General features: G+C 40.0%; 2 protein-coding genes and 1 pseudogene across 2 annotated transcripts; all 3 read left to right on the forward strand.

The window, feature by feature from the left end:
• The first annotated feature begins 31,960 nt into the window (after positions 1-31,960).
• On the forward strand, positions 31,961-32,893 carry LOC130834114 (olfactory receptor 6C2-like; annotated as a pseudogene).
• A 13,898-nt stretch (positions 32,894-46,791) lies between these two features.
• LOC130833425 (olfactory receptor 6C2-like) lies at positions 46,792-47,730 on the forward strand. The gene has a single exon (XM_057703099.1). The coding sequence runs from the start codon at positions 46,792-46,794 to the stop codon at positions 47,728-47,730; it is 939 nt and encodes a 312-aa protein (XP_057559082.1).
• Positions 47,731-65,707: 17,977 nt separating this feature from the next.
• LOC130833312 (olfactory receptor 6C2-like) lies at positions 65,708-66,646 on the forward strand. The gene has a single exon (XM_057702810.1). It carries the CDS (start codon positions 65,708-65,710, stop codon positions 66,644-66,646), a length of 939 nt encoding a protein of 312 aa, XP_057558793.1.
• The last annotated feature ends 5,443 nt before the right edge of the window (positions 66,647-72,089 follow it).

Here is a 72,089-nt window from a genome sequence, read left to right on the forward strand (position 1 = left end):
CAATCTAAGTTTGGGTGCCTATTTCTTTTCCATTCTGGCCTTCTCGGCTTATAGGCCCAGTAGTGGGTCAGCCAGATCAGTTTTTACCTTTGAAAGGCAGCTCCATTCTGTTCTCATTAGTGGCCTTTACCAGTTTACATCTGACCAACAGCATAAGAGTATGCATTTCTCCACAAACCCTTCAGCAAGTATTGTTTGCAGATTTTTTGCTGATTGCCATTCTGACAGGTGTGAGGTGATAGCTTTTTGTAGTTTTGATATCCATCTCTCCAATAATTTGTGATTTGCGCATTATGCCATGTCATTTTTTTTTTAATATGTGAGTAAACTTTACCTCATGAAATTGTGTTCTTGAAACTTTGTGTGTTTTGAAGTTTTTGTCGATTCTCAACCCTAGGACGTTTTTTGAGAGCTGGTGTCATTTACAGCCCTGCAGTCCTGCTGAATATTAACTGACCATTAGCCCTTGGTTTAAAGCTGCTGCTGCCAGAACAGCCATAAGCCAGCAGGATTTCTCCATTCTCAACTCTGGTTACTAGGGCAACAGAGACTTCCTGGAAGTGGTATTTCTTAGGTTGTCAATTAGGGTAGAATGTGGCAAAACAAACTCCAAAGCCTTATTGGCTCTTACTGGCTCTTACCAATTTACAACCCACCAACAGAATAGAGGGTACAGACTTCTCCACAACCCCTTCAGCATGTACTGTTAGTAGACTTTTTGCTGAATGCCATGCTGAGTGTTGTGAGAGGATACTTGTTTATAGTTTGGATTTGCATATGTGTAATAATTGGTGATGTTGAGCATTTTTTCATGTCCTTTTTGAAAACAAAGCTTGAGTAAAATTAACCTCTGTAAATTGTCTCCTTGAAAGTTTGCCCTTTCAGCATTTTTTTGGTCGATTCCTGACCCGGGAGATTTTTTGAGGGCAGGTGTCTTTTACAAACCTGCAGTCCTTGTTAATATTAAGTGACCATTAGCTCTGGGTTTAAAGCTGCTATGGCGGGAAACATCCACAAGGCGACAGGATTTCTCCATTCCCAGCTCTGGTTACTAGGGCAACAGAGTCTTCCTGGAGGGACAAACCCCCAAAGATTAGGGCTTATTAGTTCCTTTTTTTTTTTTTTTTTGGTTGAATTTTTATTATATCCCAGTAAATTTGCGTACAATGTTGTGTTTGTTGTAGGTGTACAGAATCTGGTTCATTTATATATATATATATATTCATCTCAGGATGCTGTTCTCATAGCTTAGTACAGGGTGCTGTGTAGACCCCTTTTGCTATATGGTGGTTTTTGGTGATTTCATATTTTATATGTATTATTATGTATGTGTTAACACCAATATCCTAATTTATCCATTCCCGGAAACTTTCCATTTGGCTAACCATAAGTTTGCTTTGTAAGTCTGTGAGTGTCTTTCTCTGTGGTAATATGTTCATTGGCTTTAACTGTTAGATAATATCTATAAATGATATCATAGTTTATGTGTGTTTCACTTTCCTACTTCACGTAATCTGATTATCTAGGCTCATCTATGGTGCTGCATCGGGTATCGTTTCACTTATTTATTTTTGTGGCTAATGTTTGTTTGTGAACATACACCGCTTCTTCTGTGTCCACTCATCTGTTGACGGACATTTTGTTTTCTTTCATGTCTTGGCTATTGTAAATATTGTAAATATTACTGCAGTCCTCATTTGGGTTCCTGTGTGTTTTCCATTCTAGTCTTTTCAGGTTAAGACTAGAATGGAAAACACACAGGAAGTTCACTTTTTACTTTTTAAAGGCACCTCCATTCTTTTCTCATTAGTGGCTTTTACCAATTTACAACCCACCAACAGCATAGAGGATCCACACTCCTCCACAACCACTTCAGCATATGTGGTTAGTAGACATTTTGCTTCATGCCATACTGACTGGTGTGATGTGAAACTTTTTTGTAGTTTGCATCTGCATATCTCCAACAACTGCTGACGCTGAGAATTCCTTCATTTTTTTTTTTAATGTGTGAGTAAAATTTACCTCTTTAAATTGTCTTCTTGAATGTTTGCCCTTTTTAAATTTTTTTGTCTATTACTGACCCGGGATTTTTTTTGAAGGCAGGTGTCTTTTACAAACCTACCATCCTTGTGAATATTAAGTGACCATCACCACTGTGTTCAAATCTGTTGTTGCAGGAAACGTCCACAAGGCGACAGCATTTCTCCATTCCCAGCTCTCTGGTTACTTAGGCAACAAAGCCTGCCTGGAAGTCCTGTTCCTAAACTGGAATTAGAGTGGAATGTGGCAGGCCAAAGCCCCAAAGCTTAGGTCGCATTACTTCCTTTTTTTTTTTTGTTTCGAATTTCAATTTCGTTTTCTATTGACATAAATTGGCTTGCAATGTCGTATTTATTCTAGGTGTAGAGAATCTGGTTCATTTACACATATACACACACATATATCTATTCCTTTTAGAATCCTGTTCTCACATAGCTTATTATAGAATATTGTTTAGAGCATTTTTGCTGTACGTTTGTCTTTGGTGATTATATATTTAATATGAATTATTACATATGTGTCAACCCCATTATGCTAATTTCTCCATTCCTCCCACCTTTCCACTTGGTTTACCGTAAGTTTCTTTACTACCTCTGTGAGTGTCTGTATCTGTGGAAAGGTGTTCATTAGTGGCAACTTTTAAATAACACCTATAAAGGATATCCTAGAATATCTGTCTTTCTCCTTCTGACTTTCTTCACCTAGTCTGATTATCTCCAGGCTCAGCTATGGGGCTGCAAATGGTATTGATTTATTGTTTTCCTTTGTGGCTAATATTTCTTTGTGAACATACACCACTTCTTCTGTGCCCATTCATGTACTGATGGACCTCTTTGTTACTTCCATGTCTTGGCTATTGTAAATATGGTTGCAGTCCATGTTTGGGTGCCTGTGTTTTACCCATTCTGGTCTTCTCAGCTTATAGATCCAGTAGTGTGTCTGCTAGATCATATGGTAGCTCAATGTTTACCTCTTAAAGGCCCTCCATTCTTTTCTCATTACTGGCTCTTGCCAATTTACGCCCCACCAACGGAACAGAGGGTGCACACTCCTCCACAACCACTTCAGCATGTACTGTCGGGATACTTTTTTGCTGAATGCCATACTGAGTGATGTGAGAAGGTACCTTTTTGTAGTTTGCACTTGCATATCTCTACCAATTGATCATGCTGAGAATTTTTTCATCTTTTTTTTTTTTTTTGTAAATGTGTGAGTAATGTTTCCTCTGTAAATTGCCTTCTTGAAAGTTTTCCTTTTTGCGTTTTTCGGTTGATTCTCGACCAAGGAGATTTCTTGAGGGCAGGTATCTTTTACAAACCTGCAGTCCTTGTGAATATTCAGTGACCATTATCAGCGTATTCAAAGCTGGTGTTGCAGGGAACATTCACAAGGCAGCAGGATTTCTCCATTCCCAACTCTGGTTCCGAAGGCAATAGAGTCTTCCTGGAGGTCCTGTTCCTGGGTCTGAATCAGAGTGGAATGTGGCAGGATAAAGCCCCAAAGTTTAGGTCACTTTACTTCCTGTTTGTTTTTTGAATTTAAATTGTTTTCTATTGGTATAAATTTGCTTATGATGTATTTCTTCTAGGTGTACAGAATCTGTTTAATACATATATCTATTCATCTTAGGATCCTGTTCTCATATAGCTTATTACAGAATATTGTGTAGAGCTTTTTTGGTATACGTTTGTCTTTGGTGATTACATATCTAATATGTTGTAGTATATATGTGTTAACCCCATTATGCTAATTTCTCCATTCCTCCCACCTTTCCATGTTAACCCTAATTTTCTTTTCTAAGTCTGTGAGTGTCTGTCTCTGTGGAAATGTCTTCATTAGTGTCAAGTGTAAATAACACCTATAAATGGTATCCTAGAATATTTATCTTTCTCCTTCTGACTTTCTTCAATTTGATTATTACCAGGCTCATCTACAGTGCTGCAAAGGGTGTTGTTTTATTGTTTGTTTGTTTGTTTTTCTGGCTAATATTTCTTTGTGAATATACACCACTTCTGTGCCCATTCATATGTTGATGGATTTTTGGTTACTTCCATGTCTTGGCTATTGTAAATATGGTTGCAGTCCACGTTTGGGTTCCTTTGTTTTTTCCACTCTGGGCTTTTCAGGGTTTAAGTCCAGTAGTTTGTCTGCCAGATCAAATGGTAGCTCAGTGTTTACCTTTTAAAGTCACCTCCATTCTTTTCTCATTACTGGCCCTTACCAATGTACACCCCACCAACGGAATAGAGGGTACACACTCCTCCACAACTACTTCAGGAGGTACTGTAGGCAGACTTTTTGCTGAATGCCATACTGAGTGATGTGAGAGGATACCTTTTTATAGTTTGTATTTGCATATCTCCAACAACAGGTGATGTTGAGAATTCTCTCATGTCCTTTTAAAAAAAAAGTGTGAGCAAAAGTTATCTCTGCAAATTGCCTTCTTGAAAGTTTGCACTTTTTGCATTCTTTTGTTGATTCCTGACCCAGGAGATTTCTTGAGGGCAGGTGTCTTTTACAACCAGCAGTCCTTGTGAATATTGTGACCATTAGGACTGGGTTTAAAGCTGCTGTGGTGGACAATGTCCACAAGGTGGCAGGATTTCTCCATTTCCATCTCTGGTTACTAGGGCAACTGAGCCATCCTGGAGGTCCCGTTTCTAGGTTGAAATTTAGAGTGGAGTATGCCAGGACAAGCCCTCAAAACCTTAGGCTTTATTAATTCCTCTTTGTTTTTTGAATTTCATTGTTATTTTATATTGGAATAAAAACACTGACAATGTTGTGTTTGTTCCAGGTATAAAAATCTGGTTCATTTATACATATACATATATCTATTTATCTTCGGATCCTGTTTTCAAATAGCTTACTACAGGGTGCTGTGCAGACCCCTTTGGCTATAGAGTGGTCTTTGGTGATTTTATATTTTATATGTATTATTATATACGTGTTAACGCTGATATCCTACCTTATCCATTCCTCCCAATTTTCCATTTGGCTACCCATAAGTTTGCTTTGTGAGTCTGTGAGTGTCTTTCTCTGTGGTAATAGGTTCATTGGCTTAATTTTTAGATAGCACCTATAAATGATATTATAGTTTGTGTTTCAGTTTCCTGCTTACTTCACTTGACCTGATGCTCGTTAGGCCCATCTATGGTGCTGCAAAGGGTATTGTTTTCTTGTTGTTTTGTGGATAACATTCGTTTGTGAACATATAGCATTTCTTTTGTATCCACTCATCTGTCAATGGACATTTTGTTTACTTCCATGTCCTGGCTATTGTAAATAGAGCTTCATTCCACGTTTGGGTGCCTGTGTCATTTCCATTCTGGTCTTCTCGGGTTATAGGTCCAGTAGTAGGTCTGCCAGATCCTATGGTAGCTCAGTTTTTACCTTCTAAAGGCACCTCCATTCTATTCTCATTAGTGACTCGTACCAATGTACACCCCAGTTACACCATAGAGGGTACACACATCTCCACACCCCCTTCAACATGTGCTGTTGGTAGGCTCTTGCTGAGTGCCATACTGAGTGGTGTGAGCGGATACCTTATTGTAGTTTGGATTTACAAATATGTAATAATTGGTGATGTTGAGCATTTTTTCATGTCCTTTTTGAAAACAAAGTGTGAGTAAAATTTACCCCTGTAAATTGTCTTCTTGAAAGTTTGTCCTTTTAGCATTTTTTGGTCGATTCCTGACCCAGGAGATTGTTTGAGGTCAGGTGTCTTTTTCCAAACCTTCAGTCCTTGTTAATATGAAGTGACCATTAGCCCTGGGTTCAAAGCTGCTGTGGCAAGAATCGTCCACAAGGCGGCAGGATTTCTCCATTCCCAACTCTGCTTACCAGGGCAACAGAGCCTTCCTGGAGGTCCTGTTTCCAGGTTCTAATTTAGAGTGGAATGAGCCAGGACAAACTCCCAGAATCTTAGGACTTGTTAGTTCCTGTGTGTTCTTCGAACATCATTATTATTTTATATCGGAGTAAATTTGCTTACAATGCTGTGATTGTTCTAGGTGTACAGAATCTGGTTCATTTATACTTATGCATATAACCTCATCTTAAGATCCTTTTCTCATGTAGCTTATAACAGAATGGTGTGTACAGTTTATTGTATACGGTTGTCTTTGATGATTATATACGTAATATGTATTAGTATATACATGTTAATACCAATAACCTAATTTCTCCATTCCTGCCACCTTTCCGCTTAGTTAACCATAAGTTTGTTTTCTAAATCTGTGAACACCTCTCTCTGTGGAAATGTGTTCATTAGTGTCAACTTTGAAATAACACCCATGCGTGATATCATAAGCTATGTGTCTTTCTCCTTCTGACTTTCGTCACTTAGTATGATGATATCCAGGCTCATCTATGGTGCTGCAAAGGGTATTGTTTTATTGTCGCTTTGTGGATAATGTTTGTTTGTGGATATAAACCACTTCTTCTCTGTCCACTCATGTGTTGATGGACATTTTATTTACTTGGAAGTCTTGGCTACTGTAAATATTGCTTCAGTAAACGTTTCAGTGTCCATGTCGTTTGCATTCTGGTCTCAGGTTATAGGTCCAGTAGTGGGACTGCCAGATCGTACGGTAGCTCAATTTTTACCTTCTAAAGTCACCTCCTTCCTATTCTCATTAGTGGCTCTTACCAATTTACCCCCCACCAACAGAAGAGGGCGTACACATGTCTCCACAACCCCCTCAGCATGTATTGTTAGTAGACTTTTTGCTGAGTGCCATACTGAGTGGTGTGAGTGGATACCTTTCTGTAGTTTCTAGTTGCATGTGTGTAATAATTGCTGATGTTGAGCATTTTTTCAAGTCCTTTTTGAAATCAAAGTATGAGTAAAATTTGCCTCTGTAAATCTCCTTGAATGTTTGCCCTTTTTGCATTGTTTCGTCAAATCCCAACCAGGAAACCTTTGAGGGCAGGTCTGTTTTACAAACCTGCAGTCCTTATGAATATTGAGTGGCAATTAGCACTGGGTTTTAACCTTGTGTTGCGGGAAATATCCACAAGGCAGCGGGATTTCTGCATTCCCAACTCTGGTTACTGGGGCAACAGAGCCTTTCTGGAGTTCCTGTTCCTAAGTTCTGAATTAGAGTGGAATGTGTCAGGACAAAGCCTCAGATCTTAGGTCTCAATTTTTGTTTTCTATTCGCAAAAATTTGCTTACAATATTTTGTTTTTTCTAGGGGTACAGTATCGGGTTCATTTATACATATACATGTATCTATTTATCTTAGGATCCTGTTCTCATATAGCTTGTTACATATGGTTGTGTGGAGCTTTTTTGGTATATGGTCATCTTTTGTTACTATACACTTAAGATGTATTAGTATATACGTGTTAACTCCATTATCCTAATTTATCCATTCCTCCCACATTTCCTTTTGGTTAACCATACGTTTGTTTTTGAAGTCTTTGAGTGTGTATCTCAATGTGTTCATTGGGGTCTACATTTTAATAACACCTAAAAATGATATCATAGGATATTTGTCTTTCTTCTCCTGACTTTCCCCATGTAGTCTGATTATCTCTAGGCACATCTATGCTGCTGCAAAGGGTATTGCTTTTGGGGGCTAATATTTCTTTGTGAACATATCCACTTCTTCTGTTTCCATTCATTGGTTGATGGACATTTTGTTTACTTTCATTTCTTTTCTTTTTAAAGTATCCCTGCAGTACACTTCTGGTTGCCCGTGTGTTTTGTGTTAGGTTATTCGTGGTTATAGGCCCAGTAGTGGGTCACCAAACACCACTGTATACCAGAAAAGGTCTACACAACAGTCTATAACAAGCTGTATAAGAACAGGATCGTAACACGGGTAGCTCTGTGTATACCTATAAATGAATCAGATTCTCTATACCTAGGAAACGCACAACATCGAAGCAAATTTACTCCAAAAAGAAATAAAATTACAATCAAAAACATGCAAGAACTCATGACTTAAGCTTTTTGGGTTTTGTCCGCACATATTCCTCCCTTAGAATTTAGGAACGTGACCGGCAAAACTGCTCTGTTGCCCTAGAAACCGAATTCGGGAATGGAGAAATCCTGCCGCCTTGTGGACGTTTCCCGCAACAACAACTTTAAACCCAGTGCTTATGGTCACTTAATATTCACAAGAATTGCAGGTTTGTAAAAGACACCTGCCCTCAAAAAAAATCTCCTGTGTTGAGAATCGACACAAAAACTTAAAGAAGGCAAGCTTTCAAGAAGCCAATTTACAAAGGTTAATTTTACAATTTTTTTTAAGACATGGAAAAATGCTCAACGTCACAAATTATTAGAGATATGCTAATCCGAACTACAAAAACTTATCACATCACATTACTCAGTATGGCATTTAGCAAAAAGTCTACTAACAATACATGCTGGAGTGGTTGTGGAGAAGTGGGTACCTTCTATGCTGTTGGTGGTGTGTAAATCGGTAAGAGCTGCTAATGAGATAAAAATGGAGGTGCCTTTTAAAGGAAAAAAATGAGCTACCATATGTTCTGGGAGATCCACTACTGGACCTATAACCTGAGAAGACCAGAAAGGAAAAGACAAAGGCAACTGAATCTGGACTGTAGCAATATTTAAAACACCCAAGACATGGAAGTAAACAAAATGTCCATCAACAGATGAATGGACACAGAAGGAGTGGAATATGTCCACAATGGAATATTAGCCTCAAAAAGAATAAAACAATACACTTTGCACCACCGTAGATCAGCCTAGAAATAATCAGACTATGTGAAGTGAGTAGGAAACTGAAAAACAAATAAACTATGATATCATTTATATGTGCTATCTAAAAATTGAAACCACTGAACATATTTCCACAGAGAAGACAATCACAGACTTAGAAAACAAACTTATGCTTAATCAAGTGGAAAGGTTGGAGGAATGTGTAAATTAAATGGAGTAACATGTATATAATGCTTATAAAGTATATAATCACCAAAGGTTATGGTATAGCATTAAAGGTCTACACAACACTCTGTGCTAAGCTATATGAGAATGGGACCCTAAGATGACTATCTATATACATACATATATATGTGTGTGTATATATATATATACACACATATGTATATGAACCAGTTTCTTCACACCTAGAAAAAACACAACATTGTAAGTGAATTTCCGCAAATAGAAATTAAACATTAAATAAAAGAACAAAGAAGAAATAATGAAACCTAATCTTTGGTGCTTTGTCCTGGCACATTCAACCCTAATTCAGAAACTAGGAACACAACCTCCGGGAAGGCTCTGTTGCACTAGTAACCAGATATGGGAATGGAGAAATCCTGCCGCCTTGTGGACATTTTGCCCAAGAGCAGATTTAAACCCAGTACTAATGGTCAGTTAATATTCACAAGGACTGCAGGTTTGTAAAAGACACCAGCCCACAAAAAATCTCCCGGATCAGGAATTGAAAGAAAAAATGCAAAAAAAAGGCAAACTTTCAAGATGACACTTTTTAGTGGTAAATTTATTTCACAATATTATTTTAAAGAAAACACCTGACAAAATTCTCAATACCACAAATTATTAGAGATATGCAAACTGAAACTACAAAAAGATATCAACTCACACCAGCCAGCATGGTATTCAAGAAAAAGTATACTAAAATACAAGATGAAGGGGTTGTGGAGATGTGGGTTCACTCTGTTCTGTTGGTGGGGTGTAAATTGCAAAGGGCAGCTAAGAAGGAAGAATGCAGGTGACTTGAAAGGTAAAACTAGAGATACCACGTGATCAGGCAGTGCTACAAATAAGAGTATATCCATTGAAAGCAGAATTCAAAAACATACAGGCACCCAAGCATGCACTGCAGCACAATTTACAATAGCCAATACAAGGGAGCACACAAAATGAAAATCCGCAGATGTGTGGATACAGACCTATGATATGTACACAATGAAATATGACTCTGCTAGAGAAAAGAATGAAAAAATGACCTTTGAAGTAACCTTTGGCCCTACAGATTATCATATAAGTGAAGGCAGAGAGACAGACAAGTATTATATGATATCACTTTTAGATGGAATGCAGCAATTTAGATACCAATTAACTAGTTAAGAAAGGTGAAACAGGCACAGAAAAGGAGTAGACAAACTTACAGTTTTACCAAACGGGAAAAGTGTGTGAAAGGCATATATCTGGAGTTTTGATTAACGCATCCAAAGGAATACTTACAAAAGAGATAATCAGCAAGGCCTTACTGTACAGCAGGGAGGTGTACCAAACCCTGTAGAATAACTGACATGGAATACATACATGTATATGTATAACAGAACAAGAGTTTGTACACTTAACAAAGATGACATTGTAAATCAAGTTTATTCCAATAAAAATTAACATTAAATTTTAAAAAAATGCAAGGGATAATGAGACAACCTTTTGCTGTCTTTTTCTAACACATTTCACTCTACTCTACAATTAGGGAACCTGACTACCCCTAAGGCTCTGGTTACCATACTGCCGAGTAGGGCATGAAGAAATCCTGCCCCCTTGTGGCCTTTTCTCACAACAGCAACCTGAGAACCACTGCTTAAGTTTACTTAATAATCACAGGGATTTTAGGGAGGAAAACAATACCTGGCCTGAAATTTTTGCAGGTTAAATAATTGAAAATAAAGAAAAATACTCAGACTCTCAAGGCGATAGTTTCAACAGGTAAAGTCTTCTCATATTGTTTAAAAATAAATATTAAAAAAACATGAAAAGTTATTCTTATGGTAAATTATTGGAGATAAGGCAAATCAAAACTATGACAAAATATCACCTGCCACCAGTCAAAAGGCTCATTATCACAGAGTGAGTTGCATTATATTCTAGAGTGTAAGTTCAATAAAGGGAGACCCAACTTTCCTACTGGTGGGTTGGACATCGTAAAAGCCGCTCTAGAGAACATTAGGGAAGTGCCTTTAACACGTGAACACTGAGGTACTGAAGGAGCTGAGAGTCCCACCCCTAAGAGTATATGCGTTGAAACCAGAATTCGAACACACGCAGACAGCCACGCGTGCCCTGCAGCACCATACACGAGACCCGAGGTGTGGAGACGTACAAAATGACCTTGGACAGATGACCAGATAGCAAAGAAGAGATACATGGATACACAGGAACAGGACTTCACCATGCACAAGCATGAAATAATGTCATTGGCAAGAACATGCAGCCAACCTATTGTTAATAAAACGGAGTCACGCTGGTGAGAATCAGACACTCCAATATTATATGCTATTACTTCTAGTTAGAATCTAAAATTACACACCATCGAAATAGCTGAGAAAACATAGGGACTCAGGGACATAACGGACAAACACACGTGTGCCAAAGGTGACAGAAGGGCTCAAGAGATCAATTAGGAGAATGGGATTAGCAAACACACTCTTTCTTAGAAACATCTGCAGCATGGATCTTCATACACCAAGGAAAGGCTATCAACACTCTCTAATAACCTATTTTGGAAAAGAAGCTGAACATGTGCAGATAGATGTAGATGTAGAAATGAAAATGATTCTCTACACCTAGGACACACACAACATTGTATACGGATGTTACTCCGATAAAAAATAAAAAGTAGTCTAATTTTAAAAGTGGTAAGGAGACACGTTTTGGGTGTTTGTCCTGGCACATTCCTCTGTAATTTACAAGCCGAAAGAGGCTGTCCCCTAAGGCTGTGGATTCCAGGGTAACCAGAGTTGAACCTGAAGAAATCCTGTGCCCTTGGAACATTTCCTAAAGGAGCATCCTTAAAGCAAGTGCTATGGTCACTTAAGATTCTCAAGGACTGCTGGGCTCTAAATGATACCTGTCCTCAAAAAGTGTCCAGGGGTAAGTTCTTGAAAATGATTGAAATCAGGGCAGATTTTCAAGAAGGCAATTTTCACAGGTAAATCCAAATCACAATTTTATGAAGAAAAACAACCCATAAAAACATGCTCAGTGTAGCAATTAGCAGAGACTTGCACATCAATTCTACAACAAGGGACAACCTTGCACGGGTCTAAAATGCCACCACCAAAATTTACAATCAACAAATGGTGGAGAGGTCATGAAGAAAAGGAAATCCTTTTATGGTGCTGGGGGGATGTAAACAGTAACACCACTAGAGAGAACATTATGGAACTGCCGTTAAACGGTAAAAATAGAGTTACCATATGACCAGGCAGTGCTACACCTAAGAGAATATGCATTGAAACCAGAATCCAAAAACACTCAGATACCAAAGCACGCACTGCAGCACAATTTACAATCGCCAACACAAGGGAGCACACAAAATGTAAATCCACAGATGGGTGGATACAGACGTGAGATATGTACACAATGAAATATAACTCTGCCAGAAAAAAGAACGAAAAAAATGACCCTTGAAGTAACCTTTGGCCCTACAGATTATCCTATAAGTGAAGGCAGACAGACAAATATGATACCGCATCACTTTTGGGTGGAATGCCAGGGAGGCTGGGGGGTGGGGGGAGATGTGGAGCTCTGAGTTGGCATCGGACATACACGAGGGTGGCTGCAGGGCTGCAGGAAGAGCTGCTGCTCCCCGCACGCAGGATCCCTACAGGGCTCAGCCCTCCCTCTCCCTCTTCCCCTCACATCCTCCGGGAGCCACCTGTGCAACCACAGTGGTCTGGACCTCGAGCCCTAGCGTCACAAAGAACTGGCTCTGACACCTGATGGCCATATAACCTGGGGCAAGTTATTGAGCATCTAACCTGTGGAATGAGACTAATAATGCCACTGAATGGGGGCAGGGCAGTGTGGGGAGCAGCCTGTGAAATGAGGCTTGTAAGCAGAGGACCCCTCAGCAGTCAGCTGCCCACAGGAAGCTTCTCACCTTTTCCTCCTGGAAACCCAACTCCCGTCCTCAGGAAACCCAACTGCATCCTCAGGAAACCCAACTCCCGTCAACGTGGACGTAGCCCCGTGATATCCTGAAGCCAATCCCCCAGCAAGTGCTAAGGAGACTGAGCGCCTGTCAGCAGAGACACTGACCCAGGTATCCCAGCGAAGCCCCGGCGGTGCCTGAGGAGACGCAGCTCCTCTCATCTGTGCTCAGAGCCCAGGCCTCGTGGACCCGCTTGCGCTGAGGGTCAGAGACGCTGGCTCAGCGCCACTGTGTGATGGAGAGGGTGCTCCCGCTGGCAGAACTGCTGAACCCACTCACCTGTGGAAATTCAAGCTGAAATGCAGACCGTATCCCGTAACTTCTCCAAAAAGTTAACACACAATTAATTGGAAACCATGTGGTGTGAAATGAATGCTGGTGCAACGTTTACAACGTACACCAAATTCACTCAAAAATTATTCATAGACAAATTTTAGGTGCAAAAGGATTCAAAATTATAGGAGAAAACATAGAAAGAGAAACATAGGCGCTTGGGTTTGGTCATGTAGATCATGAGCACTAAGTTTTGTTTTTTCATACTGTCACACATCTTAATTTTTTTTAAAGATTTGTTGATGTGGACCATTGTTAAAGTCTTTACTGAATTTCTTACAATATTTAAAAACTATGGGCGGCTTCACCAGCTTGAGTGCCTTGCAGCCATGCTCATCCTCTCTGAATCGTTCCGGGGTTAGCAAGTGGCTACCACAACAAGAAACATGAGCACTGAGTCTTAACACACAACAGAGAAAGGGTGATCCTCAAAGAAAAATAAGCAATATTGTGAACTTTATAAAATTAAAGATTTCTACTCTGTGAAAGACCTTGTTCAGAAAACCAAAAGACAAGTCACAAAATGGGAGAAAAATATTTGCAAACACATATCTATTAATGGATTTGTCTCAAATACACAAAGACCTCTCACACCCATAACCCCATTAAAATTATGTGAAGCACTAAACAGACACCTGGCCAAACAATGCAAATATGCTCAACATACATATACCATCAGGAGTTACCAATTAATACAGCAATGATATTTCACTGCTCACCTATTAGAACTGCTACCTGGAAGCTGGGTTCCCCTCTCGGTGGGTGCCAAGCCAGAAGACACAACCAAGCCAAAGATGGGGAGAAGGAAGGATTTATCACCTACAGCAAGGGAGGAGGACACTGGGAATCTTTCCCAAAGCAGAGTCTCCCTGAAAAGGAAAATTGGGGAAGTTTGAAACTGAGGATATGTGCATATTCATGAAGGGGGTTGGGTAATTTGCAGAGTGCAAACTTCAGTTGCTTTAAGTCAGGAGGGTAAGAAAAGGTCAACATCAAACCTTAGGCGCCAGCTGACCTGGTGACTGAGCACTTCAGGCTAATCTTTACATTGAAAGAGAACTGGGAGTCTTTATAACTGATAGGTTGTCTATGCTAGTGTTACTTCTTTTGCTTGATTAATAGTTATTTGCTTCTGCATCCTTTTTATCTTCCTTAAGATATTAATTACTGAGACCTGTTCAAGGGTGAGCAGTGTGACCGGGTTAAGAGCACAAAATGGCTTGGGTGAGAAAAGACTTCTCTTCTGCCAAGAAAGTCATGACTGGTTTTCTTCCTCTGGGGACACATTACCCTGTCTGCTTAAAAGATCCCCCCTTGAGCTATTTCACCCCCCAGTCTTGAGGGGTATGGTATTTTTTATATATTCTTACAACGTCAGTTACTTAGCTATTAAGACAGATGGAGGGCTTCCTAGGTGGCGCAGTGGTTAAGAATCTGCCTGCCAATGCAGAGGACATGGGTTTGATCCCTGCTCCAGGAAGATCCCACATGCCACGGAGCAACTAAGCCCGTGTGCCAAAAAAAAAAAAAAAAAAAAAAAGACAGATGGAGCTGCTGATCCACACCAAAAACTGGATGGCACTCAAAAACACTGTGTCAGACATAAATGTGTACATTTTGATTTGTTTCATTTTTATGAATTTCAAGAACTGGTCAAACTGATGTGTGTTTATACAAATCAAAACAGAGGCTGCACATGGTGGGAGTAAGAAGGTAGATTACTCCTTAAGTTTATGAAATTCTTTAACCACAGCCTTTAGTTCACCCCTTGACCAAGGTGTGAAAATACCGGAGCCAGTTAGTTTGCAGCCTTGGGTAGTTTCCGTGTAAATGATAGCTGTGTAACAGAGTAGAAATGCAGTTCAGACAGTGAATTAGTGAAACATGAGTGCTCGGGTGAAAATGGAAAGGGGGAGCAGTAGGGTTCACGTCAGTCCCTTGCATTTTGTTTTAGGTACACTCTGTGTCTTTAATTTTATGTTAGACTTTTGTAATGAGTCATTTAATGAAGCTATTGGGTTTCTTGGAACCAAACCAATCAGCTTCCAGTATATCCAAGATCTCCATGCACAGCAACTAGCCTTTACTTAATATCCACCCAAGGCCTCCCACTTGACCCAGTCTAGCTCAGATTGGACCCAGTTTGATCCCGGACCCAGTCCGTCTCCAGCGGTAACCACCACCAATTGCCACGGAACTGTGTACTGAGGGTGAGGATTGACCAGCAGACCTCAGAGAAAGGGGGCTGCTCTCTGATAAAACACGAATGGAGCACTACAGCCGCCGCCCACAGTTCCTGTGGTGCAATTCAGGGAAGGATTCCAAACCAACAGGGAGATGTGGGCAAAATAGTCCCCAGTGCCCAGCATGGATTCCAGGGACAGTGCTTAGGGCTGGGATTTTCCCCTGGGGAACTGTGCTCTAAAGCCAATTAGATCAGGAGTTCAAACACAAAAACAGCAGGACTCAACCAAGCATGTACCAAGGGCCCTCAAAATCGCAAGAAAGACAGTCAACTCCAAACGAGGTTTTTGGGGCAGGATGCCCGTGTTCCTCCTTGTCTGTGAATGTGGTCAGAAAACCACTTCAGAGCTTGTCGCTGCCACCCATCTCTTAGAAAACAAAATTCAACCAAGTACATTTGAAGATGTCATTGGCTTCGTTAGGTGATGCATGAATTGGGCACCCTTCCCATATAGAAACTAAGAGAGTCTCCTAGGGGTTGTACAAAATGGAAAGAATTTACGTAAACGACGGTGAGACAAGGAAGCGATTAGCAAGAGAGAACAAGAGATTTATTTGTGAGGGCAGGACACCTTTTACAGGACACCTTTTACAGGTGGAAGGGCAGGGCAGGTATTCCATCATGCATGTTGTCCCTTCCTCCTCTAAGGGCTGGAGAGGACCTACCTGGCAGTCCGCCTCCCTGGTTCTAACCAGAATATTCCCGAGTTGGACTAAGTATACACTTCTGGTGAAGGTTGAAACTGCACTTAAGTTAGGTATTGAGTCTAGGTTTGATATTAGGGCTTTAGCGCTCATGATGCAATGTAAAGCCTGTGATTTTTTTCTTTTTCTTTTTGTGGCCACTATCTACCTGCAAGAAGTATGAAGCACAGCTATCTTTCAGTGATTGGAAGCTCACCCTTGGGTAATGCACGTAGTGTAGCATTTCACCAGACTTGTAAAAAAGAAAGTCTCATGCCAGTTCCTTGCAAGCTGTGTTCAGCCCAGCACTGATGATACTCACTTGTGATGTGTGTACTGAAGTGTTAAGAAAATTTAAATTATTTCTGTTAAGAAAACTTAGAAGCCAGTTACACTACCTTAGGCACAGTGTTCTCTCAGTGAAGTATTTTAATAAAACTTCTCTAAAGAAGTTTGTTACAAGCAAGTTGCAAACTGGGTATAGCAAGAGTGTACTTTCAGTGAACGGAAGTGATAGTATTTTTTAACGTATTCTGTGAAGTGTTGAACAAGACTTGTAAGGAAATGTTTCTTACAAACTCCTGGCTAATGGCATTGAACACAGAATTTTCCAGTGCAGGTAGGTGATACTGCTTCTGCCGTGCATGGAGTGATGTGCTTCACAAGACTTGTAATAAGGCACTTCTCTAAGACCTCTAGCAAGGTGCCTTTACAACCGGGTTCTGTGAGTGCGTGGAGACGATAGCCATCCGGTAAGCTAGGTCATGAATACCCATTCTGTGAGCTTGTGCTGATGTGTTTAATAAGGCAGGAAAGAGATTTCTTATAAGCTACTTGCAAGCTGTGTTCAGCCCATTGTTCTTTCTGTGCAATGAATGGATACTCACTGTGGAATGCATTAATTGTCCTGTATAAGCAAACGTGCAATAAAGATTCTTCAGACAAGTACTTATAGATCGTGTTTAGCACAGCATTGTTTCAGTGAATGGAAATGATACTCATCTACGATGCATGGACTGAGCATGTGTGGGAAAACATTCAGAAGTCTTTCTGAAGCCTTGAAAATGTTACAGAAAATATGGCTAAAAGTAATTAAAATATGTGGGCCAAGCAACTGGGTGCAGGACGTCCTGCTTGTGCAGCGGAGGAGCGAGGGGTGCGGACTTAGGAAAGCCGGGTCAGCGCAAGTTAGAATGCTGCTTGCACACGCACTTATTGTTCTTCTGCTGTTCTTGCAAAAGACCACTGCCCCCAATCATGTGAGGTGAGGCCCTCTGTACAAAAAGATGTACAAAAAGAAATTTGGTTACTTCAAAGAAAACATTGATTGTGGGATGGAACTGGGAATGTGAGAACCTTATGCTATCTTACTTCTTGAATGCCGAGAGCTCAATAAAAGCAACGTGGGATGAATCAGCGGGGCTCTTGATCCTAGAGGTCTTGAGTCCCCCGGTCCCATCTTTCTCTTGAATCTGCGTTTGTGTTTCTTTAAGCTTGCGGCACCTGTCATTCGCTCCGAGCCTCTGAGCTGGTCTCGGCAAGCACATGATTCACTGAACTTGTGTTCAGGAAACTTCTTACAGGCCAGTTACAGACTGGACTCAGCAGGGTGCTCTCTCAATGAATGCATGAGATACGCTTTCTGTTGTTCATGCAGTCAAGTGCTCAATAAAACTTCCTTAGAGAAGTTTCTTATAAGCAAGTTGCAAACTACATACAGCAGAGGGTGCTTTAAGTCAATGGAAAGGATACTCTTCAGTGTCCACGTAGTAAAGTATTTAACGAGATGTAATAAAACGTCCTTTACCAACTCCTTGTGAATGGCATTGACGACACAGTTCTTCCAGAGCAGGAGAATGATACATTTTCCAAAGTGCATGTAGTGATGGGCTTACCAAGAATTCTAATAAGATGTTTCTTTTAAGTCTATCTGCAAGGTGCATTCACAACAGAGTCCTTTCAATGAGTGGCAGTGATGTCCACCCTGTATGGGGGGGCGGGGAGTGAATACCCATTCTGTGAGCAGGTACTGATGTGTTTAACAAGGCATTGAAGACATTCCTCGCACCTGCCAGCTGCATTCAGCTCACTGTTCTTTCTCCGAAAGGAATTGATACCCACTTTGTAGTGCATTTACTGTATTGTAGAAGCAGAACTGTAATAAAGATTTTCTCAAGTACTTGCAGGTTGTGGTCAGCACAACATTGTTTCAGCAAATGAAAATGATACTAATTCTGTGATAGGTGCACTGAAATGTTCACAAAACTTCTGTTAGGGAAGCTGCTTTTTTTTTTTTTCTGGCACACGGGCTCAGTTGCTCCACGGCATGTGGGATCTTCCTGGAGCAGGGATCGAACCTGTGTCCTCTGCATTGGCAGGTGGATTCTTAACCACTGCGCCACCTAGGAAGCCCAGGGAAGCTTCTTAAATGTCAGTTACAGGGAGATTGGGGTTGACATATATATGCTAATATGTATAAAATAGATAACTAATAAAAAACTTTATTTTTGAAAAAATAAATAAATAACTTTATCAGAGTGACACCAAAAAAAAAATTCAGTTACAAACTGCGTTCATGTTCTCTCAGTGATGGGAAGAGATACACCTTCTGATGTTCACGGACTCAAGTATTTAACAAGATTTCAGTAAAGAAGCTTCTTACAAGTCAGTTGCAAGCTGCATCCAGCAGAGGGTGTTTTCAGTTCATGAAAGTGATACTCTGTGATACCTGGAGTGAATTGTGTAACAAGATTTGTAATCATGTGTTTCGTAAAGTCTACTTAGAAGGCAGGGACCCACTTAAGCCAGGTTGGAGACAATGGTGCCATGAACTAAGGTAGTGACAGCAGAGGTGACAAAGAGTTGAAGGAATCAGGAGATAGTAGGATGTGTAGGGATGGGATCTGGCTGTTAGAATCATATAAAGGGTGCTGGAGAGGAAGGGAATTGAGATGGAGAGTATAGGAGAATCGGGTATTTTGTACATGGGGGAAAGAGGAAGGGTGATTAAATCAGTGAGTGGTCTATTGAGCATGTTACTAGAGATTTCACTAGTTACACATACAGGTGAAGAGCAAGGAGAGAGAGCTGGTCTGCAGATGTTGGCAGTCAGCTCCCTCAGTCTTCAGGATTCAATATGTTATAAATTGACAGTAGTGACATTTGGAGAACTTCCTGCTTATTATTTTTAACAGAAAAATGACTGCTGGGGAAAATAAATTATGATCTAAATTAGGCAAAACCAACTGGAGATTTTATCAGATTCAAATCCTGAGAAGAATAGAGACCAGCAATAAGGGTAATACCCTCAGATAGATTTTATTTATATACATATTTTCCTATTTTCTGATTAATCAAGCTGTGATCTCCTTCACACAGTGTCCAATGTTGCAACCTGGATTAAAATGTAATTCAAAAGCTGTGAATAAACGTCAGTGTTTTTCCTTTTTTAGCTTATGAACTTGGCTCAAAGAATAAGATTTTCATTTATTTTTTTTTTCTGTCAGAAGACTGTGAAATGAATTAATCATCTTTTTAAAAAATTCCATTTTTATAATGTTTGATTTTATGACATTTTAAGAAGAGTGCTGGTTGAGGAGGGACTGCCCCTTATAAAGCTAGCCACTTCTTAACAGGGCACAGAAGCACATCTTTCATGTGCAAACCAGCAGATTCGGAGTCTACAGCCCTCACCTCCACCTTATCTAACTCTCACACATCAAGCCAATATTTCCCCTGCCCTGCTTCATCTCAGGGCCAGGTCCCAGGCAACTAGGGACCACCCCAGAGCCCAAAGACACTGGCGTTGTTCAGACTAGGCAATCCGAAATCATTTAGTCTGCCCTACCTTACTTTTCCTTGGAAACCCCAACAGAGTTTCTGGCTCAGGCTCCCCCCTTGATCCTGACTGCTACCCCTTGGTCTAAACCTGGTGCTTCCCCTGTGGCCCTGTGGGGCATGAAGGGAACCCCTCTCTGGGATGTGAGAAGCATAAACTCCTTCCAAGCCTGTTCTCATTTTTTGCTTTGGCCACGCTGAATTTACCCTACCACACCCAACGGTTACAGTCTTAGAAAAAGACAGAAGAGTTATCGTGGGGAAAATGGATTGTGGCAGATGTAAATAATTAATAATTGAGGTGCAAAGTGAAAATGGACCAGAACAGCCCAGGGGGATACATGTCTGTCATGGGGAAATGAGTTATTACACTATTAAGATAATTTTTCTCCATCATTTCTTTATAGTTCCATAGATTATTATTTTTCCATTTTACTAAGGTTTGAGGGACACATTTTTGTGAGTAAAACAGTTGACTATAAAAGACCATTTTCATAAATTTTGGCTGCCTGAAGCTTTATCGAAGAAGTATCTGAAGGCAAGATTGCACACCCGTCTATTTACCTGCAGAAAAGTTGATGCATAATTAATAAGAGGATAGAAAAATAAAAGATTGTACATTTCAAAATCTGTGTTCATTCACAGATGTAAGAGTTGGAGCTAAATGACAGAATATCATTTAACAATAATTTAAGAAAATGGGGATGTTAGGTTAATGTCAAGTTTCTGAACTCGTTTATGCATTACACATTGACTCAACAAATCAGTATTATGTGTCTATCATGTATCAATCACTCTATCTATGGGCTGAGGGTACAGTAGTAAACAAGAGACCAAATATTTTATCCCTAAAGAGATCACATTACAGTGGGGTGGGAGAGGCAAAAACCTTGTTACACACAAGTACTCTAAGAGAGATGATAAAGTGTTCAATGAAGAATAAGTGACATATTCTGGGCTCAAAATTAAATTTTAGACTTCCATTTCTGGCAATATGCTGGAGTAGATAATCTCAAAAATGGTTAGTTATCGTATTATAGAACACCAGAATAAAATATATATCCTGCACCATCTAAAGGCATAGTTCAGTTTACAGGAAAATAGTGACATTCTCAGGTGCTAAAAAGTGAACGGGGAACTGAAACAAAATCGAATTTTAATCCCTGAGGTGGAGGGTGGGGAAAGTGGCTCTTTGTAATCCAGTGATTTAGGCACTTACATCAGGTAGACCCGGAGAAGGAACCTTGCTTCTTTTGAAACGGGATGAGAGGATGAAGATCCAGAAATAAAATTAAGACCGCAAAAAACTCTCCTCTCAGGCAAAAGCTTTCGTACGAAAACAAATAAACAAACCAAAAGCAAACAAACCAAAGACAAATAAACCCCAAACAACAAACAAACAAAAAAAACAAAAAACTCTGCCGACGAAATCAGAGAGACATAAGGCAAACTTGTCTGTCTTGACATAGACTTCAACTTGGGATACGCATCATCCGTATTTATCAGTGTATACGCTGGAGTCTGGGATTGAATTTTTACCATCCATTACATTAGAAGCCCTCAGTGAAGAACTATGGATATCGGCACAAAGTCAAAAAACAAAAATGCTGCAGAGGGCTAGGAGGAACGGGAACACTGCTGCTCTGACGGTCGGAATGTACATTGTTCACGGCCAACCTGGAGAACAGTATGGATTTCCTAAAAAAGACTCAAGGACAGAGCTACAGAGGATACAGAACGTCCACCCACGGGCAGAGATCACATGAGAAACATATGTCGATGAGCCACAGGCACCACGACATTGAGGGCAGCTGTGTTCGCAAAAGCCTGCATCTGGAAGCAACCTAAATGCCTAGGAAGGAAAAAATAGATCCGAGAGATGAGCTGCCTGTGGACAATGGAATCGTACTCAACCATGCAATGAATGAAATCAGGCCAGTGGCAGCCACGGGGATGGCCCTAGAGGTGGACACTCTCATCCACACTGCCCAGGTTCCGAATCTCCAGGGGCAGAAGACCCAACCTACACCCAAACATGCGGGACCTCTGGGAGGAAAGAGTATGGAAAAGTCACCGCACCTCCACATCTCCCCCTTTTAGCCTCTTTCCTCAGGGTCTCCCCACCGGGGGAAGACAGCACCTTCGCAAGTGGTATTGCATGGCTTGGAATTTCTCCAGGGGATGAACGGGAAGTGGGGGAAGGTAAGAGACATAAGTCTTTATGTGTTGGGACAGGAAGAGGACACACTCCTTCCCAAAATGCCCAGGGCTTACCCAAAGGCTCAAAGGCAACAGTAACCAGAGTGGAGTTGGAAGTAATGCTACCACATTGTGGCCAATTCCCAAAAGAGTAAGCTGAAAACCAGGGCTCAGGCGCAAGGCAGTTCCCAAGGCCTGCCGGGTTGGAAATGACACGTGCCCTCAAAAAAGATCTCATGGGTAAGTCACCGAAAGGCACTGGACAACAAGGCAGCACTGTAAGAACCAGATTTCAAGAGGTAGACTGGTCTCACCACTAAGGTACATGAAAAGCTGCTTGCTGTCGACAGTGACAGGTCTGGCCAAAATGGGCATACCTTTCTGGCCAGCTAAACACGGCTGCAATGCAAATCAACACAACAAACAGGCATCACCTCGCCCCAACCTGAATGCCCATCAGCAAGAAGTCAAAAAACAAGGAAGGCAGGAGACGGCTAGGAGAATCCGGATTGCAGGATCCAGATTTCAAGAGGTAGACTGGACACACCGCTAAAAGCACAGGAAGAGCTGCTCAACATCCCCAGTGACTGATCTGGCCAAAATGTCCTATGGATTTTTCCATAAGATACTGGAAAAACCCGTACGCCCTTTCTGGCCAGCCAAACATGCCTGAAAAGCAAATCAACGCGACAAAGCGGCATCACCTTGCCCCAACCTGAATGGCCATCAGCACAATGTCCAAAAACAAAAATGCTGCAGAGGGCTAGGCGAAAAGGGAACCGTGTTACTCGGATGGTTGGAATGTACGTTGTTCACGGCTACTCTGGAGAACAGTAGGGATTTCCTAAAGAAGACTCAAGGAGAGAGACACAGAGGATACCGCACATCCGCTCCTGGGCGCAGATCTCGGAAGAACCATATGTTGACGAGACACAAGCACCCCAAATTTAGGGCAGCTGTGTTTACTAGAACCTAGACCAAGAAGCAACCTAAATGACCTTGGAAGGAAAAATGGATCCAAAAGACGTGCTGCCTATGGACGATGGAATCATACTCAGGCATGCAATGAATGTAACCAGGCCAGTTGCAGCAACAGGGACGGCCCTAGAGTTGGATTTTCTCATTCCCTGTACTTAGCTTGGAAATCTGCGGCCACAAGGCAGGCAACCTAGCGCTCAAACATGCCTGGGACACCAAAAGACGGGGGACCTCTGGGCCAGAAGAGCATTGAAAATTAACCACATCTCCACATCTCCCCCATTTAGCCTTTTTCCTCAAAGTCTCCCCACGGGGAGAAGATGGCACCTCCGCAAGCGGTATTGCATGGCTTGGAATTTCTCCAGGGGATGAACGGGAAGCAGGGGAAGGAAAGAGACAGAAACCCTGCTGGGTTTGGACAGGAAGAGGCCGCTCTCTTTCCAAAAAAGGGGAGGACTTCACCGACGGCTCAGGGGCCCCAGTAGACCAAGTGGGGCTCGAAGCAATGCTGCCGCCTTGTGGCTGCTTCCTGAAACAGCAAGTTGACAAACGAGGCTCAGCAGCACGGCAGCTGCCAAGGCGTGCAGGGTTAGAGGTGACACCTGCCCTTGAGAAATGTCTTGGAGTAAGTCATTGAAAGCCACTCGCAATAAAGGAAGCATTGCAGGAACCGGATTTCAGAAGATAGACTGGACTGGCCAGTAAGGAGCAGGAAGAGCTGCTCAAAATCATCAGTGACTGGTCTGGCCAAAAAGGGTGTTCAGGTTTTTCCATAAGGTATTATGGAAAACCCGAATGCCCTCTGCGGCCAGCCAAGCATGCCTGAAAGGCAAATCAACACGGCAAAGAGCCTTCACCTCGCCCCAACCCGAATGGCCATCGGCACAAAGTAAAACAACAAGAAGTATTGGATAGGGCTAGGAGAAAAGGGAGCCTTGCGACTCTGATGGTGGGAATTACGTTGTTCATGACCATCTGGAGAACACAGTGGAGAATTTGAGTTCCTAAAAATTCTCAAGAATAGAGCTACAGAGCATAAGGCACATCCACTCCAGGGTGCATATATTTCAGGAGAACCATTCGTCCACGAGACACAGGCACCCCAGCGTTGAGGGCAGCTGCGTTTACAAGAGCCTAGACCAGGAAGCAACCCAAAAGCCCTTGGAAGGAAAAAATGGATCAAAAAGATGTGCTCCATATGGACGATGGAAAAGTACTCTGCCATGCAATGAATGAAATCAGGCCAGTTGCAGCAACAGGGATGGCCCTAGAGTTGGAACGCCTGATCCCCACTCTCTAGGTCCCAAATCCCTGGGCATAGCAGAGCCAACCTACAGTGCAAACATGCCCAGGACACCCAAAATACGGTGGATCCTCTGGGAGGGAAGAGCTTGGAAAAGTCACCTCATCTCCACATCTCCCACCACCAGCCTCTTTATTCAGAGTCTCCCCATGAAGGGTAGATAGCACCCTCGGAAGCCGGTTTTGCCCGGCTTCGAATTTCTCCGGGGGATGAACGGGAGGTGGGGGAGAAAAAGAGACACAAGCCCTGGTGTGTTTGAACAGGGAGGCCAATCTCCTTCCCAAAAAGCAGGAGGACTTAACCAAAGGCTCAGGTGGCCCAATAACCAGAGTGGGGCTCCAGGAAATGCTGCTGCCTTGTGGCCGCTTCCCAAAAAGCAAGTTGAAAACCCGGGCTCAAAGGCACGGCAATTCCCAAAGCCTGTAGGGTTCGAAATGACACTTGCCCTCCAAAAATGTCTTGCGGTAAGTCATCGAAAGGCTCTCGAAAACAAGGCAGAATTGCAGGAACCGAATTTCAAGAGGTAGACTGGACTCACCACTAAAGCACAGGAAGAGCTGCTCAACATCGCCCGTGATTGGTCTGGTGAAAAAAGGGCATATCCCTAGGCCGTTTTTGGTCAGCCAACCATGCCTCAAGTGCAAATCAACACGACAAAGAGGCAACGTGAATGGCCATCGGCACAAAGTTGAAAAACAAGAAATGCTGGAGAAGGGCTAAGAGAAAAGGGAATCCTGCGACTCTGATGGTCGGAATGTACGTTGTTCACGGCCACCCTGGAGAACAGTAGGGATTTACTAAAAAAAGACACAAGGAGAGAGCTACAGAGGAAAAGGCACGTCCACTCTTGGCCGGAGATCTTAGGAGAAACATATGTCAACAAGACTCAGGCACCCCAACCTTTACGGCAGCTGTGTTTACAACAGCCTACACCTGGAAGCAACTTAAATGCACTTGGAAGGAAAAATGGATCAAAAATATGTGGTCCATATGGAAAATGGTATTGTACTCAGCCATGCCATGAATGAAATCATGCCAGTTGCAGCCACAGGGTTGGCCCTAGAATTGGACAGCCTCATCCCCACTGCCTAAGTCCCAAATCTCCGGGCGCAGGGGAGCCAACCTACATGTCAAACATACCTGGGATACCGAAAAAATGGACCTCTGGGCGGAAAGAGCTTGGAAAAGTCACCTCATCTCCACATCTCTGGCCTCAGAGTCTCCCCACAGGGATAGACAGCACCCTTGGAAGCCGGTTTTGCAAGGTTGGAATTTCTCCGGAGAAGGAATGGGAAGCTGGGGAAAGCAAGAGACACAAGCCCTGGTGTGTTGGGACAGGAAGAGGCCACATTCCTACTCAAAGAGCAGAGGACCTACCCGAAGGCTCAGGTGGCTCAGTAACCGGAGAGGGGCTCGAAGCAATGCTGCCGCCTTGTGGCCGCTTCCCGAAACAGCAAGCTGAAAACCGGGGCTCAGGGGCATGGCAATTCCCAAGGCCTGCAGGGTTGGAAATGACACCTGCCCTCGAAAAGCATCTTAGGCGTAAGTCATCGAAAGGCATGCAAAAACAAGGCAGAATTGCATGACCTGAATTTCAAAAAGTAGACTGGACTCTCCACTAATGTACAGGAAGAGCTGCTCAACATCGCCCATAACTGGTCCAGCCAAAAAGGGCTTACGGGTTTTTCAATAAGATATGGGAAAATCTGAATGCCCTTTTTGGCCAGCCAAACATGCCTGAAAGGCAAAGCAACATGACAAAGAGGCATCACCTCGCCCCAACCCGAATGGCCATAGGCACAAAGTCGAAAATCAAGAAATGCTGGAGAGGGCTAGGAGAAATGGGAACCCCGCGACTCTGGTGGTGGGAATTACATTGTTCACGGCCTCTCTGGAAAATAGTAGGGCGTTCCTGAAAATTCTCAAGAATAGAGCTACAGAGGATACGGCACTTCCACTCCCGAAAGGACATCTCGGGAGAAGCATACGTTGATGAGTTAGGGCAGCTGTGTTTAGAAGAGCCTAGACGTAGAGGCAACCTAAAGGCCCTTGGAAGGAAAAAATGGATGAAAAAGACGTGCTCCATGTGGACAACGGAATTATACTCAGCCCTGCATTGAACGAAATCAGGCCAATTGCAGCAACGGGGTTGGCTCTCGAGTTGGACTGCCTGATCCCGACTACCTAGGTCCCAAACCTCCAGGTGCAGCATAGACAACCTGCAGCTCAGACATGCCTGGACCACCCAAGAAATAGTGGACCCTCTGGGCAGGAAGAGCTTGGAAAAGTCACCTCATCTCCGCATCTCCCCCTCCAGCATCTTTCCTCAGAGTCTCTCCACAGCGGGAAGATAGCACACTCCGAAGTCGGTTTTATATTTATATCATTGTACAAACTAAAGAAATGAAGGTTATTTATATAAAATATTTCAGTATATAATTTTATACTAGTTAAATATGAGAAGCTTTATTAGATGATAGTTTATCCATAATAAAGTGTACAATGCAGAAAAATTATAATACAAACATACATTTTTACCAAGGCAATATTTACAGATATTGGCTTTGAAGCTGACTGTATATATACAAATTTCATACATATATAATATACACATATAAATATTTTCCCAACAAAAACATGGACATAATGCAACTTTGTTGTGTTTTCTTAACACTTTGTTATCTGTGGGTTGAAGAGTATCCAGAAATATCTTTTCATCAGAAAGTTCTTTACTTGCGCTTGGAAATTGTCTAATAACACTGTTGCATCCTATTGTTTCCAATACCTGATCCCAGCTGCTGTCTCTTTTGGGTATTTTGCCAAAATTCAGTGCATATTAGATTCATTAGTCATGATTGAACTTTAGTCATGAAGGACTGTATTTATACACACAGAGGGCTCCTGAACATCCTTAATAAAACATTCAACTTCCCTGTGTAAAAATCTATCTTTGGCAAGAGAAATCAGAAATGATTTTCAAAATCTTCTAAGAACCATCTTATATTTCTCAGACATTGAAAATAAATGGCTTTTGTTTCAGCTTTGAGACATAAGAAAAATTGTTTCCTAGGTTTAAGTGGAATGGAATCTTTAATGAAAGTCTGTTGGCAACTCAGAGAGCACTACCCACTGCAAAAAATTACCTGTGAGTGTGTATGTCTTCACGAGAGGGGCCTTTGTGTACATCTTTGAGTCAACTTGTACTTTAAGTTTCATCTGGGGGACTATGAAGATTACACAGTCAACTAAAGCCATGATTACCTTCCATGAGAGTAAGTATGTTCTTCTTTGGTAATTTCAGTTTTTTTCTTCATTCAACAGTCCAGTTCCTTGGTCTCTGCAAAATAAAAGACTTCTCTATTTATAAATCAGAGATGGCAATAAATTACTTTGGATATCTCCAAACAGAAAATGCTACTTCTAATGTTTTTTTTAGTATTAGAGGAATGAAATTTGAAGGGATGGGACTCATCAGAAATATTTATTACATACATCATCAGAGATGGGTCAGTTATCTATTCACTCTTTTGTATCTATGGTAGAACCAGACATATCATAGGTTCTCAATAAATACATCTCAAATGAATTCATGAGTGCTCATAAGTATGGGGGGGTGGGAACAAAGAGAAGTGATCTACCCTACAGTGTTACTCTTATGAATCAATGCATATTTATACCTCTATGTAACTATAATATACTTCAAATCAAGTGCCAAATTACCAGCACTGTTACAATTGGGATTAAATTATAGTGAGCTAATTACAAATGCACATATTACTTCAAATATACTAAATAGAAAATACAGCTGAATGAACGTGGATTACCAGAACATTCACTTATCCTGGATCACAGGAGATAAGCACTGGTGATTAGAAAGGGAGGAGAGTTTGGGGGTTGGGAACAATGCTCTGAGTTTGATGCCACAGTGAAGCACTGAGAGCTTTAGAATGTTCTCAGTTTGGTTCAGAGGGTCAATTCCTTTATGATACTGTCTAAAAGGGCCCCTGATTACCAGCTAATTATTTCTTCCCTTGATCCTAGATTAGTGCCCCTTTTCTATAGAGATGCCTGTTAACCGTAGGCAATTTCCTATCTATTGTGCTCTGATGCCATTATTAGTAACTGTCTTCATAGAAATAACATGCCTGATGCACCAGACCTGAGGAGATCACATCAGTAGGTTTCTTGTGGGATAGATGGCAAAAAATAAGTGAGATGCTTCATATAACTAATTAATCTTTCCATGGAAAATCCTTTTATTCCTCACAATGGAGGAAAAACAAATGATATAAATGCTTCATTTACAAAAGGAAACAAATAGCTGCCCAAACAATGACTCACGGTAGCTGAGAAAGAAGTGAGGAATACCTACTGCCTCGTGTCCAAAACTGCAGGTCACTGGACTCTGCCCATAGTGCTTCTGTGCAGAACACTGGACAGGTTATCAGAGGCACCAAACTCCACCCGCTTTATAAAGAACCCAGGAAAGAAACACAGTATCTCTTATGATTAACGCCCTCATACATGAGCACAAGTATCAGAGCACTTTACAGAGCAAAAAGAGGAGGAGGAAGAGGAGGAAAATGAAGAGAGAAGGAAGTAGAGGCAGCGGCTCTAACTCACCACCTACCCGCCCTCTGCGCGGATTATCTCCATCAATACTCACAGTAATTCTGTGAACTAGATATTACGGGGGAAACTGAGGCTAAAAAGAAAGGGGGAATGAGAACACTGGGTCTTACTCCAGAGACTGTAGAAAACCCAGGAAGTATATTTCCTCCTCCTACACATCAGCCCAGAGCAGAGCATTAGTCAGTCATTCCTGCTTAACAGTAAAGGCGGTCTCAAAAGATCAGTTCAATTTCACCATTAGGCTCTTATAAAAATTTTCTTAAAGGTCATTCTAACAACCTGCTAAATCGTTTAAAAGAAAATACCTCATATTTGATGTTTAAGGCAAATATACTATTCATGTGTTTATTCGAATATTTATTACCTGAAAACCCTCCAGTAATCTAAACCCTTGTGCAGTTTAAATTCAAAATGCATGAATACGTTCCTTACCCTCCTCTTCTCTATCCTTACCTAAAGCCTAAATGAATTAACTCCCACGTAACAGAGATGGAGCAAAGGAAATACCTAGTAAGGAGCAATGCTCAATTAATAACAGTTTGAAACATAATTTCCAGAACACACAGGGGAGAATTAATCATAGCTGGGCTTGAGAAAAATGATTCTCATTGTGTTGGTCTTCAAATATAGAACAGGGGAAGTGATGATATAAGTTAAGCATATAATAATATACTTTTGCAATATTTCAGCTATGAGATAAAGATACTCAAGGTAAAATTAGTGTTGTGAGAAAATAAAAGGAACAAATTAAGAAGATAACAGAAATGGTAAGATCTGGTGATAAAGTGAAAATGGGAGTAAAGAAAAAGAAAGAATTAAGAATGTCCTGGGTGGGATAGGGAGGTTGGGAGAGAGGCTCCAGAGGGAGTGGATATGGGGATATATGTATAAATATAGCTGATTCACTTTGTTGTACAGCAGAAACTAGCACAATACTGTAAAGCAATTACACTCCAATAAAGATTAAAAAAAAGAATGTCCTTATATGACTTGGGACTGACAGGGAAATAAACGCAATAATGAGAGCCATGTTTAAAATCTTGAAATGGACACATCTAGAGGACTCTCAAAAGGAAATAATATGGAAATGTAATCAGAATGTTTAATGTAGTAAATATTAATGTGTTCACCATGTTCTAGATGCCGCTGTTGGTATTGTACGTATTATCTGCATTTATCACTATAGCCCTAAAGTGTACACATTATATTTATCTCAATTTGCACTTGAAAAAAAGCACAAGATAAAGAAATTAAACAAATTACCAAAGAAAAGTCATAAACCAAACTCTCTAATTCTGACCTAGATGTCCACGAGTAAGTTGAATGTTAAAGTCAGAATACTGTAGGATGCATTTTCCCTGCAGATGTAAATTTGGGAATCATCAGCCTCAGTGAAGTCACCTTAGTTAGGAGACTCTCCTAGGGAGAGTCTAGGTTAAATGAAGACTAAATTGTGTTTAACGAGCGAAACAAGAGATGGACTAGTAGTGACCTTGTCAGGAGTAATTTAATTGGTGCAAATATCAGGTGAGTTGGTTAAAAGGACAAAGGAGACAACTATCATGTAGATGGAATGTAAAGGAAAACGTGGAAGCATCATTAAGAAATGGCTAAGTCTTGTTAAACCTGACATTGCTAAATGTCATTTATAATAATGCATGTGTGTATTTCAAGCTGAAACAAGGTTGACCAAAAACATTTTAAAATCAGGGATATGTTTCTTCAGGTCTATAAACATACTCCTAACATTCCCTTACTTCTCTGTAATAAACTTTGAAGCAAACACATTACTAGAAAATATTTACACGGATGGAAATATGTCATTCTCAATATTTTTTAGAAAGAAATAATGGAATTCAGCTTAGAATTTTAATATCTAAAAACTGCTCTTAATGAGAACCCTTTGATGGGAAATGAGAAAGCTCTCAAGATCTAGAGAATATGAAACTGTAGAATCTGGTTAGAAAGCATTAGAGTTTTCCGTGCCAAAGGTATCGAAAACAAAGTAATCTACCCAATGATACTATTCCAGAATTCAGCTTGTAAGCTGAGGAGAAATTCTTGTAGCACAAGGATATCCTAAGAAGCATAAAAATAGATAATGTATTCTATTCTAACCGTAGCAAGAAAATACAGCCAAGAATAAGTATTACAAATATTACATACATACACTTGCAATAAATTTTCTATGAGGAAAACCTCAAAGTGTTTGGACTGTAACACATTTAAATGAATCTTTAGTAAGAATGTGTTAAACATACCTCCAAGAACCTGGGTGGGATAAGCTGAAACAGGATAAACTATGTGATAAGTATTCACTGCCAGTTTAATAACGAACACATATGTAAACTTCAATGCTAGGATTTTCTTAGCAGAGAATATTGTTAGGAATTTTTTTGGTGGGGTACTTCTCTGCTAGAAGCATGTCTGGAGTTAGGAAGTTGGGGAAAGGCAGACTTTTACCCCAAAGCAGCTTATTGGAAGAGACACTTGTTTTAATTGGTATTTGTAATATGATACGTTTAACTGACACCAATTTCAGCTAAGTTGTAGGTTCGTTAAAAGCAGCAGTATGAAGTAACATGACTTACAAATGAATAGTTTGTGTGACACAAAGACGTGATGAAACATTGTCTTGTCCTACGTGCTTGCTTCTCCACTAAACAATTGTATAGGCATTAGTCTCAGATTTACTCTCTTGAGGTTAGAAACCAGCCAGGACTCTGGAGTGCCTCATGCAAAGTCTTCCTTATTGTCTCAAGCAGATTGGCAAGAGTCAACAATCAAAGATGAAAAACAATCAAAGATGAAGAACCAAATCGCAGTAACAACCTTCATCTTGCTGGGGCTGACGGATGACATTCCACTGAAAATTTTGCTTTCCATTTTTCTATTTCTGTCCTACACGGTGAGTGTATCTGGAAACCTAAGCATCATCACCCTCACTGGGACTGATTCTCACCCTAGAACTCCTATGTATCTTTTCCTCCAAAGTTTCTCCTTAGAAATTTCATTCACAACTGCTTGTGTTCCCAGATGCTTGTATAGCATGTCACCTGGGGACAAGTCCATCACGTACAGTGCTTGTGCCAGTCAGCTGTTGTTTACAGACCTCTTTGCAGGGACAGAATGTTTCCCCCCGGCCACCACGGCCTAGGACCGCTACGTGGCCATCAGCAAACCCCTGCAACACACGACCATCATGTGCACTAGAGTCTGCAACACCTTCATCCCCCTCTGCTGGGGAGCAACCCGGATCATCATACTCCCACCCCTTAGCCTGGGCTCGGGGCTGGAACTCTGTGATTCGAATGTCATGGGTCACTTTCATGGCGATGCTTCTCCTATCCTGAAGCTCTGCTGCTCAGACACGTGGTTGACAGAACAGATGGTTATCGTGTGTGCTGTGCTGACGTTCATCAACACCCTCATGTGTGTGGTCCTTTCCTCCGTTTACATCCTCAGGACTGTTCTACGGTTCCCCTCTGCCCAGCAGAGGAAGAAGGCCCTCTCCACTGGTCCTTCCCACATGATTCTTGTTTCCATCACTTATGGCAGCTGCACCTTCATTTATGTCACCCCTTCAGCCAACGACGAGGTAGCCATTAATAAAGGGATTTCACTCCTTATTACCCTTGTCTCACCCATGTTGAACCCCTTTATTCACACACTGAGGAACAAGTAAGTGAAGCAAGCTTTCTTAACTCAATTAAAAAACACATTCCTCTCAAAGATGTAAAGGAAAAACGAGTCATTGAATCCAATTTAAAAGAAGGATGAATAGGCACAAAACCTGAAGCTTCTGATACTATATGTCTCTATATAATTTATGTCATATTGACATTCTCGCTTTCTCTTTAAACTTGCTTACTGTGAACCCTGACTATTCCATCTTTTACTCTTCATTAAAACTAAGCTCTGAGGGCGTTTACTCTCACTATCGGGCAGAAATTGCTGTTTGCCAAACACGTCAGCTGTTATCCCTGGAAACACAGTAAACCACATTTTGTGCCATATTTCTATACTGTTAGGTGTGACTACGTAGCCCATATTATAGCTAACAGAATGGGTGTGGAAGTGACGTGCACCATTTCTAGGCCTGGCCTACAGAAACGCCCCATATGTGATCCACGCCTCCCCTTTTTCCTCATGCATCTGCCAGATGCCCATGTGTAAAATGACTTTGTAAGCTTCACGTTGGTGATGAATGAGCCTGGTTTTCCATGTCAGCTACAGTCTTCACCCAAAGGATGGGCAGTCACCTGGAGCTTGGTGATGCTTCTCCTCTTGCCCACGTGCAGAGAGTGGTCACCAGATGTGACAGGTGAAGGATCGCAGAACTATTCCTGCCCCGTAGTAAGGGGGCCACGTTCACAGTTAGCTCTAGTTTGTCTGTGAGGGTGAAAGTATGATCCATCTAAACTATCCTTACAAGTACATGCTGTTAAATTTAATGGTACGGCTATGATGGCTAAACTATTGGCTTCTTCCTCCTCAGACACACATACATTCAACTCTGGCCAGCACAACCATGTGAGGAAAACCAGTATGAAAATTACTATATAGAGAGTTGTGAAGTTGCGGTACTACCCACCCTAATTTTTATCTTCTGGTCCTATAAACCTTTCCAGTGAAGTTCCTGTATTACCTCCTCTCATTTCACTGTGAGGAGGCAGTTGTTTAAAGAAAATTCTACCCTTTCAGAGTTTGTCAGCCACTTATGTTTAATAACAACACTTTAAATTGCCCTTTCCAATTCTCAATAAGTCCACTCCAGTGAAGACATAATAGAATATAACAAAGTCTGTGCAATATATTGCTTTTCTTGGCCCTTTGTGTATATTGGTAATCATGGTACATTGCATGATGTTACTTTATCAGAAGAAATATATTTGAGATGTCCTCAAGGGTTTGTGCAAAATAGATGTTGCTCCCTCAGTGAATCTCTTTTCGATTCCATAAATTTAACTGAGGGACTAAACGTAGCCCCTTGTACAAAAATTTGCAAGTCACAATCTTCCAGGCTAGGATAAATTCAATAAATTTGAATGCGCATTTAAGATATGCATGTGGATTTTGGATGGTTCAAGCTGGCAGAGTAGGAGGACGTGCGCTCACTCCCTCTTGCAAGAGCACCGGAATTACAACTAACTGCTGAACAATCATCAACAGAAAGACACTGGAACTCACCAAAAAAGACACCCCACATCCAGAGACAAAGGAGAAGCCACAATGAGATGGTAGGAGGGGCACAATCGTGTTAAAATCAAATCCCTAAATGCTGGGTGGGTGATTCACAGACTGGAGAACAGTTATACCACAGAAGTCCACCCACTAAAGTGAGGGTTCTGAGCCGCATGTCAGGCTTCCCAACCTGGGGGTCTGGCAACGGTAGGAGGAATCCTCAGAGAATCAGACTCTGAAAGCCAGCGGGATTTGATTGCAGGACCTCCACAGGACTGGGGGAAACGGAGACTCCCCTCTTGGAGGGCACACAAAAAAGTGTGCTCACCAGGACCCAGGGGGAAGGAGCAGTAATTCCATAGGAGACTGAACCAGACCTACCTGCTGGTGTTGGAAGGTTGCCTGCAGAGGCGGGGGGCAGCTGTGGCTCACCGAGGAGACAGGGACACTGGCAGCAGGGGTTCTGGGAAGTGCTCATTGGTGTGAGCCCTCCCAGAGTCTGACATCAGCCCCACCAAAGAGCCTGTAAGCTCCAGTGCTGGGTTGCCTCAGGTCAAACAACCAACAAGGTGGGAACACAGCCCCACCCACTGGCAGACGAGCAGATTAAAGTCTTACTGAGCTCTGCCCACCCAGCCTAACCCACCATCAGGAAGCACACAGGAGCCTCCTAGATAGCTTCCTCCACAAGAGGGCAGACAGCAATATCAAGCAGTATCAGCAGTATTTCATTCTGTGGAGCTGAAAACCACAGCCACAGAAAGACAGAGAAAATGAAAAGGCAGAGGACTTTGTACCAGATGAAGGGACAAGATAAAACCCCAGAAAAACAACTAAATGAAGAGGAGATAGGCACCTTCCAGAAAAAGAATTCAGAATAATGATGGTGATGATGATCCAGGACTTTGAAAAAAGACTGGATGCAAACATCGAAAAGTTGCAAGAAAAGCTTACCAAAGACCTAGAAGAATTAAAGAGCAAACAAACAGAGATATGAAACACAATAACTGAAATAAAAAATACACTAGAAGGAACCAATAGCAGATTAACTGAGGCGGAAGGGCGAATAAGTGACCTGGAAGACAGAATGGTGATAATCACTGATGCAGAAAAGAATAAAGCAAAAAGAATGAAAACTGAAGACAGCCTAAGAGACCTCTGGGACAACGTTAAAATGCATGAACATTTGCATTATAGGGGTCCCAGAAGGAGAAGAGAGAGAGAAAGGACCCAAGAAAGTATTGGAAGAGATTATAGTTGAAAACTTCCCTAACATGAGAAAGGAAATAGCCACCCAAGTCCAGGAAGTGCAGAGAGTCCCAGGCAGGATAAACCCAAGGAGAAACATGCCAAGACGTATAGTAGTCAAACTGACAAAAATGAAAGACAGAGAAAAGTTATTAAAAGCAACAAGGGAAAAACGACAAATAACATACAAGGGAACTCCCACCAGGTTAACAGCTAATTTCTCAGCAGAAACTCTGCAAGCCAGAAGGGAGTGGCATGATGTATTTAAAGTGATGAAAGGAAAGAACCTACAACCAGGAATACTCTACCCAGCAAGGATCTCATTCAGATTCGACAGAGAAATCAAAAGCTTTACAGACATTGATACAGCCACTATGGAGAACAGTATGGAGGTTCCTGGCAAAACTAAAAATAGAACTACCATATGACCCAGCAATTCCACTGCTGGGCATATACCCAGAGAAAACTGTAATTCAAAAAGAAACATGCAGTCCAATGTTCATTGCAGCAGTATTTACAATAGCCAGGACATGGAAGCAACCTAAATGTCCATCAACAGATGAATGGATAAAAAAGATGTGGTACATATATACAATGGAATATTACTCAGCTGTAAAAAGCAATGGAACTGGGACATTTTTAGAGACATGGATGGACCTAGAGACATGGATGGACCTAGAGACTGTCATACAGAGTGAAGTGAGTCAGAAAGAGAAAAACAAATGTCATATATTAACACATTTGTGTGGAATATAGAAAAATGGTACAGATCAACCAGTTTGCAAGGCAGAAATAGAGACACAGATGTAGAGAACAAATATGTGGATGCCAAGTTGGGAAAGCAGGAAGGGTTGGGGGGGAATGAATTGGGAGATTGGGATATCAAATAGTACACTCTAAATATATGCAGTTTATTGTATGCTAACTGTATCTCAATAAAAGTTCTTAAAAAAAAAAAGATATACATGTGGAGCCAAAATGGCTTTCTCACAGCCTATAATTCATATTTCACTATTAACTCTTTAGTGAATCCTAGTGATTCATCTTTTTTCGTATTATCCTCCAAGAGCTGTCTGAACAACTTACTGATTTATCCAATTCTTACTTCCGACCCCATCTCTCTGTCTTGCATTTGACCTCTCTTTTGCATAACATACATCTTCCTTTTGTCCATCACAGTTACTTTTACCCCATGAGAAAACTGAGATAACAATTCAAGTATAGCGTCCTGAATATTCATTTAATTTTCTGAGGATAAGTTTATAAAAGATGCCCAACACTGGGAACCTCATCTATTACAGCAACTGCCATGGTCTGAACTAACAATATTAACTTAGATCTGTCCTCCTTGTCATCATAAGTTCTATCTAAGGTTGTAGGCATTTGTAACATCCTCACATCAAAAGAAACATTTTAATTGTGAGTTAAAGAGGGAATGGAGGAATTATCCTTCTCAGGGTGAGTCTGCATCATCTCTGCTTTTAACCACTACAGTAAACCCATCAATGTCACCTCAGACAGTGTCTGCTCACAAATCTTTGAAGTAACTTGGATCATTAATCTAAATAATTCCTTCTATTCAGCAGTACCTGTGATTAATGAAGTAATCCTTTTTTATTTGTTCCAAGAATCCACACTAGCAAAGATTCAAGCTTTCGCTGCTTTTTCTTCATTAAATAGCCTAGATCTGCACAAGAATAGCTTTGGAGGGAATTCCCTGGCACTCCATTGGTAAGGACTCTGCACTTCCACTGCAGGGGACACAGATTTGACCCCTGGTCAGGGAACTAAGATCCTGCAGGCCTGGCTGTGCCCAAGGGGGTGGGGGGGGCTTTGGAATCTTTGGTCATGTGATCGTTACTTCAGGCTACTTGTTATCCACGTTAAACAACGGTCTTAACTGAGTTCATCTGAGAGTTTATGGATTCTTCCCAGGCAACCATGTGAGAATGTGAAGGCTTTTCCAGAAATGGAAAGTCTTTATTATTCTCACCTATTTCTCCAGCTGCTTCCATCAGATGAGGGAAAAGAATATGTTGAAATTTTCCATTATGCATTGTGATCTCTTTCTTGCCTAGTTCTCCTGAGCCTCTGTTAACTGAGTTTCTTTGATAAGATTTGAACTCCCATCTCTTAAAGATTTCCATCACTTCATAACATGGATGGTGTGGCAGCCACCCTGGCATCAAATCCTCCTTATCTTTCCCAATCTTTTCTCTCTGTCTCTGTCTCTCTCTGTCTCTCTCTGTCTCTCTCTCTCTCTCATTTTTATTGCCAACACAACATTTACCATTATGATTCATGGGTCAAAAAAATCATTCTGGGGCCAAGATGGCAGAACAGGAAGACCCTGTGCTCACCTTTATCTCTCAATATAGATAGATAGATATAGATATAAAGATATAAAGAAATCGCATGGGTAGGAGGGGCAGAGATGAGGTACAGTCAGGACCCACAACCCCAGGTAGGCGACTCACAAATGGGAGGATAATCACAATGGCACGTGTTCTCCCCCAGGAACTAGGGGTCTGAGCCCCACAACAAGGTCCCCAGTCTGGGGATCCTGCACCAGGAAGAGGAGCTCCCACAGTATCTGGCTTTGAAGGCCAGCAGGGCTTGTGTATGGCACAGCTGGAGGGCTGTAGGAAACAGAGACTCTGCTCTTAAAGGACACACACAAATCTCACACACTCGGAGTCCCAGGGCACAGGCAGCCATAATTTCAAAGGAACCTGGGTCAGCTCCACTTGCTCTACTCTTCAGAGCCTTCAGAGAGGCAGAGGGCAATGGGGACTGCCCTGGGGACACACACACTGGCAGTAGATATTTTTGAAAGCTTGTTCTACCACGAGGACACGAGTGCTGGCGAATGCCAGACTGAAATCCTTCCTTTACCTATTCGTGCAGAGGGCTTACCCACTCAGCAGCAGGTCCCCATCAGTTCTGGGACCTGCCAGGCCAAGCAGCCAGATGCAAGAGGATACAGCTGCACCCTCCAGCAGTCCAGTACCAGCCCCAGGAATGCCTGGGTCCCACAGCCAGCCTCCCTGGGACTCAACCCAGCCCACCAGTGGCCTGGTAACAGCTTCACGCCTCCACGGCCCCTGCAGCCAACTGCAGCCAGGACAAAACTCTGCCCACCAGCAAGCTGGCACCAATCCTAGTACCCGCCAGGCCCTGCAGCTAGATGCACTGGACCCAGCCCCACCAACCAGCATGGCAACAAACACTGCATGAGGCAGGACTTGGGAGGAAGCTGGGCTGGGGTCAGCCCCGCCTACAAGCATGGCCACAGCAGTCGGCCCACCACAACAGCAGGGCCCATACAACCCACACAGGGGACACCCCTAGAGCAGACTTCTCTGGTGACCAGAGGATGTCTCATACGTAAGACCAGCATCTGGAAACATAACCTTCCTACCAAATACATATAAATAAACACAGAGAATTACGAAAGAGGAGGAGACAGAGGAAAATATTCCACAGGAAGGAACAAGACAAAACCCCAGAGAGAAGTGAGAAAAGTGGAGACAAGCAATCTACCAGATAAAGAATTCAAGGTAATGATCACAGAGATGCTCAACAAACTCAGGAAAAGATGAAATCAGTGAGAGGTTTCACAAAGAGCTAGAAAATAAAAAGAACCAAACAGAGCTGAAGAATACAAAAACTGAAGTTTTAAAACACACTAGGAGGAATCAACAGCACATTAGAAGATACAGAGGAACAAATCAGTGAACTGGGAGACAAAATGGAGAAAACAGTCCAAGCTGAACAGAAAAAAGAAAGAATCACATTTTTTTTTTTTAATATGGTTTAAGAGATTCTGACACAACATCAAGGCTACTAACATTTGCATTATGGGGTCCAAAAGGAGAAGAGAAAGAGAAAAGGGCAGAAAACTCATTTGAAGTAATAATAGATGAAGAATTCCCTAACCTGGGATAGGAAACAAACATCAAAGTCCAGAAAGCACACGGAGTCCCAAACAAGATCAATTTAAAGAAGTCCACACCAAGACATATTCTAATTAAAATGGCAAAAATTAAACTTAAAATGAGAATCTTAAAAGGAAAAAGAGAAAAGCAACTAGTTACATACAAGGTAATCCCATAAAACCATAGCCGACTTTTAAGTGATACTTTGCAGGCCACAGGGAGTGACACGATATATTCAAAATGGTGAAAAAAAAGCCTAAACACGAATGCTCTACCCAGAGTGGAGATCAAGATAACAGAGTACGATGACGTGGAACTCACCTCCCTCCGTGAACACATCAAAAATCAAACTACATATGGAAAAATTCTCACTGAAAGTTTACTGCAAACTGGCAGGAGACATGTACAACCAAGACTGCAAGAAAGATCCACTCAGAATCTGGTAGGAAGGGAAGAGAAGCAAGTCCAAACTTCAAGGGAAAGGAGCCAGCTTGGACCCAACCCTCAAACCTTCAGCTCTGGCAACTTAGGACCTGACCCAACTCCTAATAGACAGTGATGGCCTCTGAGCAGAAACTCACAGCTGGCTGTGGCCTTAGCCCCTCTTTCTCCAGCTGTACCTCCTACCAAGTTAAGATGCGCCTATTAGGATTGGCTGTGTTCTAACCAGATCAGAGATGTTCTTATAAAAAGGGTAAATTTGGATGCAGAGACAGACAGATAATGAGAAGATGATGTGAAGATAGAGACCCAGAGGAAGAAGGCCAGGTGATAATGGAGGCAGAAATTAGAGTTCTGGAAGTGCAGTGACAGAACACCAAGGATACTGACTGCACCAGAAGCTCGGAGAGAGGCATGGAAGAGATTCTGCCTCAGCTTCCTCTTTCTCAGAAGGAATCAACCTACCAACACCTTCATTTTCAAATTCTAGCATCCAGACCTGTTAAACAATGTATTTCTGTTGTCTTACTCCACCATATGTTACCTTCTTATTGAAGTCCTAACAAACTAATAGAGCACTTTACAACAGAACTTCAAAATACATGTAGCAAAAAAAGATGTGAAAAACGAAAAATCAGCAAATCTACAATTAGAGTTGAAAGCTTAAATACTCATCCCTCAGGAATAGATAGGAACACTAGACAAAACTAGCAAGGATATAAAAGATTCCCATAACCTATCAACCAACTGGAACTAATTGTCATTTACAGAAAACCCTATACAATAACAGGATACATGGAAAAGTAGCTGGGCAGGTCTGAGGCAGATGCAGGAATTAACGAGAGAGTCAGAGAAAAGCATACCTTAATTACATACATAAGCATGCACACATTTCAGGATGAACCCTGAACCAGATACCCATAGTTCAAACAATAGCAAAAAGAAAAACAGTTTTAGGAAGGGCTTAACATGTTAAACTGAGAGTTCGGCCAACACTACAGAAGACAAGACTGAGCTTGTAATTTGAGTCTCACAGGGTTTACTGCCAGCTTAAAAAATAATCATTCACTTTTTCCAGGTGAATATAACAGAACCCAGAGTTAAGCAGTGGAACAGTCACAGTGTGAGGATACAATCCAAAATCACTGGATATACAAAGAATGGGTAAAATGGGACCCATTCCAAAAGACAATCATCTACTGGAATGACAATCTGTAGGTGCCAAGTCCAAGATGACTCAGATATTGGTAGAATTACACAAGGACTAAATCAATCTACACAACTGTGCTTTATGAGATAAAGGAAGATAATGAAAGTTAAGATTTCTCAAAAGAGGAAGAGAAAACACATAGTATTAAAAGGAAAATGTTAGAAATGAAAAACACAATATGTTTCTGAATAAGGTCACAATTTGGACTTAATTACTGGACAGAGATTACAGAAGGAAAGGTAATGATTTTGAAATTAGACATTAATTGTTTAATCTTTATAAAGGAGAGAAGTTGATTTTTTTTTAATTCACAGAGATTCTGGGACTTATGGTACAATGTTCAAGCCTATCATATGTGTAATTTGAATCCCAGAAGAAGAGAAAGAGAGAATGAGGCAGAAAAAATATGAATAACTTATGGCTGGAAACTTCCCAAACATTGGGAAAGAAGTAAATTTATACATTTAAGAAGTTCAATGAACTCATAAAAGTGACAGAAAATTACATAGACATATTAAAATCAAAGCACAGAGAAAGCATTTCAAAATCTGCCTACAAAACAAACTAAAAATAAGAACATATGAACATGAATAAATATAAAATGTATGTAAATATAAATGCAAAAATATGTATTAAAATTTGTAATGAAATAGAATAAGATCATAATTAAATACAGAAATAAAAAGGCCCATGAGAAACAACCTAAATGTCCATCGACAGATGAATAAGTAAAGATGTGGTGTGTATGTATATATAAAAAAGATATATTAAAAAAGCCATAAAAAAGAATGAAATAAGGCCATTTGCAGCACCATGGATGCAACTAGAGATTATCATACTAAGAGAAGTAAGTCAGAAAGGAAAGACAAGTACTGTATAATATCACGTATATTTGGAATCTAAAGTATGACGCAAATGAACTCATCTACAAAACAGAAACAGACTCAGAGACATAGAGAACAGACTTGTGGAAGCCAAGGTTGGGGGAGGGATGGAGTGGGAATTTGGGTTAGCAGGTGCAAACTAGTATGTATAGAATGGATAGACAACAAGGTCCTACTGTTTAGCACAGTGAACTATATTCAATATCCTGTGATAAACCAGAATGGAAAAGAATATTAAAAAGAATATATGGGTATGTATAACTAAAGCACTTTGCTGTACAGCAGAAATAAACACATTGTAAATCAACTATACTTCAATTTTTTAAAAAGACCCATGAAATATAAAAACAAAAGAATTATAAAGATCTCTGAGGTACTTCTGAAAACTATCAATAGGAAGTTATCAGTTTGCCTTTTCTTTTGATACAAGATTTTTTCTATTATTATATGAATAATTACACTGACACCAACTTTTCATTACAAATTTTACAGGATTAATAAATTGAAAAAATTGTCGTCATCTTACAAATGCCTAACATAATGTTGAAATAAAATAACATAAGGTTGCCTTTTGTCTTGAAATCTGATATTTATTATTGCATATCTGGCCTGCTTCTGATGCAAATGTTATTTACAGGTGCCTCTCTGAGGACATTTTCCCCAGTCCTGTGTTCCCGGCTCTATCCCCAGTCTATTACACAAGAGATTCATTAGTAATGTTGAAGACAGGACCACCAAGCACCTGTTTGTTTGTTTCATTTAATTGAAAGTTGGGTTATTTTTTTTAAAAGGGAAATTCTGTCAGTTTAGTAATATGTCCCTCTGCCAGAAATATCAGAATATCAACTTTCCCAACAGAGAGAGAGCCCTACTTAGCCATTTAAACTACTGTTAGCTTTGTAGTTCCACAGCAAAGATTTCCTGGGCTCAGCGGGGTAGGCTTTCTGTTGAAGAAATCTTTGTCTTGTGTGAATGATGCAAGACAGTGAAAACTCCTCAACTGCAGAGCCCTCTGTGAGTATGAGTCTGTGTTCCTAAGAATGGGCAGAGCCCACCCACCTCTCCCACCTTAAGACATTCCTAGATGACTTTTTTCACCTTTTGCAACTTTGGGGTTCAGCGAACAACTGAGGTTATGACTATCAGAGTATTTGTTTTTATCATTTTCTTTCCCTTTTCTGAACTCTAGAATGATGCTTTCCTCTGAGGAAAGTATCTATACCAAAATAACTGATATGATTTTTCACTTTAATATTTTATGAAAGGTTTCAACAATCACTTAAGAAGTGTGGCTTCTCAATAGGAGTTGCAAGTATCAGACAGGCATTGATAAACTGTTTTCATGTATCAATACAATGAAGTTCATCTAAATGCAGTGGAATTTTAGAGGGACACTGCTACGTAGTCTCTGCTACAACAACACCCTCACTTTAAACAAAAACTGTGTATAAAATATGTGACTTCTACCCCCATTGTGGGACTTGCTTATGTTTTATCAGGCAGTGACCCCATCCTCTAATAGTCTTTCACATTTTCGTGGAAACTCAATTTTTTAACATCTATATCAATGTCAATGTCAATTAATTTCATGACAGTGTTATTAAGAAGGCAAAATATAAGACTGAAGAAAATAGTGACGTTTTTAGAAAAAACGATTAGTCTCTTTCCTCAGTACACGCAGGCTAACTGAGGTGCTTGGGGGTGAGTCAGATACCTCAGCTGTGTTGATGAGAACTGCTGGGAGGTATCTGGTCGGCAGATACCATTCATTTCTGTCCCACCACTGGAAATGCTGTGTTCACCTTTTATGACCTTTAACCTGGTGTTGAGGTGGGGAGGCTAAGTTTTAGGTAAAACGCTCCCTGTTCTTCCCTTATTCTGCTTTTCTATAAACTCTTTAGGCTAAACTGTGGGACTAGGCACAAAATGAGAACTGACATCTGCCTTTCCTAATGATTAGGAACGGAATTTTTTAAAGCAACCAAGTGAAACTCTTTGTAACCATTTAATTGAAGCCTCTAAGGCAAATGCCTTTGGGTTCAGCAATGTAGGAAAATGACAAGGTACCAAGACAGTGACTGAAGGATAGGATATATTTGAGTTAGCTGCTATGTAAATAATCAGAGAGAAGACCAAATATGTAATAATTTTGATCCAAGCAAAAAATTTCATATAGTAATTTTTTTTCTAATCGTGGACTATACCAGACATGTAGCCTTTCTCTGTACTGACAGGGAACAAAGAATGATGTTTATATTTTAAAAAGTTCATTTTTAAAATGAAGGAGAATGGACAACAGAGGTTATATATGGCATATATATTGCATATGTGCAATTTTTATATCAATTAGACCTCAATAAAGCTAAAACACCAAAGAATCTAATTGACTCTTTCTAGAAAAAAATCGAGTACCCCCAACTGGATTACATACTTTTATTAAAGAATGTACCATAAAAGAGAATGGAAATTTCACGAAATGAGAAAACAGATGGCTTGGTCTGAGTCAGGGTACATATAAAATTTATGAATTTTACAATAAACACATTTATCGAGCTCTTGATAAACCTTGAATAGGGTTAGCTGCTGTGGAATCTCAACGAACACCATGTAGCACAATCTCAATAAAATGACACTCACATATTTAGTGGTAACAGAGATAAGCATAGTGGGCTAGAGGGGCAAGAAAGAGAAGCAGATGCTTGTGCAATGAAGTCTCAAGAAAGATTTTCTCAGGAAGTAACACTAAGCGAAAACTTGAAAAACCTATCCGTGTCAATATCAGTCTAGAGAAGGGAAGGACAGAGGTGGGAAGATGGTAAGTAACAGGCTTGTACCAGGGAACAGACTCCCCTAAAATCTGTAGAGATGTTTTGGTTTGTGGAAAGTGAGTACCCCCTTTGGTGGAGGCGCTCTGAAGGGCTGTCTCACAGGTGACACTGCTTTCCAAATATGCACGTCATCATCACCTGAGGGTCCTATCCGTGGGTCAAAACCTCCAAGCACTTCGGGTCTTATAAGTCGATGCCACAATTGTGGCTTTTGTAGACAGAATCCATGCAATTCAGGTTTCACTGATTAATATTAATCCATAATTTTAACTGTAAACGTTAATTTCAAATGATATCCTACATACTTATCAAATAAAATGGACATCTCCACAAAAATACGGCTGAAGACGCACAAGCGACTGGAGGAGAGGACATATCCACCAGATAAAGCCATGTGAAGACGTGCCCCAACATACTGCCAGGTAGATAGAAAGCGCTCAGCAATTGCTGTTTGCCGTTTTGGTTTTCTTTTTTATTTCTATTTGGGAAATTTTAAATTGTGAAACAATTTTGTACTTATAGAAGAGTTGAAAAAACAGTGCAGACAGCTCCCAGATCTCCTTCACCCTGCATAATCATGGTGGCATTATTAACACTAAGGAATTAACACTGTACACAAACACTACAGCTGAAATACAGATTTAAGGACTGGTCCGGGTCAGGGCCAGCCCCGGGCAGGCAGCAAGCATTCGGCCACCGCCGCCGCAGCAGGTTCCGTGTGCTCTCTGGGCGCCCCCTGCCGGCTCGGAGGCCGCGCGGTCTTACAATGGTTCCTGACTCCGGATCCCGGCGCCGCGCACTGAGCATGCGCAGTGCGCCGGCCGACCCTGCTGAGGTCTGCGGGTCCCCAGAGGAGCTAGGAGGAGAGCATGGAGGCTCAGCATGGAGGCTCAGCATGGAGGCTCTGCCTGGAGGGTGTCAGAGGAGCGAGTATTAACTAAAAAGAAAAGTTAAATAAAATTAAAATAAATTGATTGAATACAGATTTTAATCAAATTGTCCCAGTTTTTCCACTAATATCATTTCTGTGTTGCAGGATCCCATTCAAGTTACTACTTGAAAAGGAATTGTCATCTGTCCTTGGTCTTCTCCAGTATGTCTCATCCTGTCTCCCCTTGTCCTTCATGACCTTGAAAGTACAAACAATTTAGGTTAAATTCTTCAGGGTTTTTTTTTTCTTGCTTATAATATTTAATGTCTTTAACCAATACTGCACCATTAACTTGAGTACTTCTCAAACACAGTGTTCTATCAGAGTGAAAATGGAGGGAAAGTCAGGTACGGATGTAGAAAATTCAAGACAAATAGGAAAACTGCAAAGCAATGGGTGTGATTTGGGTGACAATTCTGATAGCAAATGTAACATATATAAAATAAAATAACTTCTTTGGTCATTGCAGTAACAGCAAGCATTCAAATACTGCACACATGGCTTGTAGGCTCTGTATAAAATGTCTAACTCAGCCATTTATTTGCATTTAACAGGAACCCACACATCAAACAGCTTGTGATTCATTCAAACTTGTGAGTGGTGAAGAATTATTAGGAACAAAACAACATTATAACATCCACAAAATGGTATCACACAGATGATCCTTTCTACTTCTATAGCTGAATACATTTCAGAGGACAGAGTTTAAATTAAATGAAAAATAGAGATGTGAGAGCATGCAAGGGGGTATAAAAAATGGACAGTAGTACAAACTTATTTCAGAAAAACATAATCTTGAGGAGACCTACCAAAGAGCTGAGAATTCCAGAGTCTGGACCGGTCATTATCAAGTCAAGGAAGAAAGTGACTATTCATGGCATTGACTGGATGATTTTACCCAATTTCATACCGGTTTTCTCTGTTCAATATCACTTGAGTTTGTGAGGAATTTGAGAAGAAGCACAAGTCAGTGATGAGAAACCGTACATCATTACCTACATTCATACTCCTGGGACTGACAGATGATCCTCAAATGCAGGTTCTGATTTTTGTATTTCTGTTTGTCTCCTACACATTGAGTGTAGCTGGGAACCTGACCATCATTATACTCACTTTAGTAGATTTTCGCCTTAAGACTGCCATGTACTTTTTCCTTAAAAACTTCTCCTTTTTAGAAACCTTATTCACCACGGTGTGCATTCCCAGATTCTTATACAGCTTATCCACTGGGGACAAGACTATTTCCTATAATGCTTGTGCTGCTCAACTATTTTTTGTCTTCCTTTTTGGAACAACACAGTTTTTTCTCCTGGCCATCATGTCCTATGACCGCTACGTGGCCATCTGCAAACCCTTACATTATGCAACCATCATGAGCAGCAGAGTGTGTGGATGGCTTGTTCTCTGCTGTTGGATAGCAGGTTGGCTGCTCATATTTCCACCACTTTGCCTGGGCTTAAACCTGGAATTCTATGACTATAGTATCATTGACCATTTTTTCTGTGATGCTTCTCCTATGCTGCAGATCTCTTGTTCAGACACATGGTTCATAGAACAGATGGTGGTTGCCCTTGCTGTGCTGACTGACATCGGGACATTTCTGTGTGTAGTTATGTCCTATACGTACATCATCAAGACCATCATAAAGTTCCCTTCGGCCCAGCAAAAGATGAAGGCCTTTTCTACCTGCTCTTCTCACATGATTGTGGTTTCGATCAGCTATGGCAGTTGTATCTTCGTCTACGTCAAACCTTCAGCAAAGGATGAAGTGACAATTAATAAGTGTGTGTCAGTGCTTCCTACGTCAGTTGCCCCCATGTTAAACCCATTTATTTATACCCTGAGGAACAAGCAAGTGAAACAAGCTTTTACAGACTTAATCAAAAGAATTTCATTGATCCCAGAGAAGTAAATGAATGTTACAACTAAGCATGAAATAGAAATTTAAAAATAGCAGTGGGCCCTAAGGTCACAACCTTCATTTCTTAACTCTTGTGTATTGTCTGTTCATGTTAACATGCTTATACCACTGTTATTATTGTATCTCAGACCCCAAATCATCTTTTCAATGCTTGTTGAAATAAACAAGTTGAGTCATTTCAACACCTGCTGAAAATAAACTTTGTCCAAGATGACATCTTATATCAAGAGAACAGGAAATTAGATTTCCAGGAAAAGGAACTTACCTACACGCTAACCTGGCTCTGATCGATAAAAGAACTATTAAATCTTTTGTGGAAAAAAAAATTGAATTCTTGAATTCATAGGAAAATAATGGAGTACCAGTATCCATTGTCTTGTTTTGTTTTTTCAGTGCGAACATCAAGAAGCATATATACAATTACTCTTTTCAAGCAAGAATTAATTATTCAAGATAATGAGTTCGTTTGAGAAAAAGCAATGGATTTTAACATTGGGTAGGAAAATATATGTGTTTAGACACCTGGAGATCCACATCTACCTTGTAAAAGAAACTTTAAAGCCCAAAGATTTAGAGTTTAGATTCACTGGATTCTCTCTAAAGTGAAGAGCACAGTCTCTACGTTATTTCATCACCCAGGTGCCAGTGATGTGATAAAATCTGCTGAGACAATAAAACCATCTGTATGATGATAAAGCAAGACTAGTGCTGAAATACATAACACAATGCAAGTCCTAAATATGCCTAAATTAATCCAACGGGAGCCAGCAAACCTCAGCAAATCAAAGTCCTAGACATCAAGAAAATTAAACCAGCAAAATACAAGGAAGTCCTGGGTTACAGACAAGGAATCCAATATGAAGGCATAATTGTTTCCTCAAAGATTATCTTTAACATTAAAAAGCATTGACCTTCACTAATATTTCTCCAGGAAAGATTGTCTACATTTGGTTATTTTATGCCTCACCATCTTTCACATTTCTCACCATCAACCTCAGCGGTCCTGGATTGTTTTTGACTTTCATTTCTAGCCCTGTGTTCAAGGTGTCACCTCTTATAAAGATTTTCTTCCCTGCCTCCCTCCCTAGCCCTCTGTGTTTGGAACCCCTCATAGATGCACCTGTCACATTCTGCCGTAAGTTATGGTGCAATAGCACATCATCCTCAAATCAGTGGCTTAAAACTTCAGTTTCTGAGTCAACTGGGTGTTTCTGCCCATTTCAGCTGAAATCAGGTGATCTTGGCTGGGATTGTTTATGAGATTGTCATTGCGGATGACTGGCTCTTGCTGTCTAATAGGGCCTCATTCACAAATTTAGAAGCTGAATGACTCCTTACTAAGATAAATGAACCCTCTTCCAGACAGTGTTTTCTCTTGAGCCAACATTTGTTCACATGGTAAGATCGCGAGGCTCCTGCTAAGTCAAAAAAATCCGCACTCTGATTGTATTAAAACGTTTATAAGTTCTACAGCCAGAGTGCGGATAATTTTTGACTCACCCTCGTATACACTTTGAACTTTTGGAACCATGAACTTTTAAAACACAGAAGAGTGCTTCATAATACAAACAAAGCAACACAAACTGAGAGGGGAGAAAGTGGAACCAGTCATATATCTCCACTCTATTGATGCCAAAACCCAGCCTTTGCACACAAGGGCCAGATTAAATCTTGGAGACAGAGTTTTGGGTGAAGTAGAAATAGCTTTATTGTTTTGCCAGATAAAGGGGCCCCAGCGGGCTAATGCCCTCTAAGGTGTGTGTCCCCACCTGGAGGCAGTAGTGAGGAGTTTTATAGTAATGCTTCAAAGACCAGGGCGTGATCTGCTCAGGGACCTTCTTAACATAGGCTGGTGGTGAGGTAATGGGGAGTCAGCATCACCCACCTTCTGTTTCCAGCCAGTCTGGGTGGGGTCTATGTGCTTGAGGGCAGCATACAGTTAACTTCTTCCACCTGGTGAGGGTTTCAGTATCTGCAAAACAGCTCAAAGGACATGGCTCAGAATATTATCTACTGTCCTTGAAGAACTAAAGGTCTTTGACTTCCTTTAATGGCTAAAGTATTATCATTTTGTTTTGCTTGACTGTTTTCCTTTCTCTCTGCATTTTTTCATTGCTCTGATTAAATTTATTCTTCGACTAAAGTTTCTCTACACAAAAGGCAGGCAGGGGACATGGGTAGGGGTTTATTCTGGGAAGGCTTCACAAAGTCCTGCCCAGTTACACTCTTAAATTTTATATCAAACTGGAATTAACTAAAAAGTGACTGAAGAAATGTGGGCATTCATTTCAAGTTTATGTTTTCCCCAAGCACATCCTATAAATTCGAGAATTAGAAGGGGAAAAAGTTTTTAAAAATCAGCTTTGGGTGACTGACTAATGATTGCAGAACTCTGTGACATCTCTTTATACTAGCTTGCCACATAAGTCTTTCTTTGAACTGCTTCTTAAGTTTTTGTCATTGCTTATTTCTTTTTTTCCCCTCTACTTGGGCCCAAGCACAGATTGATCAAAGTCTGTAAATCTGACATGCTTTTACTCATTTTCCCTTAACCACAGGGTGTGACCACTTGATCTTTGAATTTCAATTCAATAGGTTTCACTCTTAAGCTTGTTCTTCCAGATTCACACAGCCTTCACTGACAACCTTTGCACCTAATGTCTCCAAAAGACACCTCCATACACAAGGAACTACTGTTATTCCTACATTGCAGTTAATGCCACTATCTCACTCATGTGAACAGTGCAAATTGTTTAAAAGTTTAATTATTCTGCCAGCCTCCCATAACGATTTTTACATAATTTTTTATTGTGACTATATATATATATCTCTCTTATAAAATTTCCACTTAACCTTTTTTAAGTGTGCAATTCATTGCATTAAATACCTTCACAATGTTATGCAACCATCACCACTATTTTCAAAACTTTTTCATCACCCAGCAAAATATCCTATAAACATTAAGGAATAATCCCCCTTCCCCCCTTCTCCAATTACCTGATAATCTCTAATTCACTATCTGTCTCTATGAATTTACTGTATATATCTATATCTATATCTATGTATCTGCCACAAATATATATATCCCAAAATATCATATATAATAATACTCACAAATGTTATATACATTATATATTATATATATTATACTATATGATATTATATATTGATATATCCCATAAATATTTGCCTCATATATTCTTTTTCAAGATTTCTTAATGATTGTTGCTAAGATGCACCTTGAAGTCATAAGAAGAGCCACAAGGGCTGGTCCGGCCACAGCACTGGCTGGTAGAGACATCTCCGTGGGGCTCACCACAAGCAGTTCGGGTCCAGATGAGTTCCCCAGGCATCCCTAGTCAACATCATCATCGTTGCTAGGCTGAGATCTACACAAAACTGAGATTTTTGTTGTTGATTTACTTTACTTGCTACTGCTCTGCTGATACTTTTTTTTCTTCTGAAACAGTCTAGGTAATTTACATGTTTCAAGGAATTTTTCCATTTCCTCAAAGTTACCTAATTCGTTGGCATAGTTATTCATAGTATCCTCTTATAACCCTTTCTATTTAAAAAAAAAAAAAAGATTATAAAAAAGGACACTAGTAATGCCCCCACTTTCATTTCTGATTACAGATATTTGCATTTTTCTTATTTTTTTCTTTGTCAATCTAGCTAAATATTGTCAATTTTGTTGATATTTTCAAAGATTGAACTGGTTTTACTCATTTCTCTACCTTTTTTTATTCTCTATTTCATTCCACTCTGTTCTAATCTTTATTATTTTTTATGCTTCTCTATTTTCTTCCTTCTGCTTGCTTTAGATTTAGTTTTGCTTTGTCTAGTTCCTCAAGTTGTAAGGTTACATTTTTGATTTAAGATTTTTCTTCTTTATTAATGTATGTACTTACAGATCTAAATTTCCCTTGGAACACTGCCTTTTTTGCCTCCTGGTAGTTCTGGTAGTTATGTTTTGGTTTACATTCATCTCTAAATATTTTATAAGTTCCTTTGTGATTTCTTCTGTGACTCACTGGTTGTCTACTTTGATTTGTTTAAAACGTTGACATATTTGTGGATTTTCCATTTACCTTCTGTTACTGATTTCTAGCTTCATCCTATTATGGTCAGAGAAGATACTTTATATGATGTCACCTTATTAAATTTATTGAGAGTTGTTTTATGACCTCAGATGGAAGTGGGAAGGTTAATACCTTTGTGAGTGCAAAGGTATTAATACCACTGGGGCTGGAGATGCCACTCCACTGGGGGTGGGGAGGCTACTTCTGCTAGATGAGCTTCTGCAGTTAATTTTCAGCAATTTCAGCCCTGAGGCTATAAGAGACAAGGATCTCCTTCATAGCAAAATAAAACGGCTTAGGTCACACATGCAGTACTTGAGCTGGGAATTTGAATCCCCTAACTCATCCTTTCCTTCACTGCTTTTCCAGTGACTTTAGGAGCAACCACCCCAAGTCATTATATCCCTTAGATTTCAAAAAATGTTCAAAAGTATCAAACACAGAGTCACTTATCTTCTTGTTTCTTATAAGCAGTTTATTAAGAGTAGCCAATGTAGATGTATTACATATCTCTACAATCAGTTCATGGCCTAGACTATCAGGGCTCTCTTCATTATGGGAAATAGAGTTATAAGCATCTTTAAATCTAATCAGTTTGGAGAGCAATTCCAGAAACCCCAGAACCAATTCACCAAATTCATCCTTAAAATTCTGTTCCTCTAGAATCATTCTTGGTAAAAAAAATTTGTCTTAATCAAAGCCAATAAATTGTATATGACCATAACAAGAAGGAAATATAATACAGATGACATAGATATAGATGTAGGTATAGATACAGCATGAGATTTATTATAGGAATTGAAACACATCATTATGGAGTCTAAGTCCAACCACCTGCCATCTGCAAACTGGAGACCCAGGGAAATTTATGGTATAAGTTCCAGTTCAAGTTTGAAGGTTGTAAAACCAGGGGGCCAATCTTGCAAATCCTGCTCCAAGACCGAAGCCCCAAGAACCAGGAATGCTAATGCCAAAGGTAGAATAAGATGATGCCCCATCTCAAGCCAAGATCAAATTCACCTTTCCTCTGCCTTTTTGTTCTATTCAGGCCTTTGGTAAATTGGAAGATGCCCACCTGCTTTGTTGAGGGTGATCTTCTTTAGCCAGTCTACCAATCCAAATGCTAATCTCTTCCAGAAACACCCTCACAGACACACTCAGAAATAATATTTTACCAGCTCTCTGGGCAGCCATTAGCCCAGTCAAGTTGACACATGAAACGAACCATCACGCATTCTTTTTATATTGGTTATAACATATTGGGTAGAGATATCTTAAAATTACTAATACCAAACTGTCTTACTTCCTTATATTTTATGCCAGTGCAATTTTCCTAAGTTGTATAATTTCAAGGCAAAACTCCAGAATAAGTGTTAAAGCCACACCCTGGTTTACTAATATGGTTGACTATTAATAATAATATTTTATTCAATAATTAAGATAAACATTAACTTATTAATAAATTGTGCCTTGAGGAGCTGCTCGCCTTGTGTTGGACTTTGTGTATTGAGACAATCTGTCCCCAAACTTATTGGCTGGCTGATGCCGCAGCATATGATAAAATGAATAATTTCTCAACAATCTCTTCAAAGATTTGCTGAATAAAATACATTCTAATGTGGTGAATTTGATGTCATTTTATACCATTACACTGGAATTTAAACTCAAGTTTTTATTTTATTTATTTTTTTGACCACACAGCTTGTGGAATCTTATATCCCCAACCAGGACTTGAAATGGGGCCCTTGGCAATGAAAGCACTAAGTCCTAACCACTGGACTGCCAGGGAATTCCCAAAACTCAGAGGAAATTTATAAATTTTACTGTTTTTTTCTTTTTGCTTACACTGTGTGGGAAAGCATTCAGAAGTCTTCCTGAAGCCTTGAAAACGTAACAGAAAATATGGCTAAAAGTAATTAAAGTATGTGGGCCAAGCAACTGGGTGCAGGACGTCCTGCTTGAGCAGCAGAGGAGCGAGGGGTGCAGACTTAGGAAAGAACGGTCAGCACAAATTAGAAAGCTGCTTGCGCAAGCGCTGATTGTCCTTCTGCTGTTCTTGCAAAAGACCACTGCCCCCAATCATGTGAGGTGAGGCCCTCTGTACAAAAAGATATACAAAAAGAAATTTGGTTACTTCAAAGAAAACATTGATTGTGGGACAGAACTGGGAGTGTGAGAACCTTATGCTATCTTACTTCCAGAATGCCGAGAGCTCAATAAAAGCAACGTGGGATGAATCAGCGGGGCTCTTGATCCTAGAGGTCTTGAGTCCCCCGGTCCCATCTTTCTCTTAAATCTGCGTTTGTGTTTCTTTAAGCTTGTGGCACCTGTCGTTCACCCCGAGTCGCCTAGCTAGTCTCCGCAATACTGCACATGGGATCTCAGTTCCCTGACCAGGGATTGAACCTGGGCCTCCGTAGTGAAAGCGCCGAATCCTAAACACTAGACCAACAGGGAACTCCTTCAAGATGGTTGGTCTTATTCTTTCTCTTATAGATATTTAATAAACTCAGGTCTTTTTAGGTTTACTGACACTTCACCTTTCATTAAAAAATGCAATGTGAGTTAGTTTTATTGGATATTATTAGTATCTTCTGATCATTCATCCCAAGGAAAAGATTTCGTTTGGGTTATTTAATTCTCCCTCCCAATAGAATCCCTTGCATGTATAATTAATTAAATGATTTTAAAAATCCCTGTTAAAAATATAAGATTAGCAGTGATATAGTTCTTGCTTGCAGGATGTGATAACTCTTTATGTGAGACATTCTCAAATATTTTGCATTCCCATTACCAATTATAACAAATGTTAAAAAAAAAGTGTTACACTAGTATCATTTCAACATAGGTTACATGTGGAACCAAACTGACTTTCTCACACCCTGCAATTGATATCTCACTATTAATTCTTTAGTGAATCCTAATAATTCATCTTTTTTCATATTATTCTCCAAAAGCTCTCTGAACAACTTACTGATTTATTTGATTACCACTTCCAACCTCATCCATTCACTTTTTCCCTTTCACTTTTTCTCTTTTGGATAACATAAATCTATTTTTTTCCATCACAGGTATTTTTTATCCCACGTGGTAACTGAGATAGTTATTCAAGTACAGCCTCCTGAATATTCATTTAATTTTCTGAGAAAAAATTGACAAAAGATGCCCCAGATTGGGAACTCAACTGACTCACAAATGGGAGGGTAATCACAACGGCACATGTTCTCCCCCAGGAACTAGGGGTCTGAGCCCCACAACAAGGTCCCCAGTCTGGGGATCCTGCACCAGGAAAAGGAGCTCCCACAGTATCTGGCTTTGAAGGCCAGCAGGGCTTGTGTATGGCACAGCTGGAGGGCTGTAGGAAACAGAGACTCTGCTGTTAAAGGACACATGCAAATCTCACACACTCGGAGTCCCAGGGCACAGGCAGTAATAATTTGAAAGGAACCTGGGTCAGCCCCACTTGCTCTGCCCTTGAGAGCCTCCAGAGAGGCAGAGGGCAACGGGGACTGCCCTGGGGACACACACACTGGCAGCAGATATTTTTGAAAGCTTGTTCTACCATGAGGACACAAGTGCTGGTGAACGCCAGACTGAAATCCATCCTTTAGCCTATTAGTGCAGAGGGCTTACCTACCCATCAGCAGGTCCCCACCAGTTCTGAGACTTGCCAGGCTGAACAGCCAGATGCAAGAGGACACAACTGTGCCCGCCAGCAGTCCAGTACCAGCCCCAGGAATGCCTGGGCCCCACGGCCAGCCACCCTGGGACTCAACCACACCCACCAGTGGCCTGCTACCAGCTTCAAGCCTCCAAGGCCCCTGCAGCCAGCTGACGCAGGACAAAATCCTGCCCACCTGCAAGCTGGTACCAGTCCTAGTACCCACCAGGTCTGCAGCTAGATGCACTGGCCCCAGCCCCACAAAAGAGCAGGGCAACAAACACTGCATGAGGCAGGGCCTGGGAGGAAGCTGGGCTGGGGGTCTGCCCTGTCTACAAGCATGGCCACAGTGGTTGGTTCCCCCGCAACAGAAGGGCCCAAACCACCCACCTAGGGGCACCCCTAGAGCATACTGCTCTGGTGACCAGAGGAGAGTGAGCTGTTGGACCCCATAGTACATCTTCCTTATAAGACAACTTCTCCAGGATCTGGACATAAACAATCTATGAAATAAATAGAAATTAACACAGAGAATTAAGAAAAATGAGGAGACAGAGGAATATATTCCAAAGAAAGGAACAAGACAAAACCCCAGAAAGAAACAAGCAGAGTGGAGATAAGCAATCTACCAGATAAAGAATTCAAGGTAATGATAGCATAGATGCTCAACAAACTCAGGAAAAGAATGGATGAAATCAGTGAGAAGTTTAACAGAGTTCAAAAATATAAAGAAGAACCAAACAAAGCTGAATAATACAATAAATGAAATCTTAAAATACACTAGAAGGAATCAACAGCACATTAGAAGATACAGAGGGACAAATCAGTGAACTGGAAGACAGAGTACAGGAAATAGCCCACAGTGAAAAGAAAATGAAAGAATAATATTTTTTAAAAAGGATAATTTCAGAGATTTCTAACACATCAAGAGTACTAATATTTGCATTATGGGGTCCAAAAGGAGAAGAGAAAGAGAAAGGGGCAGAAAACTTATTTGAAGAAATAACAGCTGAAGAATTCCCTATCCTGGGGAAGTAAATGGATACCGAAGTCCAGGAAGCACACAGAGTCCCAAACAAGATCAATTTGAGAGGTCCACACCAAGACACATTCTAATTAAAATGGCAAAAATTAAAGATAAAAAGAGAATGTTAAAAGAAAAAAGAGAACAGCAACTAGTTACATAGAAAGGAATCCCATAACACCATAGTTGACTTCTAAGCACAAACTTTGGAGGCTACAGGGACTGGCATGATATATTCAAAATGGTGAAAGGAAAAAACCTAAATGAGAATACTGTACCAAGAAAGGAGATCCAGATGGTAAAGGAGGAGGACATGGAACTCACCTCCCCTGCCACAAACATATCAAAAATCCAACTACATATGGAACAATTCTCATTGAGAGTTAAGTGGTGACTGGCAGGAGTCATGTACACCAAGGCTGCAAGAAAGATCCACCCGGAATTGAGTAGGAAGGGAAGAGAAGCAAACCAAAACTTAAAGGAAACAGAGCCAGCTCAGACCCAACCCTCAAGCCTTCTGCTCCAGCAAATTGGGACCTGACCCAATTCCCAATAGGCAGTGATGGCCACTGAGCAGAAGAGAAGCCCTACCTCACACCTGTCTGTGGCCCTAGGCCCTCTTTCTCCAGCCCAACCTTCTACCAATTTGAGATGAGTTCATTAGGATGGGCTCTGTTCCATCCATATCACAGATGTTCTTATAAAACAGATAAATTTGGATGCAGACACAGACACAAATAATGAGAAGATGATGTGAAGATATACTACCAACTGCAAAACAGATAGCTAGTGGGAAGTTGCTGTATAACAAAGGGAGATCAACTCAATGATGGGTGATGCCTTAGAGGGCCAGGACGGGGAGGGTGAGGGGAAGTTGCGGGAGGGAGGGGATATGGGGATATGTGTATAAATACAGCTGATTCACTTTGGTGTACCTCATAAGCTGGTACAAGAGTGTAAAGCAATTATATTCCAATAAAGAGCTTAAAAAAAAAAGATAGAGACCTGGAGGAAGAAGAAGGCCAGGTGATAATGGAGGTAGAAATTAGAGTTCTGCAAGTGCAGTGATGGAATACCAAGGATACTGACTGCACCAGAAGCTTGGAGAGAGGCATGAAAGAGATTCTTCCTCAGCTTCCTCTTCCTTAGAAGGAACAACCTCCCAATATCTTGAATTTGGAATTCTAGCATCCAGATCTGTTAGACAATGTATTTCTGTTCTCTTATTCCACCATTTGTTATATTGTTATCTAAGTCCTAGCAAACTAATAGAACTCCTAACAACAGAACTTTGAAATACGTATAGCAAAAACTGATATGACAAATGAAAAACAGACAAATCTACCCTTATAGTTGAAAATGCAAATACTCTTCACTCAGTATAGATAAAATCACTGGACATAAAACCAACAAAAATATATAAGATCCCCATAAACCATCAACAAACTGGATCTAACTATCATTTACAGAATACTCTATGCAGTGACAGAATACATGGAAAAGTATCTGGGCAGGTCTGAGGCAGATGCAGGAATTCACAAGAGAGTCAGAGAAGAGCATAACTTAATTACGTGTATAAGCATGCACACATTTCAGGATTCACCCTGAACCGGATACCTATGGTTCAAACAACAGCAAAAAGGAAAACAGTTTTAGCAAAGGCTTAAATAGGGGTCCCAAACAAGAATCTGCCCATGGCCTGTTAGGAACTGGGCCGTACAGCAGGAAGTGAGCAGCGGACGAGAGAAGGAAGCTTCACCTGGTGCTCCCCGTAGCTCTCATTACCACCTTAACCATCCACCCAACCCCCCAAACCCCTGTCTGTGGAAAAATTCTCTTGTATGAAACTGGTCCCTGCTGTCAAAAAGGTTGTGGACCTCTGGCTTAAAGTACTAAACTGAGAGTTCAGCCAACACTACAGAAGAAAAGATGGACCTTGTACTCTGAGTTTCACAGTGTTTACTGCCAGCTTAAAAAAAAAATCATTCACATTTTCCAGGTGAATATAACAGAACCCAGAGTTTAAGCAGTGGAACCGTCACAGTGTGAGGATACAATCCAAAATCACTGGATATACAAAGAATGGGTAAAATGGGACCCATTCCAAAAGACAATCATCTACTGGAATGACAATCTGTAGGTGCCAAGTCCAAGATGACTCGGATATGGGTAGAATTACACAAGGACTTTAAACCAAGCTACACAACCATGCAGATAATGGAAAGTTAAGAAAGATAATAAAAAGTTAAGATTTCTCAGAAGAGAAAGAGAAAACACACAGTATTAAAAGGAAAATGTTACAAACAAGAAATACAGTATGTTTCTGAAAAAAGTCATAATTTGGGCTTAATTACTAGGTAGAGATTACAGAAGAAAAAGGCAATGATTTGAAATTATAACAGCAGAAACAATGTAATCATTATAAAATCGAGAAATAGACTTATTATACAATGTTAAAGTCTAATATATGTGTAATTTGAATCCCAGAAGAAAAGAAAAAGAGCTGGAGCAGAAAAAATATGATTAACTTATGGCTAGAAACTTTCCAAATATTGGGAAAGAAGTAAATTTATACATTTAAGTTCAATGAACCCATAAAAGTGATATTCAAAGAAAATTACACAGACATATTAAAATCAAAACAAAGAAAAAGCATTTTAAACTGTGCCTATAAAGCAAAATAAAAATTAAAATATATGAACATAAATAAATATAAAATATATGTAAACACAAATGCAAAACTATGTATTATAATTTGTAATGAAATAGATCATAAATGAATATAGAAATAAAAAGGCCCGTGAGAAACATCCTAGATGTCCTTTTTTTTTTTATTTTTTTTTTTATTTTTTTTTTGGGGGTACACCAGGTTCAATCATTTGTTTTTATACACATATCCCCATATTCCCTCCCTTCCTTGACGCCCCCCCCTCGATTCCCCCCCACCCTCCCTGCCCCAGTCCTCTAAGGCATCTTCCATCCTCAAGTTGGACTCCCTTTGTTATACAACAACTTCCCACTGACTATTTTACAGTTGGTAGTATATATATGTCTGTACTACTCTCCCGCTTCTTCTCAGTTTCCCCTTCACCCCCCGCCCCCTCCCATACCCCGAGTTCTCCAGTCCATTCTCTGTATCTGCTTCCCTGTTCTTGTCACTGAGTTCATCAGTACCATTTTTAGATTCCGTATATGTGAGTTAGCATACAATATTTGTCTTTCTCTTTCTGACTTACTTCACTCTGTATGACAGATTGTAGTTCTATCCACCTCATTACATATAGCTCCATCTCATCCCTTTTTATAGCTGAGTAATATTCCATTGTGTATATATGCCACATCTTCTGTATCCATTCATTTGTTGATGGGCATTTAGGTTGCTTCCATGTCCTGGCTATTGTAAAGAGTGCTGCAATAAACATTATGGTACAAGTTTCTTTTGGGATTATGGTTTTCTTTGGGTATATGCCCAGGAGTGGGATTACTGGATCATATGGTAGTTCTATTTGTAGTTTTTTAAGGAACCTCCAAATTGTTTTCCATAGTGGCTGTACCAACTTACAGTCCCACCAACAGTGCAGGAGAGTTCCCTTTTCTCCACACCCTCTCCAACATTTGTTGTTTCCAGACTTTGTGATGATGGCCATTCTGATGGGTGTGAGGTGATACCTCATTGTGGCTTTGACTTGCATTTCTCTGATGATGAGTGATGTTGAGCATCTTTTCATGTGTTTGTTGGCCATCTGTATGTCTTCTTTGGAGAAATGTCTATTTAGGTCTTCTGCCCATTTGTGGATTGGGTTATTTGCTTTTTTGGTATGAAGCTGCATGAGCTGCTTGTATATTTTGGAGGTTAATCCTTTGTCCGTTGTTTCATAGGCAATTATTTTTTCCCATTCTGAGGGTTGCCTTTTAGTCTTGTTTATGGTTTCTTTTGCTGTGCAAAAAAAAGCTTTTAAGTTTCATGAGGTCCCATTCGTTTATTCTTGATTTTATTTCCATGATTCCTAGATGTCCTTTGACAAATGAATGGCTAAAGAAGATGTGGTACATACAGACAATGGAGTATTACCTATAAAAAAGAAAGAAGTAATGCCATTTGCAGCAACAGGAATGGACCTAGACATTATCACACTAAGGGAAGTAAGTCAGCAAACAAATGACAAATACCATATGATATCAATTATACGTGGAATCTAAAATAAGATACAAATGAAATTATCTACAACACAGAAACAGACTCACAGACTTACATACTCACAGACTACAAAATAGAGAACAGACTTTTGGTTGCCAATGGGGTGGGGGAGAGATTAAGTGGGAGTTTGGGGTTAGCAGCTGCAAGCTAATATATATAGAATGGATAAACAACAAGGTCCTACTGTATAGCACAGGGAACTATATTCAATATACTGTGGTACACCATAATGGAAAAGAATATAAAAAGAATGTATGTGTATGTAAAACTGAAGCACTTTGCTATACAGCAGAAATTAACACAACATTGTAAATCAAATATACTTCAATTTTATTTTAAAAAAAAAGGGCCCATGAGATATAAAAATAAAAGAATTACAAAGATCTGGGGGGTATTTCTGAAAAATATCAAGAATAAGTTATCACTTTGCCTTTTGATAAAAGATTTTTTCTCTATTATTATCTGAATAGTTGTAACGACACTAACCATTAATTCCAAATTTTACAGGATTAATAAATTGGAAAAAATTGTTTTTATCATCTACAAACACCCAACATAATGTTGAAACAAAATAGCAGAAGGTTGCCATTTGTCTTGTAATCTGGTACTATTATTGCATACCTGGCCTGCTTCTGATGCGAATGTTATTTACAGGTGCCTCTCTGAGGACGTTTTCCCCAGTTCTGTGTTCCCTGCTCTGTCCCCAAAGTCTATTACACAAGAGATTCATTAGTAATGTTGAAGACAGGACCATCAAAGGACATGTTTGTTTGTTGCACTTAATTGAAAGTTGGGTCAATTTTATTAAAAGGGAAATTCTGTCAGTTTAGAAATATGTCCCTTTGCCAGAAATATCAGAATATCAACTTTCCCAACAGAGAGAGATCCCTAATTAGCCATTTAAAGTACTGTTAGCTGTGTAGTTCCAGAGCAAAGATTTCCTGGCTCAGGGAGACAGGCTTTCTGTTGAAGAAATCTTCATCTTGTGTGGGTGATGGAAGACAGTGGAAACTCCCCAACTGCAGAGCCCTCTGTGAGTATGAGTCTGTGTTCCTAAGAATGGGCAGAGCCCATCCACCTCTCCCACCTTAAGACATTCCTGGATGACTTTTTTCACCTTGTGCAACTTTGAGGTTCAGTAAACATGTGAGGTTACGCCTATCAGAGAAGTATTTTTTATCATTTTCTTTCCCTTTTCTGAACTCTAGAATGATGCTTTCCTCTGAAGAAAGTATCTATACCAAAATAACTGATATGATTGCCATTTTAATATTTTATGAAAGGTTTCAACAACCACTTGTGAAGTGTGGCTTCTCAATAGGAGTGGCAAGTATCAGATAGGCATTTATAAGCTGTTTTCATGTATCAGTACAATGAAGTTCACCTACATGCAGTGGAATTTTAGAGAGGCATTCTTATGTATTCTCTCCTGTAACCACACCCTCAATTTAAACAAAAACTGTGTATAAAATATGCGAATTCTACCTCCTTTGAGTGACTGACTTGCTTATGTTTTATCAGGCAGTGACTCCATCCTCTAATAGTCTTTCACATTTTAATGGAAACTCAATTTTTTAACATCTATATCAATGTCGATGTCAATTTCAGTGTTCTTATGAATGTGGAATGTGAGTGGCTAAGAAAATAGTGGCACTTTTAGAAGAAAAGATTAGTTTCATTCCTAAGTACACGCAGGCTGACTGAAGTGCTTGAGAGAGTCAAATACCTGGAGTTGTGGTGACAAGAACTCGGGGGAGGTATGGGGGCTGCAGATACCATTCATTTCTGTCCCACCACTGGAAATGCTGTGTTCACCTTTTATGACCTTTAACCTGGTGTTGAGATGGAGAGGCTACCTTTTAGGTAAAACATTCCCCATTCTTCCCTTATTCTGCTTGTCTGTAAACTCTTTAGGCTAAACTGTGGGACTAGGCACAAAGTGAGAGCTGACATCTGCCTTCCCTAATAATTAGGAAAGGAATTTTTTAAGCAACCAAGTGAAACTCCCAGTAACCATTTAATTGAAGCCTCTAAGGCAAATGTCTTTTGGTTCAGCAACGTAGGAAAATGACAAGGTATGCAGACAATGACTGAAGTATAGGAAAAATTTGAATTAGCTGCTATGCAAGTAATGAGATGACCAAATATATTGATATAATACTTTTTGATCCAGGCAAAAAATTTCAAATGCCTTTTTTTTTCTAGTTGAGGACTATACCTGAAATATAACCTTTTTTTTTGTACTGCCTGGTAACAAAGAATGTTTATATTTTAAAAAGCTCATTTTTAAAATGAAGGAGAATGGACAACAGAGGTTATATATGGCATATATATTAAATACATGCAATTTTTGTATCAATTATACCTCAATAAAGCTAAAACACCAAAGAATCTAACTGACCCTTTGAAGAAAAAATTGAGAACCCCCCAACTGGATTTACATACTTCTATTAAAGAATGTACCATAAAAGAGAATGGAAATTTCACGAAATGAGAAAACAGATTGCTTGTTCTGAGTCACAAGAGTACATATAGAATTTATGAATTTTACAATAAACATTTATTCTGCTCTTGAGAAACTTTGAGTAGGCCTAGCTCAATGAACAACACATAGCCCAATCTCAATAAAATTACATTCACATATTTAGTGGTAACATAGAGCTTATCTAGCACAGTGGGCTAGAGGGGCAAAAAGAGACGCTGGTAACTTGTACAGTGAAGTCTCAAGGAACCTTTTCGCAGGAAGCGACACTAAGGCAAAACCCGAAAAGCCTTTCAGTGTCATATCAGTCTAGTGAAGGGAAGGACACAGGTGGGAAGATGGTAACGAACAGAGTCGGATCAGGAAACAGACTCCCCTCAGACTTGTAGAGATGTCGGTTTGGTTTGTGGAAAGTGAATGGCCTCCTGTGGCGGAGGCTCTGAAGGGCTGTTTCACGGGCAACACTGCCTCCTCTTCACACGCGTGTCCTGTCGGAGGGTCAAAACCTCCAGGAGCTTCCGTCCTATCAGTCGATGGTATAATTTTGGCTTTTAGGTACAGACAGAACCCAAGCAGCTATTCCTGATTAATATCAATGCATAATGTCAACTGCAAACGTTAATTGAAATGATGTCCTACATACTTATAGGTAGAATAAAATGGACATCACTCCAAAATTTGGCTGAAGAAGCACAAACGATTGGAGGAGAGGACATACTATACCAGACAAATAATCCGTGGGAAGACGTGCCCCAACCTACTATCAGGCAGATGGAAAGTGCTCAGCAATCGCTGTTCGCTTTTTTGGGTTTCTTACTGTTTTATTTCTATTTGGTAAATTTTTAATTATGAAATAACTTTGTACTCAGAGAAGAGTTGAAAAAATAGTGCGGACAGTTCCCAGATCTCCTTCCCCCAGCCCTCCCTAATTACAGCACCCTGCAGAATCACAGCGGGGTTATTAACACTAAGGAATTAACACTGTGTATAAACACTAACACCTAAAATACAGATTTAAAGCCAGGTGCACAGTGCGGCCATGCCAGGGCAGGCGGCAGAGACGCTGCCGCCGCTGAACCGGGTCCCGCGCGCTCTCAGGGCGCCCCCTGCCTGCAGGGCGGCTGCGGGGCTACACCCTGGCTCCTCCCTGGAGGCAGGCGCCCAATGACTGAGCACACGGAGGGCGCCCGCGGACCTAGCTGCAGAGGAGAGTCTTGTGGCTCTGGATGGGAGGGGCTCAGAGGAGGAAAGGATTCATTAAAAAAAATTAAATTAAATTAAATTAAAATACATTAATTAAATTAAAAACACAATTTTTTCGGATTTTCCCAGTTTTTGCACTAATCTCATTTTTCTGATGCAGGATCCAATTCAAGTTACTACTTGACAGGGAATTGTCACGTGCCCTTGGTCTTCCCCAACATGTGTCTCAACCTGTCTCCGCTTGTCCTTGGTGACCTTGGAAGTATAAACAAATGAGGATAAATTCTTCAGGTGTTTTGTTTTGTTTTGTTTTGCTTATAGTAATTTTTTTACCCAATACTGCAGCAGATAACTGGTTTATGTAACACTTATCAAACATTGTGTTCTATCAGAGTGAACATAGAGGGAAAGTGGGGCATTGATGTAGAAACTTTAAGATAAAGAGCAAAACTAGAAAGCAATATGTGTTATGTAGGTGACAATGCTGATACCAAAAGTAAAACATAAGGAAATAAATTCTTTGGTCATTGCAGTAACAGCAAACATTCAGACCTGCACACATGCCCTAGAGGCTCTCTATAAAATGTCAACCTCAGCCATTTATTTGCATTTAACAGGAACCCACACATTTTTTCCGGTCCCCTGACCACTTTGGAGCACTGATGGGGGCATGTTTGGATTGAGGTTGGCAAAAAACAGCTTGGCGGGATTAGGCAACTATTGGACATTCAGTCAGTGGGGCTGCCTCTACGTGCTCAGGGCTAACTTCCTGCCTAACAATTGCAGAAACAGCAAACATTCAAATACCACGCTCACGCCCTACAGGCTCTCTATAAAATGTCAAACTCAGCCATTTATTTGCATTTAACAGGAACCCACACTACACGCAGCTTGTGAGTTCCTTCAAACTTGTGAGTAGTGAAGAATTATTAGGAGCAAAAGGACATTATAATATCCACAAAATCATACCACACAGATGGTCCTTTCTACATCTATAGCTAAATAAATATCAGAGAATAAAGGACAGAGTTTAGATTAATTGAAAAATAGAGATGTGAGAGCAGGCAAGGGGATATAAAAACATGGACGGTAGTACAAACTGATTTCAGAATCACATGATCTTGAGGAGACCTACAATGCACGTCAAAAGAGCTGAGAATTCCAGAGGTTTGACGGGTCATTATCAAGTCAAAGAAGGAAGTGACCATTGTATTGACTGGAGTATTTATCCAGTGGCCAAGGCCTCACAATTTCATACAAGTTTTCTCCATTCAAAGTCACTTGAGTTTGTGAGGAATTTGAGAAGTACAAGTCAGTGATGAGAAACCATACATCATTACCTACATTCATACTCCTGGGACTGACAGATGATCCTCAAATGCAGGTTCTGATTTTTGTATTTCTGTTTGTCTCCTACACATTGAGTGTAGCTGGGAACCTGACCATCATTATACTCACTTTAGTAGATTCTCACCTTAAAACCACCATGTACTTTTTCCTCAAAAACTTCTCCTTTTTAGAAACCTTATTCACCACGGTGTGCATTCCCAGATTCTTATACAGCTTATCCACTGGGGACAAGACTATTTCCTATAATGCTTGTGCTGCTCAACTATTTTTTGTCTTCCTTTTTGGAACAACACAGTTTTTTCTCCTGGCCATCATGTCCTATGACCGCTACGTGGCCATCTGCAAACCCTTACATTATGCAACCATCATGAGCAGCAGAGTGTGTGGATGGCTTGTTCTCTGCTGTTGGATAGCAGGTTGGCTGGTCATATTTCCACCACTTTGCCTGGGCTTAAACCTGGAATTCTATGACTATAATGTCATTGACCATTTTTTCTGTGATGCTTCTCCTGTGCTGAAGATCTCTTGTTCAGACACATGGTTCATAGAACAGATGGTGGTTGCCCTTGCTGTGCTGACCGAGGTCGGGACATTTCTGTGTGTAGTTATGTCCTATACGTACATCATCAAGACCATCATAAAGTTCCCTTCAGCCCAGCAAAAGATGAAGGCCTTTTCTACCTGCTCTTCTCACGTGATTGTGGTTTCGATCAGCTATGGCAGTTGTATCTTTGTCTACGTCAAACCTTCAGCAAAGGATGAAGTGACAATTAATAAGTGTGTGTCAGTGCTTACTACTTCAGTTGCCCCCATGTTAAACCCATTTATTTATACCCTGAGGAACAAGCAAGTGAAACAAGCTTTTACAGACTTAATCAAAAGAATTTCATTGATCCCAGAGAAGTAAACGAATGTTGAAACTAAGCATGAAATAGAAATTTAAAAATAGCAGCGGGCCTTAAGGTCACCGTCTTCATTTCTTAATTCTTGTACCCTGGTGTATTGTCTGTTCATGTTAACATGCTTATACCACTGTTATTATTGTATCTGACACGCTAAATCATCCTTTTAAATCTTGTTGAATAAAGTGGAGTCATTTCAACTCTTGTTGAAAATAAACTTTCTCAAAGATCACATCTCAAATCAAAAGAACAAGAAATTAGACTTCCAGGAAAAAGGCCTACCGAAACTCTAATCTGGCTCTGATCAATAAAATAATTATTAAACCTATGTGGAAAAAAAATTGAACATGAACTCATCTGAAAAAACTGGAGTAACAGTATCCTTTGTTTTATTTTCAGTGCAAACATCCAAAAAGCATATATACGATTACAATTCCTCTTCTCAAGCAGGAATTAACTATTCAAGGTAATAAAGAGTTAATTTGAGTAAAAAGGAATGGATTTTAACACTGGAGAGGAAAATATATGTGTTTAGACACCTGGAGATGCACATATATCTTGTAAAAGAAAAGTTTACAAGGTTCGTGATGAACAAACAAGAAAGAGAGAAGACAAGTAGAGACTACATAAAAATTTAAAGGAATATATATGCTGACCAGGAGAGTTTATTATTTTGAACCTTCATTTAACTGAAATTCAGCAACTGAGTGGATGTTACCCTGATCTGTGCTAATGAATCTAACATGTGCCAAATCATTTCATCATTTCCTCATAGTGTAATACACTAGCTGTGTTACAAAAAAAAAAAAAAAGTTTTCTAATTTATACATTAGTGAAAAGTGTACAAATAAGACACTATTATAGAATACTAAAGCATCAGATGATATGGCCAAATCTCAGAGTTCGCCTTGATTTTCTTCACGTTATTAAATTTTAGCATAGTTTAACATTACAAAAAAGTTAAGAACTGGTAAGGGTGCACTTCTATGACTAGAAATAGAAGCAGAGCATTGAGAGCACCTTATAAGCTGTATGTGTACTGAACCTCATCCCTACCTTCACACTGCTCCCTGAATAGAGCTACTATCCTGATTTCTATCTCCGTAGACTTGTGCTTCGTTTTGAAATTTGTGTGAATGGAATTCTTTTATGTCTTGCTTCTTGTTTCAAAATTATGCTTGTGAGCACTCTGCACACTATTGCATGCAGCAGTATTACTATTCCCGTTGTAATTCTCTTCCATTCTGTGAACACATCACAATGTAAAATGGAGGCTGTCATTGAGGGACATCTAAGTGGTTTGAGTTTTTGGATTATTGAGAATCATGCTGCTATGAACTTTCTTAAATATGCATTTATATGGGGGTACATATGTACACACTTCCATTGGGTAAATACCTAGAATGATCAATTTCCTGTTTCATAAATATCTGGACATTCAGCTTAATAAACATCTTCAAAAAGTTTTCATAGCAACTGTAGGAATGTACATGCCAACTATGCTATTAGTGTCCTACTTACCCCGTGCTCTCAAAAATACTTGGTATGGCCCATCCACTGAATGTTCGTTATTCTGATGGTTGTGCAGTAGTTGTGAATTTAATTTCCTTTTCCCTAAATCCTAAAAAGTTTACATTTTGGTATGTTCACCAGCATTTAAATGTGCTCATTTGTGAGGAAAGTTGTGTAACTTTTATTAGGTTGGGTTCTGTGTTCTTACTGATTTGCAGTAGAATTTTATAAATGCTGGTTGCCGTCCTTGACAGTTATTGCAAATATCTTCTGCTTCATGTCTTGTCTGGCTTAATTGATTGTATGCATTATATGTAAAACCTACGTACAATAAAATGAATTTATTTTAAGTGTAACATTCCAGTGGAGTTGGACAAATGTATATATACATCCTCATAACCACTACTGAAATCAAGATATATAAATTTCTATCACCCCAAAAAGTTCGTGTATTTTCCCAATTAATCCCTAGGTGAAAACTAATCTCTCATAATAGATTTGGTTGTTTTTTCTCCCTAGAATTTTATATAAATTAATTTTTGTAGTATTTTCTCCTTAGTGTGGGTATATTTTCCCTTGGTATACTACTTTGAGATTTATCCACGATATCACACTCATGAATTCCTTTTTTTTTTATTGCTAGTAGCATTCCATGTTTATATATATCACAATTTGTTTATGTATTATTTCTTGATGTTTACTTGTATTGCATTCCACACTAAGTTATCTTGAATAAAGATGCAATTGTGAAGTCTTTCTGTGGACATATTTTTTTCTTTTTCTTTCTTTCTTTCTTTTTTGAGGCAAGGAATATGACTTCATTCAGAATGGCAGAGCAAGAAGATGGCAGACTAAAGTCTCCAAAAAACCATCTTCTGGACATATTTTTTTTCCTCCTACTGAGGAAATTCTTAGCGATGAATATGCCATGTCATACAAGACGTACTTTTATAAGAAGCTGCAAAACTGTATTCCAAAGTAGTTTTACTATTTTATAGTTCCACTAGCAATATATGAAAATTTCATTCTTCTCAAGTTTTTCCCACACTTACCATAGTTACCACATTTGATTTTGACTATTCTAATAAATGTCATTAGAATAACACTATTGCCATTTTTAGTTGTCATTTCCTTAATGACTAATGATATTGCGCATCTCTTCAAGGGCACATTTGCCCTCACGCACCTTGCTTTGTGAAGTATGTGTTCAAACCTTCAGCCATTTTTCTTGGGCTGTTTGTCTTTTTATCAGTAAGTTGTATGTGTGTGTGTCTGTGTGTGTGTTTATACATACAACTATATATACAGATATATTACTTAGTGTTTTTATCATATTAGACATATCACTTATGTTATATACAATGTAATATATTCCTAACAATATGTATTTTGTCAATGTAATATGAAATGTTATATATTCATATATATTTAGTATGAATATGTATATACTAAAGACATGACCTTTGTCAGATTATAAATATCTTCTCCAAGTTCCTGGCTTTCGTTTTCACTTTTTAACAGTGTCTTTCTAAAAGCAGAGCTTTTTATTAGGTCTGTGATCTATTTCAAGTTCATTTTTTGTTGTGTTCCTGTTTATGTCAGTTATATGGACTTGACTGAAGATGCTGTTTACTTCTTGTATACGGATTTTCAGTAACTAGTTCTATCAATTAATTAGTAAGAGACTCTCCAAGTGTAATTGCTAATTTATCTATTTCATCTTTCACTTATGCCAATTTACTCTTCATACATTTTGATGCACTGTTAGATATATAAACAATTAGAATCTTCATGTGTTCTTGGTGAATTGACTCAATTATCAGTATGTAATTTTCTTCTATATACTTCTCAATTTTCTTTGGTGACAATATTAATACAGTAACCCCTGTATCCTCTCGATTATGCTTTGCATGATAGTATTTTCCTATTTTTTTATTTTTAATCTATCTATGTCATTATATTTGAAGTGGGGTGCTTGTATATACCATCCAGCAGGTAATTTTTAAAAATCCATTCTTATAATCTCTATCTTTTAATGAGTGTGGTATGTTTTGATGATTTATATGCAGTATACCTTCATTTATGTTTGGACTTTGGTCTATCATTTTATTACTTGATTTCCGTATGTTCTCATTGCTGATCATTCTTTTGTTTCTCCCTTCCTGCCTTCAGCCGAATAGTTTAAGTGCTCCATTTTAATTTATATAATGTATTTTTACTACATTATTTCTTAAAAGTTTGTGTGTGGACTATGAATTTTAATCTACACACTCAACATTTCACAACCCATGTAGAAACAATATTTTACCACTGGGGGTAGAATGTAAAAAAATTGTTACCCTTTACTCGTCCCCCTTTTTACTATGTTATTATTTACATCTTGTCTATACACATTGGCAATTCCATCAGATAGTGTTATGATTTGGCTTTCAACAACTGTATGAAAGGTTTTGTATAGCACTGGTATTTTTCTGTTTGTTTTTAAATGTTTGGTAGAAATCTACAATAAAGCCATCTGAGGCTGCAGTTCTCTTTGTGGGATGATTTAAGTATGTATTTGTTTACTTTAATATTAGACATAGGGCTACATAGGTTAGATATTTCATCTTGAGTTACCTTGGGTAGATTGTATCTTTCCCAGAATTCGTTCGTTCATTGAAGTTGCAAAATCTGCTTTGCAGACCTTTGCAAAACATTCCATTTTTATCTTTTTATGTCTTTATATTCAGTAATGATGTCATCTCTCACACTCCTGATAAATTTCATCTTTTCTCTTTTTTTCCAGATCAGTCTCAATGAGTCTTATCAGTGGTAGTCATCCTCTCCAACAATCAGGTTTTGATTCTATTAATCTCTCTTGTTTTTCTGTTTTCAATTTCATTGACTTTTTTTTTTTACTTATTATTTCCTTTTTTCTGTTTGGATACTTTCTTTTTGATTTTTTTTTACACATAGATTGCCTAAAACATCAAAGTAGTAATAAGAAATCACACAGTCATAGCAACATTCACCTTGTTGGGACTTACAGAGGACCCAGAGCTACAAGGTCTAGTTTTTATCTTCTTATTTCTTACCTAAGTGTTGAGCATAACTGGAAATCTGACTTATCATTTTCACATTTGTGGATTCTCATCTTAAGACACCTATGTATTCTTTTCTTCAAAACGTCTCCTTCTTAGAAATCCCATTCACCACAGTCTGTATTCCCAGATTTCTATACAGTATATCAAGTGCAGACAATATCATTACTTATAATGCCTGTGCTAGCCAAATATTTTTTATTGGACTTTTTGGAGCCACGGAGTTTTTCTCCTGGCTGCCATGTACTATGACTGCTACGTGGCCATCTGTAAACCCCGTCATTACACGACCATCATGAACAGCAGAGTCTGCACCCTCCTTGTCCTCTGATGCTGGGTCTCTGGGTTGATGACATCATCACATCACTCCGTGTAGGCCTCCAGCTGGAGTTCTGTGACTCCAATGCCATTGGTCATTTTGGCTGTGATGCGGCTCCTCTTTCTAAGATCTCATGCTCAGACACATGGTTCATAGGACAGATGGTTATAATCTGTGCAGTAGTGACATTCATTCACCCTGATAGGTGTTGTTCTCTCATACATGCATATCATCAAGACAATTCTAAGAACAGATGATTGAACTTGGTGTACCCCCCCAAAAATAATAAATAGATACATAAAAAAAAAAGGCAATTCTAAGATTTCCTTCTGCTTCACAAAGGAAAAAAGCTTTTTCCACGTGTTCTTCTCACATGATTGTTGTTTCCATTACCTATGGCAGCTGTATTTTTATCTACATCAAGCCCTCAGCCAAAGAAGAGCTGGACCTTAACAAAGGGACATCTGTGCTCACTACCTCCAGAGCCCTGTTGTTGAACCCTTTATTTATACTTTGCGAAATAAGCAAGGGAACCAA

The sequence above is a fragment of the Hippopotamus amphibius genome, chromosome 12 (genome assembly GCF_030028045.1).
Source record: "Hippopotamus amphibius kiboko isolate mHipAmp2 chromosome 12, mHipAmp2.hap2, whole genome shotgun sequence".
In the NCBI taxonomy this organism is placed as follows: Eukaryota; Metazoa; Chordata; class Mammalia; order Artiodactyla; family Hippopotamidae; genus Hippopotamus; species Hippopotamus amphibius.

Coding starts and splice junctions, on each gene's coding strand:
- LOC130833425 (XM_057703099.1), top strand. CDS start 46,792: ATGAGAAACCGTACATCATTACCTACATTCATACTCCTGGGACTGACA.
- LOC130833312 (XM_057702810.1), top strand. CDS start 65,708: ATGAGAAACCATACATCATTACCTACATTCATACTCCTGGGACTGACA.